General features: G+C 36.6%; 1 protein-coding gene and 1 long non-coding RNA gene across 2 annotated transcripts in view; one reads left to right on the top strand and one right to left on the bottom strand.

Moving 5' to 3' along the window:
* The first annotated feature begins 1037 nt into the window (after positions 1-1037).
* Positions 1038-39513, top strand: LOC134529653 (uncharacterized). Its single transcript, XR_010074655.1, has 3 exons — positions 1038-1096; positions 7492-7617; positions 39425-39513. It is a non-coding gene; the product is annotated as an uncharacterized LOC134529653 (long non-coding RNA).
* Positions 39514-53917: 14404 nt separating this feature from the next.
* The window catches only part of LOC134538433 (uncharacterized), a 14532-nt gene continuing 6704 nt past the window's right edge, over positions 53918-61745 (bottom strand). The window contains exons 3-4 of the mRNA XM_063379795.1: positions 58263-58361; positions 53918-54837 (exon numbers count right to left, since the gene is read on the bottom strand). Of these exons, the coding sequence (XP_063235865.1) occupies positions 54431-54837; positions 58263-58361 (506 nt within the window). The 3' untranslated portion in view covers positions 53918-54430. The remainder of the gene's footprint in view (positions 54838-58262; positions 58362-61745) is intronic.

Below are 61745 nucleotides of genomic sequence, written 5' to 3'. Positions count from 1 at the left end.
TGTAAATTTTGGGATTTCAACTTGCAACAAAGTGAATATACACTATTTCTTGGTCTATATAATAATGGTTTAGAACATTCAGGGTGCATGACATTTTGTTGGTGTTCCGGAAGTTTGGATTATGCTAACGTGTGTAATTTTTAAAGAATTTTTTTTCTTGTAATTTTTCTGCCTATTTTTATCAGTTTCTCTACAGAATATTTGTGTGTGGAATGGATTGGGTGTCTGGGGGGAGGGGGGTTGCACTGATCCACTTCCAGGAAGGTGATGCGTGCTTAGACTCCCGGTGGAGGTCACAACCTGAATTTTTCAGAAAGTGGGAAACTTGGCGGACGTTGCCATGTTCCAGTAGTTTTCGTCAGTGCACCCTCGTCTCTGCCCCCTCCTCACCGAAACTCACTACATCAAAGTTGAATTGCATCTCATCTCATCGCCCCTGTCTTCAACGACCCCACTGTGTGCGAAACATTCACTCACTCTACAGGAGCGTGAAGGTGAGCGAGGGTATAGTCATGTGCCATGTAACTGGTCTAAAAAAAAAACGTTCTCAGCTGTAACTTTTCAAAGCATGACGTTATGTTCGTTTATGAACTAAAAGTGTATCCAACACAAAAAATAAAGGTATTGGGAAGGAGGTTACATTATTATTATTATTATTATTATTATTATTATTATAGAATTCAGCCTGTGCAACGTAATAGGAGGGTACATTGTGAATAACTACAATAATAAACAAAATCATGGAAATAAATATATTTATTTAAAAATAAAAACATTTTTCTTCACTGATAGTGCTACTTAGCTACATGATAACTCTGGACAGGAAGAATTGGTGGGTTGAATGACCTCCATGATAGACTCCACTATCCTCTGCCTGCTCGAGCTGACGTCACCTGCTGACTTGCGAGACGTCTCAGCTGGGCGAGGGTCTCCGAGGGTCCTCCGGCAAGGACATGGCGTGTTGCAGTGGAGGTGCCGCTCGCCAGGACCCGGGACGCGCGCTGCGCCGTGCGCCTGGGCCCGCCCGCGGGGGAGAGGTCCTCCTCGCAGCGCGGCGACCCCGCCCACTGCAGCTACGTCTTCGCCCGCAGCCCAGGTCACTCGTCCATTCGCCCGCCACAGTTGCATTTCTTGTGTGACAAAATGCCTTCAGATTTGCATCGCTAATAACTACCACACTGATAATTCGTCGACAACAGTCGAGCCCACAACGGATATAGATCATTTCTGCAAGGGTTCGTGGCGCACTATGTTTTATTTTGGCCTGTGACTTCATCGTACCAGTGTAGCCACGTGCGTGGTGTTTACGATTGGTATTTAAATTATTTACATATTCATACGAAACGCTTGTTATTATTTTATCCCGACTTTTTCACCAAAAATCTACTGCGTGCATCCGAACTGCGCCTGTCTCTGTTTTATTTTTTTCATTATTTTTTTAATCTAGCTAATGTTTTTAGTAACCTTATTTTACAATACGGCATTCGGAAGTTTTTTAACACACTTATAGATGTACTGTCCCGAGTAGTTAAGACATGCTTATTGCAAATTATTATATTGCGAAAGTGCATCACTGTTTTGGTGACACGAAAATAAGAAAACATTAAAGTGTCATCGGTTTAACTTTACGAATATACATATTTAATTAAAAATAACAACAATAACATCGAAATCTCCTGTTTTGAAATCTAAACTATTCCAAACATAAAGCCATGAAATCTTGACCATATGCATACTATACACAGTGAAGGAAACACAGGCAGCTCCCTGGCAGCCGTGGTTGCTGGCACGTCACTGCACTCTGATGACCTCGATGCTGAACAGACGTAAGCCCCGGCTACAAGGGTAAAACTTTAAATTCTCCTGTCATTTAACTGTGGCTAGGAAGTATTCCCGCTAATATTTCAACAAGCCAGGGGTGTATTTATGTTACAGAGACGGATGCTGGATGCCTCTAAGCGCAAGGCTGTAGACTGGATCGCAGTCTACTTGTCATGCACAGAACAACTATAAGATTTGAGCGGTAACCATAGCATTATATGGCGGAGAAATGAAGTCCCTTGAGTGCTTTCAAGAAGTGACACAGGAAGTTTCATACTTTAAAATGTTTACTCTTCTAATACTACAGTTTAAAAACGAATTCTGAGAACAGAAATACGAATCTGATATCTGCGTATTCTTAAATGTATTTCGCAAGCAGATGCCAATCAGATATCTTTAGAAGTTGTTAAATAGTTTTTTTCTGATTCAGTGATTTCTTAGTCACTTTTGCATTCTTGCAAGAGATGACGTCACTTGTACTGGCGCAGGCGTAAAAACGGGAGAAGAATTTAAGAAATTTCTGTGTTTCCGCTACTTTATTGGAAACTCTACGTTGGAATTTTTTATTTTATTTGGGTGAAGTTCACGCCAAAATTGAGGTCGAGACAGAGAAACTCAACACCACAGTGACAGGAAACAGAGTAAAGGAATGTCTTGGCCTTTTTTTTTTTTTAATAAACATCTCAGCATTGGGCCAGAGTAATTTCGGGAGACCGCAGAAAACCGAAACCAGGATGGTCAGCCCATTATTGGAACCCAGATCCTCTTGAATACCAGTCCAGTTCCTTACCCCTGCTTCACCCTGCTCCATTGCTAGGAGTGTTGTAAGTTGTCCAGTAGTGTTGTAAGTTGCAAAAAAATTTTTTTGGGAACAAAGTGTTTATGTTGGTTTCAGGCTAACAGATTGCTACTCGCTATTTCCTGGTGTTAAAAGTACGAACTTCCACCATTAAATCACAAAGATCCTCACGAACAACTTGTCTAAATGCTGCTCATGTCGGTGCAGCAAAGTAAAAGTTTCCGACTGAAAATTCTATTGCACAAGTACGGAAATTCAAGAGAATAATCTAGGTGAAACGTTTCGTCGTTAATTCCTTTTTCCGCACAAAGCATACGGGAAGCCGTATAAACTCCGTGGTAAAAAAGAAAAAAAAAACGATTCGGAAGTACTTTGGCCGTTTTCCCCGATTTCGCAATTAAAACTTCGGCTTGGGGAAAACTGAAGCGAGAGTTCTGAGCGGAAGCCAAGCATGTTGGAGCATGTCTGACCAGCGCAGTTATACGATCATTGTAATCTGACGTAGAGTTGCAACTCCATTCTCGTCACTCGAGAGTATTAACTGTGATAAATTTCATCTATAAAATAATTTTTTTGATAACCTATGATTAATTAAAATATTTTTTTGTATTACCGGTACGTTTTGTTTAATGGTCATACGTAAATAATGGAATACAAGGATTAAAATGGTCTTCAAAACATTTGATAATATCTATAATAAATTCATAAGTCCAGAAGTCTCGATATTTGGCCAAAAATCCAAATTTTTTAATTGGTAATGTAGCGAAATAATTCAGTTTGAGTAAACTATGTAGCTATCAATATATTGTATTATTGTTTTATTAGTGAAGTCTAAATTTTCAAATAATTATTTAAAACCTTTTCTTTAGTCATATAAATAGGAGTAAATTAAAAAAGAAAATGTTACAAAACAACACAAATAGCCTAAGTTTAGCATAAAATAGATTCATTATTTACTCGTAAAGTATTAGTTAACAACTTCGATAAGGTATGATTTGATCAAATATTTATGTAGTATGACATATTATACGAGACTGCCGCACATGAGCAGGTTGATTATATTCTCGTAGACGGATTTTAAATAAATAATTACAAAAATGTAAAATGTAAATAAATACCAAATACAGGGATCAAACCCCATACTTAAAAGTAGAAGTGTTACATTAACACTAAAAACCTAAGACGTTCTGTGTTAGAGTAACTCAGCACAACTATTCACATCTTTAAACAACAAAAAAGAAAATTCAGCTTAAATTTACTTCTCAAAAAGGTAAGAGTACCGCTTCCAGCGAGATTTTTAATGTCCCTATTCAGATCGTAGTTTTCGTCGTCCTTTACAGGACGGTACTGACGGAAGTTTCAATGCTAAAACTTATGGCTGAACTTATTTAAAAATAAGTTAAAATCAATTAAAAATAACTTACAATTATTTTAAAAGAATTAAAACAACTTAAAACAAATTAGTCTTTTCGTTACATCTAAAATTAAGAATCAGCTCCACGGTTGTTGAAATTAGACAATGATTTAAGTATTGATTAAAACCATATAACTATAAATTCTAGAGATCATCACGAAATATTACCCTAACCTTTTGTTTATTAAGTTTAAAACTTAACTCTTGTTTAAAATTAATACCTGATCCTAAATAACGAGTTTGATGATGAGCAACTACTGAGGCGAAACTTGAATTCGATTGGAACCAGTACTGACGAGGAGAGGTATTGCCTATCTCCGACCGCGCACACTACCAACTCGTGCCTTGGGGAGGGGCATAGCCTCCCCGAGAGTGAGCCCCGACCGACCACTCTCGGCCGCTCAAAAGTCTTCCGCGCACCGCGCCCAACAGAACAATCCTGGGTTGTTGACACCAAATGTTCAAACAACTAACCAGGACAGCTGAGCAGGCTACCCCCTCCAGCCGTACGTGCGGCCACACCGCGCGGCCAGTGGCAGCGCCAGCTAGCGGCCGGACAAACAAACTACAGAAGAACGTGCAATCTGCAAGCCAGCAGGGCGACCCAATTACCTGATCACGCCACTTGCGCCGCGAGTGAACAGAGTCGTCGGCCCAGAGTCCCATCAGTAAAGTCTCCAAATTTGATTTCAAAAACCCTGGAAAATTTCGAACCGCGACAATATGAATGAGGGAAGGTTCTACCAAAAGGCATTCAACCACAAATGCAGAATGAAGAAGAGGACAAACGAAGCTACTGTGCGCCTCGTAATCCTGTCTTATCTCCTCAGATTGAGGCTGACAGAGCAAAGAGAGGAACGAAAAAAAGGGGGATTTTCCTTGTTAGTTGCCCTGCTCCCACTTTCCAGACCTTCCGCGGTTAAGTCTGTTGGAGATTTGCTTCTCCGTCAACTTGGTAAATAAGATCAGCAGTTTACTATTCATGTAAATAAATGGTACATATGTGGATACATAACTAGTGATAAGAACAAGAACCCTAATTATGAATAGAGCCTCGATTATTTTGAAGATTCACTTCACTTAACCTACCTACACATAATCAAGCATTTTTATAGTGCTAATTAGTCGATAAAAAAGTCATATCCTTGGCGGGTTACACAGATTGGGCTCTTCTCCTTGTTGATGGGTCGTCAAGGGCGTGTCAAGAGCGCTGTGGTCTAATCAGCGTAAAGCAGATGTTTGTGTGCTTTAAGTATACTTTGCTACTCAATGAATAAGCAAAATATTCATGGGTCTAATTGTGACAAAGTGACAGTATTTGGTCGGGGTCCGAGACTTAGGTCACTTGCGCGGGGCAAAAGTTTGACAAAATTTCTAAAGTGTTGTTGCTCGAATCTCCAGTAAGCTATTATATGCGAAGCAACATTTTTTAAACGTGTAACTCTTAAAGAAAAAGCTCATTAAGATCAGAAAATAATGATAGAAGTGGCTTGCAAAAATAAAATTTTAAACAATGCTGCACCAAAAACAAGTCTTCATTTGTTAGGTTTTTTGTTTTGATATTTTTTTTTGTTCAAATAAAAGAATCTTGGAAAATAAAGGTCACGACTGGCGAGTGGTTGTAATTTTCTGTTTCATTTAAATTTAGTCATTTAAGACATCGCTCCGGCCTCGCAAAGCTCTCCAGGTATAGTGTTCGAAGTAAACTTGTATGTGCAAGATGCAACTGTAATTTACCAGGGACGGATATGGGTCATGATGCAGAAAAGCTTGCTCCGGGTGAAGAATGGGCCGACAAATAATTTGTAGGCTTTAAATGAGTGTTTACATATTTAGTTAATCATTTTTTCAATGGAGATGTTTATTACCCAGTTTGTGGTGAGTTTCTGCGCGGCATGCTTGCGTAGAGACCGTGGAGGATAAGTGTCTGTGGGCGAGGGAGAGAGTGGTAGAGGGGAAGAGGAGCGGTAGACGCAAGCTCTGGCACGACAGTGTTCTCAAATACACCAAACACTAATACGCAATATCGGACAGCTCCAAGAAGTGTGTGTGAAAACCTGCCGTTGTTGTCACATCAGTCTGATGGAGGCACACGCTATGCCTATGCCTATGCCTATGCCTATATATATATATTACAAACATTATGACAACAAAAACAACTTAATTTTCTCTTATTTTTTTATTATACTTCTTTAGGCGGTTATTTAAAAATAATGAGTGTTTAATTCTAAGATGCGCGCGCAGCATGCATCAAAAACTGACAGGATGAAGAAAAGGCTACATACAAATAAAAATTACAAATATGCTTTTAAAACATTTACTTAAGTAATTGATATTGAATAATGGTCCATATAGTTGAAAAAATTTATTTATTGTCAATATTAGCGTTAGAAATTGTGTTTATAAACTTTTTCAAGTACCTATATTTTCAAGTGCACATACATAAGCGCAGTATGTTCCCGCATGGATAACGACGTCAGGTCGCTTGTAAGCTCCCTTCCGGCTGGCAGGGAGTGTCCGTGCAATGATTGGTAGTCTTCTGGTCGTTTTCAAGGGAGTGTTTGTGAGGTAATGTCCCCGTATGTATATTTAATTTGCATTATAAATTAAATTATTTAATTATTATTTCGTAAATTAATACATTAGAATAAACATTCAGCATATTTATTAGTTTTAAATATTAATTATAATACTTATATATTAACTAACTGAATTAAATAAATAATAATTATCCATGTGTTTATATTAATTATATACTGGATATTTATTTAATTTTTTTTTCATTTGATTGAATTTATTCTTTACTAACCTTATTGACCATAACACTCCAGTCATTTCAATATTTCATTTCTATCAATTACTTGATTCAAAATTAAAGTAGTTTTTTTTATCATGCCAATTAAGTATAACTTTCAACGCGCTTAAATAAGTATGCCTACACGCACCCATTTTTCTTCATCATTGTATAGTGTTATAGGGGAAATAAACCTTCAGTTCTTCAATTTTCTTTAAAAGATTTTAATCATGTTTTACATCATATAACATATTATATAATTTGACAATTTATGAAATTTATGTAACACATCTTGCCACTAGATAATTTCTAACACTATCCCCTGTGTGGTTTGTATACATAGAGCTGTCATGTATTAGTTTCTATGCTGTTTGGTCTAGTGGTAGGTTGTTCGGGGTTCGGACATCAAACCCACACAGCCGTGTGCTGCGCGTAAGTCACTGGAATTGCTGCTCAAAATTTTATCCAATTTTTAAAGTTGTTTTATTATTACCAGTATGTGAAGAAAAAAAATAGCCACCAGGAAGTTGAAACACCAGAAGAGAAGTCAAGAAAGAGAGAGAGATAAAAAAACAATCGTGCATTTACGAGGATTTTCTGCCCACGCACGATTTCCGCGTGAGAGAAGGTTTCCTAACTCCCCTCTGTGTGTCCGTTCCCCAGGGAGCTGCGGACTGCGGCTGGACGTGGACAGGTTCCGGACACGCAGCACGGACGGCTGCACGGACGAGTTCTTGCAGCTGGACGGCCGCAGGTTCTGCGGCTCGCAGCTGCGGAACCTCTCCAAGGGTGACCGCCTCCAGTCGCATCTGTTCCGCCATTCCTCCTCACTGCGTGTCCAGTTTCCAGCCAAGCTTCATTACTCATACTCTCAGAATAAAAACATACAGTCTGTCCACGAAAGGAATGTCACAGTTATACATGTTAATACTATCAACTGTAAACGTTCTAGAATGTTGGTTCAAGGTTGCCATAGAAGAGTAACCGAAGCAGTTTCAGGTACCTAAGCTTATGCGCTGGCTTGCAGCGCCACCTACGCAGAATGGCGATTCCTGAGCGTAAAACGTTTTGTGTTCTAAAATTATCTAAGATTGAATCTGTAATTTCAGTTCAAAGTGCGTTACCCATTGTAATCTCTCCGTACGAGAGTCCAAGTCCTTGACCTCGGGATTTTTTGTAATGGTCGAAACGAAAGAGCTTTTTTTTCATGTGGCCTCCACGTTCACCTGATTTAACGCCATGCTATGTTAGGTAGATTTCATAGAAATACTATCTGTTGTAGCCTTTACTATGGTGCGACTTTCGGAAAATTTTTATATAGTTTTTCGTTTCATGGTCCATTAACCCCAAGACCATCGTCAAATCAAACGTTTATGTATATATCACAATTTTGTGGAAACGATAACTGTCGCAATTTTTCATAAATCACTTCCAAAGGGATACATAAAATCTAGTAGTGGAAAATCTCAGTCAAGTTCGTTAATGGACAATATCCGACCAAAGGGGTAGAAATGGGAAAGGTTTTTGAAAAAAAAAATAATACCACAAAAATCGTTCTAACTCTCGTAATATGGAAAATATCACATTAATTTGAACGTTTTAAAACTCGTAGGAGTAATGCCAAAATCTTATGTCTGGATAAGTTTTTGATGCAACCAACCGTAACTGCAAGGTGTTGAAAAATTAGGGTAGTAAACAAAAAAAGTCATAACTCTGTTTGAAGGCACGAGTTAGAATTTGTACAAATTATTTGTTAATCTTATAATTTTTATCTAAAACATTTGTCTTGAACATTGTTTTAATAGACGAACCATTACAGCAGGGGTTTAAAAAAGGGGAGTAGAATTCAAAAAAATATATATATAACTCATTCAGAAGGTATATGCTACAATCAAATTTATTTGAATTGTTAGTAAATCTCATAATTTTTACCTAAAACATTTGTTTGGAAATTGTTTTTTATAGGGTGAAGCATTGTTGTAGGGAGTAAAAAAAAATAAAGGAATAGAATTTTTAAAAATTCGTAATTTACCTACCATGTGCAATGTGAAATCCGTTCTGTAAAACATTTAATTATTAGCTACAAATTTCTCCTAAGATAATTTTTTATACGACCAAGCATAATTTAAAGGGGTTGAAAAAAAGGGCTGGTAGACAAAAACATCATAACTCCGTAGACACAACATCGAATTCGTACAAATTGTGTATTATTGAAATTATAATTTTTATAAAACTTTTCTGTGTAACAATTTTTGATTATATGAACTATTGCTGCAAGGTGATTAAAAAATAGGGCTAGAATTTAAAAAAAAATTTTACTCCCTTTGTAAGTACATTATCAATTCCGTTCAAAATTTTTGTAAATTTTATAATTTTTACCTAAAACGTTTATCTGAAACAATTTTTGATAATACAAACCATTACTGGAAGGGGTGGAAATAACAAGGATAGAAAACCTAAGTGTAATTACTTTATATAAACACATTTACGTTTATTTATAATTATAATTTATTGTAAACCGCCTTACCTTTATCTAAAAACGTTGGGTGTAACAATTTTTGATGAAACGATTTATTACAGTAATAACAGGGTTTAAAATTTAAAAAAATATATATTTTTTAGTATTAAATTTGTCGGAATTTATTAATAACTATCTTATTTTTGCATTATAACTTTGACCAAAAAAATTATACGACTTCGTGTTAGTGCAAGAGGTGAAAATTAGTGTTTTAAGATCAAAATTAATTGCATGACTATCTTAATAGGCATATTATAAAATTCGTTAAGGCATTCAATGCTCGATGCATTAAGTTAAACAACATTCAATATATTTGCACCGCATGGAATACGAGAAAATGTTAATTCGATCTAATTTGTGTATACTGACGACATATAGGATGTTATGTCACCTACATTAAATTCTTAAAATGTTCCAGGAGTTAATAGAAGTTTCTAAAATATTTCCAAAGATATAGGTATACTAGGTACTTCTAAATCTACCTACGCCTGTAGGCTGTGCCGGAAAAAATTATTTTGGGGTGCTTTATAAAATATCGTGTCTACGTTCCGCCGCTACCTAAATAATTTGCCACTTTTGAGACACAAAATGAAGAGGCTATTTCTCTCATTACTCTGGATTTGTTAACCAAAATGTGAGAAGAATTGGACTTTAGGTTGGAAGTGTGCCGTATAACTAAAGGTGAACATATTGAACATTGGAAGAGAAAATATACAGTAATAGTTTATCTTCAATTTGATGTAAGATTTGTTGTGAATAGTGTAAATTAAACTGTTTTACTTAATATACCATTGAATTTGGGACATTCTTTTATGGAAACATGTATTTTATTTATAGTTCAGTTCCACTTCACAAACATATTTAACAGCTTACTTTATTTTCATATTATACTTTAAAATACAATTGGATATGTTACATGGGGCAATTTCTCCCGGAGCAATGTTCCTTATCACATATCCAGTTTATATCAAAGATTTTACTATACATATTTTGAAAATAAAAATAGAAATATTATGGTTATCATACTGTTTCAATTTACAAACACTTTAAAATGCTTACTTCATTTTTACTTTTTAAATATAAAATATATACCTAGGATATGTAATACAGAACAATTTATCAATGGAAAAATTTTATCAACGTTTTATAAAATTTCGAAATAAAAAAAATGGTTTAATTATACAGAGTTTCAACACAAACAAAATCGTTTAATTTCTTCATTTTAAAATTTTATTTTAAAATACATCTGAATACGCAATAAGGAACAATTATCACAGTTTAAAATGTCTGTATTATATTAAAGTGAATGTGTTTGATGCCGTGAATTTTCGTTCATGTTTCTTAAACCATCACCGGGCGTTGTCAAGCACCATTTTTGCAATTTGTTTGAGCGTTTGTAATTTGACAATGTTGAGATAAAATATACTTAAAATGTGTTAAGGTTTGCCATCCATATCCTGACAATTAATTATCTTAAATGTTCTAATTAATTTTGCCTGATACACGACGTCAAAACATTCAAGTTGTGTGACACATAAAGAAACGAAGCTTGACCATTACATTACCTATAAAAATAAAAATAGAAAACATGTTGAATAAAAAAATTGTGCCACTTTGGCAGCGAAGTTAGGGAAACAAATGCAGCGCAGGAAGTGTCGCCCAAGGTCCGAAACAATAAATCCACGGTAGAAATAATTATGGACGATTTGCCCAGCATTTGAGCCCGGTTCCATTAGAATTAGTGTTTAGTGTAGTAACGCGTTTACCATTTTTATATTTTATTTATTTATTTATTGAAATTTTTACTGACTGAAATTTTTGTGAAAAATTTCGACGTTGCAAGTTAAACCAACGCCTTACCTGACCCCAGAACCCTCGCGTGAAAGTCGATGAGCATATAACTGCATTACGGATGTCGACTTCTATCAAAAGACAAATGGAATAGACAGCTGAATTTTTCTTCCCACTGTAGGACTGTTCAAGGTGGTGCGGTGGTATCAATGTAATTTATAACGCCTGGTTATTTGTATCCAAGCTGTAAAGAAAATATTAATCAGGAAATAACTAGAACAATCTGTGTGGGTGTGTAAATTGGAGTACACAATAAATTCATTACCGAAATGAGCATGATCTGTGTCAAGACAGCTGAAACGAACTAAATATTGAAAGAGTTAGTAAGTCTTTAATCGTACCCGTGTTCATGAAGCACCCTGACTTAGGGCAGGCCTCCGAGAACAATAAAACGATCCCACCGCTTATAGGTAGTCCCACGCTGACGGGGGCTGCTAAAGTGAAAGGAAGTGGGAAGGGACGAGAAGGGTAGAAGGGAGGTCGCTCGACGGAATTAACAGAGTGCTGAGGACGAAACGTTTGTCATTAACCCAGAAAGCGAACCTGCCCTCCCTCTTCACGTTTTCACCTTGCCCCCGCTCGCAACTTGAGATGTGGCGCGGCGTGGAATTTCATTTGCAAGCGACGACGTGCTCAATTCTCCCCCCTCCGCTTAAAACTCTTAAACTTTTTCAACCCCTACGTAACCACGCGGTCCATCTGTGCCGCGCGTTCTCCTAGGGAACAGAGGAATGAAGGTTCGGTCCCACACTCCATGTTCCCCATGAATGCAACCCCTCGCCCACGTCGTGAGGGCGTGGGGGATAGTCTGTAAGGGCGAACTACATCGAGGACCTTGTGTGCCTCACGACCACTACGGTCACTGCGAAGGTCCTGTAGGAACCCTCAAAAGTATTGGCTTACGGGGCCCTGGTGAAGTCCTTGATGGCAAATGAGCTGAGCAAATCTTTGATACAGCGAAGTTGGAGGAGGAGGCAGCCCTTTCTCTTGGGGTTAAATGTAAAGAAAACCACTTCTCCGTAATGAAGAGGGATTTACAAAACTAAGGAAGACTATCCTAACAGAAAACATCAAGCTTGAAGACCTTAGGTTGCAACGCCACCAACAAGCTCAGGTGCTAAGGGATAATAACTCACACAACTTTAAACTAATCTATTAAAGGAACATCAACAATGAGAAACCGAACTGATCCAAAGATAACGATTTTTGGCTTGACAAGGCTAATGATAATTGGGTTATGGAATGTGAGAACTATGCGGGAAAGTCTAAGACTACAGCAGGCAGTGGCATGTATGAAGAGTTATGGCTTGAATATCTTAGGATTGAGTGATGTGAGTTGGAGCGAGTTTGGGGAAAATGGCCACCCATGATGGAGCTACATTTATATAATCTGGAAGACTTTAAGTAGATGGAGCGAGTTGTGAAGGTGTGGATATATTGCCAGATAAGGAGGCCAAGAGGAGCTTTATGAAGTGGTACCTAGTGTCAGAGAGGATAATTGCGGTACGTTATAGGACCAACATCATAAGCACTGATGATGATAAGGTGCTATGCACCCACTGACAAACAGGCATTTTATGTGCCTCTTAATAGTACATTCAAGAAACAGAAGAGGAAAGATATCATTAAAGTTGTAAGAGATTTGAATTTAAAGTAGGCAATGACAATAAAAGACTTGAGCATATTATGAGAAGGCATGGCTTAGGAAAACGGAATGAGACTGGACAGCGTTTTGTGGAATTTTGTGCCACCCACGATTTGGTAATTGGTGGTGCAGTGTTTATGCATTAATATTGCCATAAAGAGGCCCAGGTACCACCGGATAGTAAAATAGATATTCAATAATCATGTGGCTACTCGACGATCGTGGAGGCGATCTTTGTTTGGTGTGAAGTATAAGATACGTGCTGATATTGGTAGTGATCATCATATTGTTGTGGCTACTTTTAGAATGAAGATCCAGCCACAAAGAAGGAGTATGGAGCAGACAAGGAAGTAGTATGATGTGGGAAAGCTAAACGATAACATAAATGTGAGGGAAACCGTCAGGACAAAACTAAATCGATTTCTAGCAATTACTGAGGAGGAGGATGAAAATTTTGAGGGAAAATAGGTGAATATTAGATCTATCTTTACTGAAGAAAGTGAAAATATCTTGGGTTTCAGAATAGCAAGGAAAAAGACTGGATGACTGATCAGACATGGGAAAATATCGGAGAAAAAAACTTGAATGAAGCAATGAACACATGGAAGGCCAAATTGTAATCAGTATAAATTGTTTGAGACAAGGAATTTAAGAGGCGTGTGAAGAGGAATCAAGTTAATTATGTAGATAACTTAAGGTGACAAACAGAATTAGCAGTAAAAAAAACAATCTCAGAGAGCAATATACCATCTCCAGAGTTCCAGCAAGGAAGGAAATGCAAAGAAGCCGTCCATTTAGAAGAAAAGATTATATCCTCCTTGTTATGATGTGGTTAGTCTCCCCGAGATAATCCTGTGTTGAGAGACATAACTGTAATAATAGCGCTATTATCGCGCACCACAGTAAGCGCCGGGTGCAAGCCGCATCCCTGGGGTATAGGCGACCCGCGCGGCATGGAAGAAAAAAGTGCCGCAAAAATTTCGCGGGGCCGTTTAAATCATAGTAATGTGACTGGAACCTCCGGTCAGAGAACATTTGGGTAGCCCTTTCCATATGAATCGAGTTCTTGTCAACTACCATAACCGCCACTGGAGCCGGGTATAAAAATCCAAGTTTAAATCAAACGAACAACCAGTCCGGTTCACACGAGTGAAGACTACGCACTTCGCCGCCACCAGGAAGAAGACCAGACTGCGTCACCGTCACGCTGCCCGACTTCACCGAGCTGCCCTCGCCTGTTGAAGACTGTCGTATGTATGCCTAAGCCCGTAACAAGTCCGTAACAGAGATAGTCACCGAGCAGTACGTCACTGTGTGTGAAAATACGACTCACTTAAGTATGGTAGAGTATATAAGGGTGATAGACATTATCCCGTGTCACGACGAGCGAGTGATTGTCGCTGACGACGCTAGTAAGATGGAAGGTGATTGGGCAAAGCGAACAAGAAGCAGCTGGTGCAGCTGGAAGTGGCGTTGGTGTCGGTCTCGTGGCGACTATAGATCTCATTTAGACGCAAACCATTGCGGAGACGAAAGAGAGCACGATTACCCGACCAGTTGTGAAACTGGCAGTGCCAAATAACTAGCAGTTCCCGGCAGGTTGTACAGTCGCGTGTAGCCGAGACAACCCGAGCTGTCAGCTGCCGCCAGGGCAACCGCATGGTCAGCGCCGCCATTACAAGGAACATGACTTGTAAACAGTGACTTACAATGTTACCACTGAGCATTTTTGACCAGGCTTCAACTTTTAGCCGCGAAAGTCAGTAGTCATTTTCAGTATTATATTTTGTTATCGGCTCGTGCAATTTTACGTGAAATAAATATTTCTAGTAGAAATTAAATATATAAATGCCAGATGGCTAAATACCAATAACAGTTTATTAATAAGCGTTTCATTTCATAAAATATACAATCTGATATGAACCCGCCTTAACAATTAAACAAGGTTGTTAGCGCGTGCTGTCGCGCTCCTCGAAGGGACACTGAAGCTTTGGGCTGGTATAAAACAAATTTACTTTTAATAAGTCTGGATTTTGTTTGTATTTTTAATGTTCAAAGAGGATTGTAGTTGAAGTAATATTCATGTCATGCATTAATTAATTTTAGAAAGACTGCTATAAATGTTTGTTGTTTGTTTCTTGAAAAACTCGCTTGTAAATATAGAGTAATAATCATATTTTAGGTTTGTTGAGAGAAATCTTAAAGGCTATGGCATCAGCGTCAAGTGATATTCATTCACAGGTTGTTTAGTGGTGAATTCCAGATTTATTAAATTTAATTTGGTGTTTTACCAGTTACGCGTGTGTAACAGCCTCGCAAAACACACTCGACAGCTTTATTGTCCCTTCCAGTAGCGCATCAGCACGTGAAAACAACCTTGTTTAATTGTTAAGGTGGGTTCATATCACATTGTATATTTTATGAAATAAAATGCTTATTAATAAACGGTTCTCGGCTATAGCCACCTCACATTACACAACGAGTGCACTACACTGCTGTAATTACATTTAGCTATCTCAACAGTAGTATGTAAATGGGCATCCGAGGACTGGGTCCTGGGTGAGGTGCCGAGGTGCCGACCGCCATCTTGGATTGTGACGTCACGGCGGCCATCTTGGATGGTTGTGACCTTGACCTTTGACCTTGACCTTGACCCCGACGGCCATTTTGGATCCGCCATTTTGGATCCGCCATCTTGGATGACGTCATTGTGTTCTCGAAAATTCCGGCATTGTGTTTTCCGCCATATTGGACGATGACGTCACCGTTGCATTTTCCGTTACGGTCGCCATCTTTAACTTTTTTTTATTTATTATCCGATTTTAATGAAATTTTTTTAAAAATTATAAAAAAATTCAAATAATAAAATTTTAATAAAATACTTATAAAAAACAAACATTAACGACACGGAGTTTGGAGTCCTCGGTTCGAACCCGGTGAGGGCAAAAAAAATAAAAATGGCGACCGACCTTTCCCCCTAGGTGGGTGCTGGCAGACTGACCCCCACCACTTATGTCAAAGTATATATATCTTCACCTAGTATGACGTCATGACCGCCATCTTGAAAATCCGTAATTTTTATGTTAGAAAAATGGGAAAATTTTTTAAAAATCATTAAAAAATTCAACTAATAAAAATTTAATAAAAAATTAAAAAAAAAACTAGAAATGTTCCCCATAGTGGCTTAAATTCCCCATGGTCAAGCCGCTCTAAGCCGCATGCTGTGGGGAGCTTCGATCGCGACCTTGGCGACCATATTGGATTCTAGATCATCGCTCATTTTATTACGGTCACCAACTTTAACTTTTTTATTTATTATACGATTTTAATGTAAATATTTTTAAAAATTACAAAAAAATCAATTAATAAAATTTTAATAAAAAATTTAAAAAACTAGAAATGTTCCCCATAGTGGCTTAAATTCCCCATGGTCAAGCCGCTCTAAGCCGCATGCTGTGGGGAGCTTCGATCGCGACCTTGGCGACCATATTGGATTCTAGATCATCGCTCATTTTATTACGGTCACCAACTTTAACTTTTTTATTTATTATACGATTTTAATGTAAATATTTTTAAAAATTATAAAAAAAATCAATTAATAAAATTTTAATAAAAAATTAAAAAAAAACTAGAAATGTTCCCCATAGTGGCTTAAATTCCCCATGGTCAAGCCGCTCTAAGCCGCATGCTGTGGGGAGCTTCGATCGTGACCTTGACGGACATATTGGATTCTAGATCATCGCCCATTTTGTTACGGTCACCATCTTTAACTTATTTATTTAATATCCGATTTTAATGAAATTTCTTTTTAAAATTCATAAAAAAATTAACTTATTAGAAAACGGATTGATTAGATCGATTCCTGCCCTTGGTTCGAAACCGGTGAGGGCAAAAAGAAAAAAAAAACACCAGATCCTTCCTCCACAGAAGCTACCTACAGACTGACTTACCATCAGTAACAAGGTATATATCGTAAACAGATATGACGTCATGTCCACCATCTTGTCTTCATACGCTGGAGACCACCATCTTGTTTTCGTCTGCTATAGTGTGCAGGCGACATGTTAGAATAATTTTCTGTTCACCATACCTTTAACCTCGACTGTTGGCATTGAACATTGACCTTGACCTTGAACTTTGACCTTGACCTTGAAATTTGACTTTGTCCTTGTCGACCATCATGGTTCCGACATTTCAGTACATGCTACCAGGAGCTACCACCTGCTAGTGCTCATTGCCACCATCATGTTTTCGTCTGCTGGTGGCCACCATCTTGTGTGTACTAGTCTTACCATCATTACCATCATTACCTTCATGCTAGTTTTATTCTAACCCGCTAGTGTACGTAATCATTTATTATTATTACTGAGGTGTCCGACATCTTAACATTTGGATGTCATCTTGAAAATTCAAAATAACTAACACACAAAATAGGGTATAGTACCAGAATTCATTATATAAATTTACCATCAATAAACTGATAAATTAGGTCGACTTAGGTCCTTGGTACGATCATAGTTGATAAAAAATTAAATATAAGAACGATTTAAAATAATATTGACAGGTTCGAGAAATAAAACAACACAAGTTCTTTCACAAAATAAACTTTATTACATAACTTCTACTTTACTACAGGATCACTTGCGAAAGCCAGCAATCTTATAAACATTTAGGTCCGCATAGGCGTGAAATGACTAATTCTTAGCTCCAATCTGCTTACACTAGAAAGAGTCCAGCCAGAACCTTTACAGACATAGTCCTCCTCTTCTTGACAGAGTTTCAGGATACCATTTTTAACAGTTTGCTTCACATCGTTAGAACTGTAAATTACTGCCGCCGATGTCTTGAATGCACACTTCTTCACTTCGTCATCGAATGGATACGGCTTTCCATATATACAGTCCAACCACAAGTTATATTTTAATGGACCGTTTGTTGCTACGTCATCAGTAAGCTGATTGATTATGTTCTGTCTGATATCGTCAAGAAAATTACAAATGTCTTTCGACTCACCTAACGTATTTAGATAATAGTAGTCTTTCAATGTTCCACGAAATGCAGACTGCGCCATGTAGAACCCATTATCATTCACTTGTAATGCGCCGAACACAGTCTTATGTTTATTTTCTTGTTCATACACCATACCAATCGGTTGCTGCACATCGGTTTTCTTGCTTGTACGCTTACGAGTCTCCAATCGAAAGCGAGGAGTGGAAATTTCTACAGGTAGTTCTTCAGTAGACACACTGACTTCACCTTTACATTTTTTCACATGTCGTCGCAAACTGTCAATACGTGTAAACCAACCATGACACACATCGCAGCGAAACTTTATACGAGAAGGATTCTTTTTGCATTTACTCCGCTCATGTCGTCGTGCGTCATGAAGAAATGCGAACGACATATCACAGTAGCTGCAAGGATACCGTGGTGATGAAGACGATCCTTTCAGACCCGAACCAGATGATGTTGTTGCAGCAGTTACGCCATCTCCAGGCATACTCTTATGCACATCGATGCATCGTTGTTGTATAGAAACCTTTACTTTCTGCCGCACAGCAGGACCTCTACATGTCTTCAGGTGTCTTTTCAACTTATCTTGCCTTGCAAATTGCTTACGACATTTGTTACAGCTAAACATTTTACGATAAGGGTTCTTAGCGCATTCTCTCCTCTCGTGTCGTCGAGCATTGCTGTTGTTTGAGAAAATCTTGTCACAGTAACAGCACCGATGTTCGTTAGTCGTTCTTGAATCACCAGTCATTGAAGTTTCCATCGAGGACGAAACGAAGTTCGTAGAGTTTTCCTGTGTAGCCAGCACCACCGGCATTAAAGTCTCTCCTGCTGACGGTATCACGACTGTTGAAGTCTCCTCTTGTGATGACGTCTTCGTTGCCGACGGGATCTGCACCTTCTCCGCCATAGCTGACGTCCGGGTTCCCGTGGACGATGGTGCGTCGACCATAAAGTTCAGCGTTTTAGATGGTAAAGATGCCATCGAGTTCACAAGAACAGGTAATTACGCGTCTTATGCACCAGAAGAAAAAAACTAGGTGATCCTTACACCGTCATCGTCGCCAGTAACAAACTGAGCGACCTGCTGTCTAGGACTCGCTTATATACATGCACCGGTTTGAATAATACGCTAGTCAAATCAAGAACCAATTACTATAATACTCAAGTCAAAACAACATTTTAAAAAGCAGCACACCAAAATAAGGTAACACATTTGGAAGAAAATTCGACAAATGAAATGGACACGCAATGCACGCACTTGCAGCTTTCATCTCAAGGTATCATTTAAATTTCATTCAAGCGAAGTATCAAGCCAATGACACATCATATTTACATCCTATTGCTCATATCATCATATTTACATCCTATTGCTCATATCATCATATTTACATCCTATTGCTCATACCATCATATTTACATTCTATTGCTCATACCATCCTCAAAATTTCCCAGCATTATAAATCACATCAGTTATAGAAGGACTTATAGTTTATAACAAGCATCATATCAGTCATTGTTCTTTAACAAAATCAAATTTAAAAATTCAAAATATTCACGTTAAACAAAAAAACCAGGTACGTAAATATTTTATATACTTTATGTACACTGTAGGCGTCAAGAGCTTGAAAGTACATATGTAAGAATGGTATTTAATAAAACTCATAGTAAATTGTAAATGTATTCCCAACAATATACATCAGATCAAAAAAATTAGGTTTTATTCTATAAACCATGCATTTCTTAGTTTATGTTTCTTTGAGGACGTAAAAATTATCATCATTTGGATTGACTCTCGATGAACAATTGGTCTGTCATGCTACGGCTCCCATCTTCTGTACATATATGTTATTAATAGTCTTAAAATCTTCGCGTTCGTGTCACTATCACAGACGCAAAGTCATCATCACCGTAGTGACCAGTTATAATACCAGGAGCTGCATCAATATCACACATTTTATGATATAGTTTCCTCATTCCAGTTGTCAGAGATTTACCACAATCTATGATCTTGTGAGCTTTACAATATTCTCTATTGTTTTCTAGACATGGGTAGCTCCATTCTCATTTTCTTTAAAAGCCTATGTGTCCAGTTTTTTAATTAATCCTTCAACCCATCATCCCAAACTCAATTAAATTATTTAATTATATAGAACAAAAATCATCAAAGTTCCTTTCATTTAATCATAGGAACCACTTCATCCTTTCCACCTATAGTTTAGCTTCTTGAACCCAAAAGTCTTTCATTATATAACATGCAGTGTTCTTCAAGAGATGTGGTATGCCACCATATCTACATACAAATCCATCCTATCAATGATTTGTTTACACATAAAAAAACCTTCACGTTATTTCTACATGTTTTATTAAATTATCTCTTCGACTAAAATAATTACCGCACATAGTAAATTCTACAAAGGACTCTAAACACAAGATATTTTAACCATAAGCTGTCTGAAAACAACCATGTCTCATCTATATCACAAAGTAAACGAGGGTTAGTGGAGATAGTACATGCTACAAGTACCAGTCACCCATAGGGTAAGGATCAGGTGTTCGATACCTATCTCAGACATTGAAGCAACTCTGTATTTTTCTTACCTCACGTAGAAAAATATCTTCCTATACATACGTTTTTAAAATATTCACGTACGACTAAGCAAAAGTACCTGAATTCAAGCACATTAACCTCAAAAAAATTAAAAAAATTCTCAAGGATAGAGACAGCAGTTGTCGAATGAGACATGGAGACAGGCACCCGCAAATGAACATTGACCCCTCGCGCAGGAGTTGCAAGCTTGTTGATTGCGTCGACAGTCATATGTTTGCTCGAGTCATACACACATCACGTCGCTAGCGTTCCAACACATTACACGTAAAACTCCAGTGAAATCGTAATCCAGCATACGTAAAGTACTTGCTGGAATCAGTTTAAAAGTGCTAAACACGGATCCAGAGCAGAAAATCAGCCCTAGAATGTATAACTCGATACTATAAAAAAAATTGTAGTGTATATAACAGATTCAAACCCAATAGCATACTCCTTACTCTGAAAATTATAAGTGGCAAAATATTTTAAATCATGACCCCGGCTAGTATACATTTTTTTTTTCGTGAACCCTAAATTCATGTTAGTAATCAGTACGAATGTGTGAGTAATTCGGACGAATAATCGCTTACCAAGTATCCAGAATCTTACTGTTACAGCCCGCCAGTGCACCAGCTTACTCCGAAGTGTACGCAATTGATTAACATTATTCAATTTTTTAATATCACCTCCGTAGTGTACACCAATATATGACAGGTTACGATTTAAGACCATAGATTTCCCACAAGTATGCTATGTTTATTTCGGGGAGTAATAAATTATTATTTTAGAAATAATAAATCAAGTTCCTATCAGATTTGCTCTAATGTTACGGCATTACCTGTACCTGCACTCTACAAAAAACATCTCCCATAAAAATCTTAAGAATGCAGATGGCATAACCAGACTGAAATAATTTTAGCAAAAAGAAAAACTGTCGTCAGCATTATTGGTAAACAAAATAATACTCACAAACAAGACAAAACGGACATTACAAATCCGACCTAAATTACGTGTCACATGTAGTTAATTACATTATGATAAACGATGTAGGTTAAGAAAAATAAATAAAAAAATTCTTTAATTCAATAATTTATTTTAAATTGTACATTCATACACAATAAAATCTCACACTGTATGTATATATACCGTATACATTTTCTCAGTCCTTGCAACATTCATTTCTATTAAAATAAATTATTATATTTCGTTTTAAGAGTGACAAAATACAACTAATTAATACAGATCACGATACATCAGATCAGGAGTGTAACACCTTAGAGGACCAGAGATGATGCTAGAAACCCATCTTTACAAAATTTATAATGTTTTTTCAAGTAAAATTTTCGTGTAACCTGTACACCGCACTTCTCACACAGAAATTTTACACGGTCAAGATTTCTTCTGCAGCCATTATTTTCATGGATGCGTGCACTTCGTAGTCGTTCAAAACGTTTACCACAGTAGCGGCACTGATACAGATATTCATCGCAATTATCATCGCTTCCTCGATGTTCAACTTGCAAATGAACTTTGCTTTTACAATGCCTAATCAAATTACTTTTGTTTGTGAAATGTAAACCACATGGGTCACACGGAAATGTCACACGATAAGCGTTTCTTCTACAGACATGATTTTCATGTCTTCTTGCATGTTGACGGTATTTAAAACTTTTGTCGCAGTAACAGCACCGATGTTCGTTAGTCGTTCTTGAATCATCAGTCATTGAAGTTTCCATCGAGGACGAAACGAAGTTCGTAGAGTTTTCCTGTGTAGCCAGCACCACCGGTATTAAAGTCTCTCCTGCTGACGGTATCACGACTGTTGAAGTCTCCTCTTGTGATGACGTCGTCGTTGCCGACGGGATATGCACCTTCTCCGTCATAGCTGACGTCAGGGTTCCCGTAGTCGATGGTACAACATCCATCAAGTTCGTCGTTTTAGATGGTAAAGATGCCATCGAGTTCACAAGAACAGGTAATTACACGTCTTATACACCAGAAGAATCAAACTAGGTGATCCTTACACCGTCGTCGTCGCCAGTAACAAACTGAGCGACCTGCTGTCTAGGACTCGCTTATATACATGCACCGGTTTGAATAATACGCTAGTCGAATCAAGAACCAATTACTATAATACTCGAGTCAATACATCATCCATTGTTATTACTAAAAAAAAAATTAGAAATTTCAAGGAATAAAAGTTTAAATTATATATTGAAACAACTAATCTCTCATCCTACATACACGGTTCATTTAGACTTACTAGAAGGATTAAGAGTCTCTGAACAATGGAACTTTCAGAAACCAAACATAGTTTCAACTACTCAAATTTAAATTTTATTATGTACAGCTACACATAACCTCCAACTGACTCCAAATGTCTACAACACATTTCTAAAATAATTTATACGATACCGGGCTAGGTCCAAAGTCAATTATTTTTGTACCTCTCAGCTACAGTTCAGGAGTCCTTCAGTGTTGATATAGCTACAGTCAAGACATGTCCAGTACCATACATCTTCAAAGCCTTCAGAGTCGATCCTTGTTAAGCCTTATGACAAAAGTCTCCGAAACAAGAGTCCTACTCTATAAGTTTACTATACACTTTTATGCTTTTCATAGCACACATCGATAAATATCTTCGTAAATAACCCAAAATATTATCAGACCACTAGCATTCGATTTATGCACATACAGTAGGACACCAACATATCCATCAACACAAGTCCATTCTACATTAGGCTCCTCACTTATTTTCATCAGTCTACACTCAGCACACAAAAACTAAATGAAGTCAATTAACAACCTAGTATTTATATACATCCAGTCATTTAACAGCATACCGATGGCTAGTTAAATAAGATTGACAGTGATCATGTTAGCAAAGTTTAAATTTATATAGGACCAGGGACACATTGAACCTTCAGAACCGAGCTACACATACTCAGTGCTGGATGCAAGTTAATTATACACTCATTTACCATCACTCATATTACATCATCGTCACTCAATTTGACACTCATTTTCCGTCATCGACACTCAATTCAACACTCATTTCCCGTCATCGACACTCAATTCTACATACTCTTTCCTTCTTCAACACACATTTTCCTTCATCTACATAAAATAAAATGTAAACTTTCTAACACCCACACACACACACACACACACACACACACACACACATAGATATATATTAAAATAGTCATCCGCAACTCAATTCTTTAATGTAGAAAACACATGAACTTTATTAGGGCATGAATAACGACACATTTTAATATCAATATTTAAAATTATATTTATATCAAAAATACAAAAGTATAAAAATTCATCAGTCAATACACATTACTAACTTATTATATATACCCTGAAATTCTAAGTTCATCAAGAATAGTCCACGTTTCTTTGATAACTGATACAATTTCGTCATCTTGCAAAACAAGTAAAAGTCGCAACCTGTTCGTTAACACGTTCGGGTCTTTCCACGATATATAATAAATTTCACTTGATGCCACCACCTTCTTCGAATGTTTGCTGAACATATTCTGAAAATCGTTGTAATAATGATTATGATAATTTGTATCATCATCATCGGTGCTGTTCACATCTTTATCAAACACACTGACATCTTCATCTAGCATACCCCAGTATTTCGAATTTTTTGACATTGGAGTACCATCATTGGTATCAAGCTTACTTGCTAATTTTCCAAAAAAATATTCCAAAGTCCGTAGACGTCTACTATAAGACGACTTGTCACTTTTTCTGGAGATGTTACTTTCATTATCTTCTACCTTACTTATATCTTCAACACCAGTTAAGCTATTTCCTTCCTCAAGACCTGGAGATATTTTAACACAATCGCTTTTAAGACTAGGTAGATCAATTTCATTGTAAGACATACTGTCCCCGAGCATAGCGTCTCCATCTACGTACTTTACCTCCTGCGCGAGCTTGGCTTTACAAGTTTTATCGTGTCTTTTTAAATTATCTCTTCGTGTCAACCGTCTTCCACACTTGCCTCAAATTAGTATTTGACGGTATGGGCTTTTAACACATTCGTTCTTTTCATGTCTACGAGTATTATAGATGTTATCAAAGTATTTGCTACAGTATGTACAATGTCCTCCAGATCGAGATCGATATTTGTGTATCGTACCTTCACTAGTCTGTACGTACTTTATAATGGTTGAATAGCAACTAAAGGTATTTTTTAGGTACTTCGTATTTTCATGTATGTACATTCATCAATTATTTACGAAAAAAGATTTTTTTTTTCTCATTTTGAAGAAAAAATCATGTTCCACGTAGTTTTACTACCCACCTTCATATTTCCTCATATGTTGTGTTGTAAAATCAACCAAAGATGGTTGTAGGTTATGGAATGCTCACTCACGATCTCTTGAAAAAGGTGTACCTCCCTAGATCTCAAGAGGAAGAACATTGACCTTATTTAGCAATTAGTGAATAATATCATGGTCTAGCAAGAATCACAAGATAATCTATTCTCATATTAGCAACCATCATGTATCAGTTGTCTGTAGAAGCAGTCAATGTTTTGTGTGGGATGCAGGATGCTCCCTTACGATCACAACAGAAGGAGGGCTTCGCTAGAACTCAAGGGGAAGGGAAATCTTCGTGTGTGATAGCGTTTTTCAGTTTTTTCATGTCGTAGTAATCGTCTGATTAATGAAATTTTGTTTTTGCCTGATTTCCACCTGTTAAAATTCTTTTTTAAGTGTTGATTTGATAATATGACTTCGGAAATTTATACGAAACTCTATATAAAATTACCTGTCTTAGACACCAAGAACAATACAGTTTGTCCTTCATGTTAAGGCTTATCAGCTGTCTCAAAGCATATTATTTGTCTGAGTACGGTTATTATTTTTTTAATCCACCTGATAAAAATATTGTAAGTGGTGATTTATTGACAGAATTTCACTAATTAAATGTAACTCTGAATAGAAATGACATGACTCATTAAGTAAAAAATTCTTCATGCAGAGATAGATTTCTCACAAATAATCAGGAGCACTCGGAGAAAACCATCAGATGTCTAGCCAGAAATAATCAGAAACACTTGGAGAAAGCCATCAATATATTAACAAGAATAATCAGAAGCACTCGGAGAAAACCATAAGATGTCTAGTCAGGTATAATCAGGAGCACACGGAGAAAACCACCATATTATTGTCAAGAATAATCGGAAGCACACGGAGAAAAACACCATAATATTGACAAGAATAATTGGAAGCACACGGAGAAAACCACCACAAGTTTTCTTTGATATCATAAAATTTCAGGAAAAAATAATAATAAAAAATAAAAATAAATAAATAGAAAATTAAAAAATAAAATACAAAAAATACATAAACAGATTCTGCCAGCTTGTGAACTTCTCATTGTTGAGCAAAGATATAGTTCTAGTACAAGCCAGAATTTTATGTATTTTTTGTATTTTATTTTTTAATTTTTTATTTATTTATAGTTTTTTTATTTTTTATTATTATTTTTTCCTGAAATTTTATGATATCAAAGAAAACTTGTGGTGGTTTTCTCCGTGTGCTTCCAATTATTCTTGTCAATATTATGGTGTTTTTCTCCGTGTGCTTCCGATTATTCTTGACAATAATATGGTGGTTTTCTCCGTGTGCTCCTGATTATACCTGACTAGACATCTTATGGTTTTCTCCGAGTGCTTCTGATTATTCTTGTTAATATATTGATGGCTTTCTCCAAGTGTTTCTGATTATTTCTGGCTAGACATCTGATGGTTTTCTCCGAGTGCTCCTGATTATTTGTGAGAAATCTATCTCTGCATGAAGAATTTTTTACTTAATGAGTCATGTCATTTCTATTCAGAGTTACATTTAATTAGTGAAATTCTGTCAATAAATCACCACTTACAATATTTTTATCAGGTGGATTAAAAAAATAATAACCGTACTCAGACAAATAATATGCTTTGAGACAGCTGATAAGCCTTAACATGAAGGACAAACTGTATTGTTCTTGGTGTCTAAGACAGGTAATTTTATATAGAGTTTCGTATAAATTTCCGAAGTCATATTATCAAATCAACACTTAAAAAAGAATTTTAACAGGTGGAAATCAGGCAAAAACAAAATTTCATTAATCAGACGATTACTACGACATGAAAAAACTGAAAAACGCTATCACACACGAAGATTTCCCTTCCCCTTGAGTTCTAGCGAAGCCCTCCTTCTGTTGTGATCGTAAGGGAGCATCCTGCATCCCACACAAAACATTGACTGCTTCTACAGACAACTGATACATGATGGTTGCTAATATGAGAATAGATTATCTTGTGATTCTTGCTAGACCATGATATTATTCACTAATTGCTAAATAAGGTCAATGTTCTTCCTCTTGAGATCTAGGGAGGTACACCTTTTTCAAGAGATCGTGAGTGAGCATTCCATAACCTACAACCATCTTTGGTTGATTTTACAACATAACATATGAGGAAATATGAAGGTGGGTAGTAAAACTACGTGGAACATGATTTTTTCTTCAAAATGAGAAAAAAAAAATCTTTTTTCGTAAATAATTGATGAATGTTCATACATGAAAATACGAAGTACCTAAAAAATACCTTTAGTTGCTATTCAACCATTATGGAGTACGTACAGACTAGTGAAGGTACGATACACAAATATCGATCTCGATCTGGAGGACATTGTACATACTGTAGCAAATACTTTGATAACATCTATAATACTCGTAGACATGAAAAGAACGAATGTGTTAAAAGCCCATACCGTCAAATACTAATTTGAGGCAAGTGTGGAAGACGGTTGACACGAAGAGATAATTTAAAAAGACACGATAAAACTTGTAAAGCCAAGCTCGCGCAGGAGGTAAAGTACGTAGATGGAGACGCTATGCTCGGGGACAGTATGTCTTACAATGAAATTGATCTACCTAGTCTTAAAAGCGATTGTGTTAAAATATCTCCAGGTCTTGAGGAAGGAAATAGCTTAACTGGTGTTGAAGATATAAGTAAGGTAGAAGATAATGAAAGTAACATCTCCAGAAAAAGTGACAAGTCGTCTTATAGTAGACGTCTACGGACTTTGGAATATTTTTTTGGAAAATTAGCAAGTAAGCTTGATACCAATGATGGTACTCCAATGTCAAAAAATTCGAAATACTGGGGTATGCTAGATGAAGATGTCAGTGTGTTTGATAAAGATGTGAACAGCACCGATGATGATGATACAAATTATCATAATCATTATTACAACGATTTTCAGAATATGTTCAGCAAACATTCGAAGAAGGTGGTGGCATCAAGTGAAATTTATTATATATCGTGGAAAGACCCGAACGTGTTAACGAACAGGTTGCGACTTTTACTTGTTTTGCAAGATGACGAAATTGTATCAGTTATCAAAGAAACGTGGACTATTCTTGATGAACTTAGAATTTCAGGGTATATATAATAAGTTAGTAATGTGTATTGACTGATGAATTTTTATACTTTTGTATTTTTGATATAAATATAATTTTAAATATTGATATTAAAATGTGTCGTTATTCATGCCCTAATAAAGTTCATGTGTTTTCTACATTAAAGAATTGAGTTGCGGATGACTATTTTAATATATATCTATTTGTGTGTGTGTGTGTGTGTGTGTGTGTGGGTGTTAGAAAGTTTACATTTTATTTTATGTAGATGAAGGAAAATGTGTGTTGAAGAAGGAAAGAGTATGTAGAATTGAGTGTCGATGACGGGAAATGAGTGTTGAATTGAGTGTCGATGACGGAAAATGTGTGTCAAATTGAGTGACGATGATGTAATATGAGTGATGGTAAATGAGTGTATAATTAACTTGCATCCAGCACTGAGTATGTGTAGTTCGGTTCTGAAGGTTCAATGGGTCCCTGGTCCTATATAAATTTAAACTTTGCTAACATGATCACTGTCAATCTTATTTAACTAGCCATCGGTATGCTGTTAAATGACTGGATGTATATAAATACTAGGTTGTTAATTGACTTCATTTAGTTTTTGTGTGCTGAGTGTAGACTGATGAAAATAAGTGAGGAGCTTAATGTAGAATGGACTTGTGTTGATGGATATGTTGGTGTCCTACTGTATGTGCATAAATCGAATGCTAGTGGTCTGATAATATTTTGGGTTATTTACGAAGATATTTATCGATGTGTGCTATGAAAAGCATAAAAGTGTATAGTAAACTTATAGAGTAGGACTCTTGTTTCGGAGACATTTGTCATTAGGCTTAACAAGGATCGACTCTGAAGGCTTTGAAGATGTATGGTACTGGACATGTCTTGACTGTAGCTATATCAACACTGAAGGACTCCTGAACTGTAGATGAGAGGTACAAAAATAATTGACTTTGGACCTAGCCCGGTATCGTATAAATTATTTTAGAAATGTGTTGTAGACATTTGGAGTCAGTTGGAGGTTATGTGTAGCTGTACATAATAAAATTTAAATTTGAGTAGTTGAAACTATGTTTGGTTTCTGAAAGTTCCATTGTTCAGAGACTCTTAATTCTTCTAGTAAGTCTAAATGAACCGTGTATGTAGGATGAGAGATTAGTTGTTTCAATATATAATTTAAACTTTTATTCCTTGAAATTTCTAATTTTTTTTTTAGTAATAACAATGGATGATGTATTGACTCGAGTATTATAGTAATTGGTTCTTGATTTGACTAGCGTATTATTCAAACCGGTGCATGTATATAAGCGAGTCCTAGACAGCAGGTCGCTCAGTTTGTTACTGGCGACGACGACGGTGTAAGGATCAACTAGTTTGATTCTTCTGGTGTATAAGACGTGTAATTACCTGTTCTTGTGAACTCGATGGCATCTTTACCATCTAAAACGACGAACTTGATGGATGTTGTACCATCGACTACGGGAACCCTGACGTCAGCTATGACGGAGAAGGTGCATATCCCGTCGGCAACGACGACGTCATCACAAGAGGAGACTTCAACAGTCGTGATACCGTCAGCAGGAGAGACTTTAATGCCGGTGGTGCTGGCTACACAGGAAAACTCTACGAACTTCGTTTCGTCCTCGATGGAAACTTCAATGACTGATGATTCAAGAACGACTAACGAACATCGGTGCTGTTACTGCGACAAAAGTTTTAAATACCGTCAACATGCAAGAATACATGAAAATCATGTCTGTAGAAGAAACGCTTATCGTGTGACATTTCCGTGTGACCCATGTGGTTTACATTTCACAAACAAAAGTAATTTGATTAGGCATTGTAAAAGCAAAGTTCATTTGCAAGTTGAACATCGAGGAAGCGATGATAATTGCGATGAATATCTGTATCAGTGCCGCTACTGTGGTAAACGTTTTGAACGACTACGAAGTACACGCATCCATGAAAATAATGGCTGCAGAAGAAATCTTGACCGTGGAAAATTTCTGTGTGAGAAGTGCGGTGTACAGGTTACACGAAAATTTTACTTGAAAAAACATTATAAATTTTGTAAAGATGGGTTTCTAGCATCATCTCTGGTCCTCTAAGGTGTTACACTCCTGATCTGATGTATCGTGATCTGTATTAATTAGTTGTATTTTGTCACTCTTAAAACGAAATATAATAATTTATTTTAATAGAAATGAATGTTGCAAGGACTGAGAAAATGTATACGATATATATACATACAGTGTGAGATTTTATTGTGTATGAATGTACAATTTAAAATAAATTATTGAATTAAAGAATTTTTTTATTTATTTTTCTTAACCTACATCGTTTATCATAATGTAATTAACTACATGTGACACGTAATTTAGGTCGGATTTGTAATGTCCGTTTTGTCTTGTTTGTGAGTATTATTTTGTTTACCAATAATGCTGAAGACAGTTTTTCTTTTTGCTAAAATTATTTCAGTCTGGTTATGCCATCTGCATTCTTAAGATTTTTATGGGAGATGTTTTGGTAAAGTGCAGGTACCGGTAATGCCGTAACATTAGAGCAAATCTGATAGGAACTTGATTTATTATTTCTAAAATAATAATTTATTACTCCCCGAAATAAACATAGCATACTTGTGGGAAATCTATGGTCTTAAATCGTAACCTGTCATATATTGGTGTACACTACGGAGGTGATATTAAAAAATTGAATAATGTTAATCAATTGCGTACACTTCGGAGTAAGCTGGTGCACTGGCTGGGCTGTAACAGTAAGATTCTGGATACTTGGTAAGCGATTATTCGTCCGAATTACTCACACATTCGTACTGATTACTAACATGAATATAGGGTTCACGAAAAAAAAAAAATGTATACTAGCCGGGGTCATGATTTAAAATATTTTGCCACTTATAATTTTCAGAGTAAGGAGTATGCTATTGGGTTTGAATCTGTTATATACACTACAATTTTTTTTATAGTATCGAGTTATACATTCTAGGGCTGATTTTCTGCTCTGGATCCGTGTTTAGCACTTTTAAACTGATTCCAGCAAGTACTTTACGTATGCTGGATTACGATTTCACTGGAGTTTTACGTGTAATGTGTTGGAACGCTAGCGACGTGATGTGTGTATGACTCGAGCAAACATATGACTGTCGACGCAATCAACAAGCTTGCAACTCCTGCGCGAGGGGTCAATGTTCATTTGCGGGTGCCTGTCTCCATGTCTCATTCGACAACTGCTGTCTCTATCCTTGAGAATTTTTTTAATTTTTTTGAGGTTAACGTGCTTGAATTCAGGTACTTTTGCTTAGTCGTACGTGAATATTTTAAAAACGTATGTATAGGAAGATATTTTTCTACGTGAGGTAAGAAAAATACAGAGTTGCTTCAATGTCTGAGATAGGTATCGAACACCTGATCCTTACCCTATGGGTGACTGGTACTTGTAGCATGTACTATCTCCACTAACCCTAGTTTACTTTGTGATATAGATGATACATGGTTGTTTTCAGACAGCTTATGGTTAAAATATCTTGTGTAAAGAGTCCTTTGTAGAATTTACTATGTGCGGTAATTATTTTAGTCGAAGAGATAATTTAATAAAACATGTAGAAATAACGTGAAGGTTTTTTTATGTGTAAACAAATCATTGATAGGATGGATTTGTATGTAGATATGGTGGCATACCACATCTCTTGAAGAACACTGCATGTTATATAATGAAAGACTTTTGGGTTCAAGAAGCTAAACTATAGGTGGAAAGGATGAAGTGGTTCCTATGATTAAATGAAAGGAACTTTGATAATTTTTGTTCTATATAATTAAATAATTTAATTGAGTTTGGGATGATGGGTTGAAGGATTAATTAAAAAACTGGACACATAGGCTTTTAAAGAAAATGAGAATGGAGCTACCCATGTCTAGAAAACAATAGAGAATATTGTAAAGATCACAAGATCATAGATTGTGGTAAATCTCTGACAACTGGAATGAGGAAACTATATCATAAAATGTGTGATATTGATGCAGCTCCTGGTATTATAACTGGTCACTACGGTGATGATGACTTTGCGTCTGTGATAGTGACACGAACGCGAAGATTTTAAGACTATTAATAACATATATGTACAGAAGATGGGAGCCGTAGCATGACAGACCAATTGTTCATCGAGAGTCAATCCAAATGATGATAATTTTTACGTCCTCAAAGAAACATAAACTAAGAAATGCATGGTTTATAGAATAAAACCTAATTTTTTTGATCTGATGTATATTGTTGGGAATACATTTACAATTTACTATGAGTTTTATTAAATACCATTCTTACATATGTACTTTCAAGCTCTTGACGCCTACAGTGTACATAAAGTATATAAAATATTTACTTACCTGGTTTTTTTGTTTAACGTGAATATTTTGAATTTTTAAATTTGATTTTGTTAAAGAACAATGACTGATATGATGCTTGTTATAAACTATAAGTCCTTCTATAACTGATGTGATTTATAATGCTGGGAAATTTTGAGGATGGTATGAGCAATAGAATGTAAATATGATGGTATGAGCAATAGGATGTAAATATGATGATATGAGCAATAGGATGTAAATATGATGATATGAGCAATAGAATGTAAATATGATGTGTCATTGGCTTGATACTTCGCTTGAATGAAATTTAAATGATACCTTGAGATGAAAGCTGCAAGTGCGTGCATTGCGTGTCCATTTCATTTGTCGAATTTTCTTCCAAATGTGTTACCTTATTTTGGTGTGCTGCTTTTTAAAATGTTGTTTTGACTTGAGTATTATAGTAATTGGTTCTTGATTTGACTAGCGTATTATTCAAACCGGTGCATGTATATAAGCGAGTCCTAGACAGCAGGTCGCTCAGTTTGTTACTGGCGACGATGACGGTGTAAGGATCACCTAGTTTTTTTCTTCTGGTGCATAAGACGCGTAATTACCTGTTCTTGTGAACTCGATGGCATCTTTACCATCTAAAACGCTGAACTTTATGGTCGACGCACCATCGTCCACGGGAACCCGGACGTCAGCTATGGCGGAGAAGGTGCAGATCCCGTCGGCAACGAAGACGTCATCACAAGAGGAGACTTCAACAGTCGTGATACCGTCAGCAGGAGAGACTTTAATGCCGGTGGTGCTGGCTACACAGGAAAACTCTACGAACTTCGTTTCGTCCTCGATGGAAACTTCAATGACTGGTGATTCAAGAACGACTAACGAACATCGGTGCTGTTACTGTGACAAGATTTTCTCAAACAACAGCAATGCTCGACGACACGAGAGGAGAGAATGCGCTAAGAACCCTTATCGTAAAATGTTTAGCTGTAACAAATGTCGTAAGCAATTTGCAAGGCAAGATAAGTTGAAAAGACACCTGAAGACATGTAGAGATCCTGCTGTGCGGCAGAAAGTAAAGGTTTCTATACAACAACGATGCATCGATGTGCATAAGAGTATGCCTGGAGATGGCGTAACTGCTGCAACAACATCATCTGGTTCGGGTCTGAAAGGATCGTCTTCATCACCACGGTATCCTTGCAGCTACTGTGATATGTCGTTCGCATTTCTTCATGACGCACGACGACATGAGCGGAGTAAATGCAAAAAGAATCCTTCTCGTATAAAGTTTCGCTGCGATGTGTGTCATGGTTGGTTTACACGTATTGACAGTTTGCGACGACATGTGAAAAAATGTAAAGGTGAAGTCAGTGTGTCTACTGAAGAACTACCTGTAGAAATTTCCACTCCTCGCTTTCGATTGGAGACTCGTAAGCGTACAAGCAAGAAAACCGATGTGCAGCAACCGATTGGTATGGTGTCTGAACAAGAAAATAAACATAAGACTGTGTTCGGCGCATTACAAGTGAATGATAATGGGTTCTACATGGCGCAGTCTGCATTTCGTGGAACATTGAAAGACTACTATTATCTAAATACGTTAGGTGAGTCGAAAGACATTTGTAATTTTCTTGACGATATCAGACAGAACATAATCAATCAGCTTACTGATGACGTAGCAACAAACGGTCCATTAAAATATAACTTGTGGTTGGACTGTATATATGGAAAGCCGTATCCATTCGATGACGAAGTGAAGAAGTGTGCATTCAAGACATCGGCGGCAGTAATTTACAGTTCTAACGATGTGAAGCAAACTGTTAAGAATGGTATCCTGAAACTCTGTCAAGAAGAGGAGGACTATGTCTGTAAAGGTTCTGGCTGGACTCTTTCTAGTGTAAGCAGATTGGAGCTAAGAATTAGTCATTTCACGCCTATGCGGACCTAAATGTTTATAAGATTGCTGGCTTTCGCAAGTGATCCTGTAGTAAAGTAGAAGTTATGTAATAAAGTTTATTTTGTTAAAGAACTTGTGTTGTTTTATTTCTCGAACCTGTCAATATTATTTTAAATCGTTCTTATATTTAATTTTTTATCAACTATGATCGTACCAAGGACCTAAGTCGACCTGATTTATCAGTTTATTGATGGTAAATTTATTTAATGAATTTTGGTACTATACCCTATTTTGTGTGTTAGTTATTTTGAATTTTCAAGATGACATCCAAATGTTAAGATGTCGGACACCTCAGTAATAATAATAAATGATTACGTACACTAGCGGGTTAGAATAAAACTAGCATGAAGGTAATGATGGTAATGATGGTAAGACTAGTACACACAAGATGGTGGCCACCAGCAGACGAAAACATGATGGTGGCAATGAGCACTAGCAGGTGGTAGCTCCTGGTAGCATGTACTGAAATGTCGGAACCATGATGGTCGACAAGGACAAAGTCAAATTTCAAGGTCAAGGTCAAAGTTCAAGGTCAAGGTCAATGTTCAATGCCAACAGTCGAGGTTAAAGGTATGGTGAACAGAAAATTATTCTAACATGTCGCCTGCACACTATAGCAGACGAAAACAAGATGGTGGTCTCCAGCGTATGAAGACAAGATGGTGGACATGACGTCATATCTGTTTACGATATATACCTTGTTACTGATGGTAAGTCAGTCTGTAGGTAACTTCCGTGGAGGAAGGATCTGGTGTTTTTTTTTTCTTTTTGCCCTCACCGGTTTCGAACCAAGGGCAGGAATCGATCTAATCAATCCGTTTTCTAATAAGTTAATTTTTTTATGAATTTTAAAAAGAAATTTCATTAAAATCGGATATTAAATAAATAAGTTAAAGATGGTGACCGTAACAAAATGGGCGATGATCTAGAATCCAATATGTCCGTCAAGGTCACGATCGAAGCTCCCCACAGCATGCGGCTTAGAGCGGCTTGACCATGGGGAATTTAAGCCACTATGGGGAACATTTCTAGTTTTTTTTAATTTTTTATTAAAATTTTATTAATTGATTTTTTTTATAATTTTTAAAACTATTTACATTAAAATCGTATAATAAATAAAAAAATTAAAGTTGGTGACCGTAATAAAATGAGCGATGATTTAGAATCCAATATGGTCGCCAAGGTCGCGATCGAAGCTCCCCACAGCATGCGGCTTAGAGCGGCTTGACCATGGGGAATTTAAGCCACTATGGGGAACATTTCTAGTTTTTTAAATTTTTTATTAAAATTTTATTAATTGATTTTTTTTGTAATTTTTAAAAATATTTACATTTAAATCGTATAATAAATAAAAAAGTTAAAGTTGGTGACCGTAATAAAATGAGCGATGATCTAGAATCCAATATGGTCGCCAAGGTCGCGATCGAAGCTCCCCACAGCATGCGGCTTAGAGCGGCTTGACCATGGGGAATTTAAGCCACTATGGGGAACATTTCTAGTTTTTTTTTATTAAATTTTTATTAGTTGAATTTTTTAATGATTTTTAAAAATTTTTCCCATTTTTCTAACATAAAAATTACGGATTTTCAAGATGGCGGTCATGACGTCATACTAGGTGAAGATATATATACTTTGACATAAGTGGTGGAGGTCAGTCTGCCAGCACCCACCTAGGGGGAAGGGTCGGTCGCCATTTTTATTTTTTTTGCCCTCACCAGGTTCGAACCGAGGACTCCAAACTCCGTGTCGTTAATGTTTGTTTTTTATAAGTATTTTATTAAAATTTTATTATTTGAATTTTTTTATAATTTTTAAAAAAAAATTCATTAAAATCGGATAATAAATAAAAAAGTTAAAGATGGCGACCGTAACATAAATGCAACGGTGACGTCATCGTCCAATATGGCGGAAAACACAATGCCGGAATTTTCGAGAACACAATGACGTCATCCAACATGGCGGATCCAAAATGGCGGATCCAAAATGGCCGTCGGGGTCAAGGTCAAGGTCAAGGTCAAGGTCACAACCATCCAAGATGGCCGCCGTGACGTCACAATCCAAGATGGCGGTCGGCACCTCGGCACCTCACCCAGGACCCAGTCCTCGGATGCTCATTTACATACTACTCTCAACACAGGATTAGCATGGGGATACGAACCACACTATTACATGCCAATTTATGTTATTGATTAGAACGACTTAGCATTATTTTGCACTTGGTAATTAGTACAGCCGCAAATAACACATCGTGCCGGTTTTTCCATGCAACTAAACCATTATGAATATATTCCAACTGATTTCAGCACTCGTTATAATCATGGTACACGCTGCGAGAGCACACATATGCGAAAACAAACCAAATTATCACCCATTGTTCTTTATTATGCAAATATTTATATATATTTAAATATGATCTAAACACACTGGAGCCGTAAAAATAGTTCTTAGAATCCGTTTGGACAAACTCTAATTGTTTTAATATTCACTGACATTCAGAACCACAACAAATATCCTTCATTTCTAAGTAATGAAACAACCCTTGTTAAGAGCGATGAACGCAGTGGTCTTTCTCCGGAGAGAGAAAGAGAGCGTGAGAGTCTGCTATTGAGTTCTATATTTGCCTCCGTAGAGTATAAACCACTTCATGGCACACAACACTCCCGAAATCTGTGCTACTGACTTAAAGAAGCTTCATTTCAATATTCAATAATTCACTTAACGATAAAACTAGACACTTAAATACACGAGGAGGTTCATAATTGTAATAAACAAGACGTAGAAAACGTTCAACATTTTTCTAAGTGTCTTAATGTATACTTTATTGTTATTCTTCCTCCTAACTCTCTCCACAAAAATTTTAAAACCCTTTGCTATCGAACAATATCACTAACTACCGTTACCTCGGTTAGCTCCGTTACTTATACTCACTTCCGTTACCCTATGATGAAGTCATCGCTCAACTTACCCTATCAACTATTTAAAAAGGTACTTCGAAAATGCAGTGCTTTTCAACTCAATTCGTTTATAAGCAATATCATATGTACTGAGACATCAAGGGTGATTTTTGTAGGTTTTTAACATCCCTCATGTTCTGCAGGCGTTTCGATTGCCCACACCCCTAACGATGTATATACGTGGATTTTAGTTATTCATGACATTAAAAACAATAGCCTTTCCTTCGCTGCGGCCTCGTACGCACACGCGGAAAATCCTACACAATCCGCTGCTCTATGCATAATCGAGGGACACAAATGCTATTAACTTCCAGTTTTCTGAAGAGTTAATCTTGTCTAGTAACTAATCAACCCCTAAACACCCACAGCCTCATTATTTCTTCGTGAAGTAAAGGAGGGGGAGGAGATCGCCCGACCGCAGGTTATCCCCGCCCGCTGCTCGTAGCGCGAGCATCACTTATCTTCACTCAGCCTCGCGCGGGGATTATTGTGCGAAGAGTGGCGCTGGAAGGAGGAGGCACCCCAGAAAGCCTAATGGACTTATAATGTTGCCCCACTCAACCAACGTGCAGGCGAAGGCAGGCTGTAATCAGGCTTGGTTCGATGATCGACTTATTTCCCCCCACCCTCTACCGCCCCGCCCGCAGCTGCGCTCCCAGCCGTCGATAGTGTGTTCTTTCTTTCACCTCCTTCCGAACAAGTGGTCCCTTACAGCTTCTCATATCATAGGACATACAAATAGTGAGTGAGTGTCATTTCTCTATGTCTGACACACAATCATACACATAGTAAGGTCTGGATAATTCATTTATTTCTCCTTGGTGAGACCAGTCCTCTTAGTGGAGCTCGCAGCGGCTAGCAAAATTAAGGCACTAATAACAGTTTTGTTCTTAACTTCCTCAATAGATAGAGTTGCCTTGAATTTTAAACGCACCATCGTTTGATGCGTTTGTCATGTCTTTAATTTTCGTTTGTTTGTGCCGTATGCGTTCCTATACCATTCATCAGATTGCGATGAAGTTTTGGTTATTTGTTATGTGCATGCCCATGAAGGTTACTGAGACAGTATAACTATATTTCAATAGTTGGAGCACGAATCGTGTCAAAAAATGTGTTCATTTCATTTTATATAGCGACACTTCGTCTGTTTTTGTTGTATAAGTGCGCACGCATGACACAATTTATTTAAATATAAAAGATAGACAGAGATAGAGAGAGATATATATATATAGAGTAAGATAGAGACGGAGAGATAAGTTGAGATAGAGCGAGGTATAGAGAATGAAATGGGTTAGATAAAGAGATATACCTATAGATGTATAGAGCTATATAGAGACTTATATATAGAATATATAGAGATAGTAGGAAGTATAAATGTAGATATAGAGAGATAAATAGAGATAGAGAGATACATAGATGTATATAGATGTAGATAGAGAGATGGATAGATGATTTTTATATTTGTAACTACTTCAAACATATTACAAAACAAAACTGAATGAGGCATTGCAATGCAGGCCGAACATTAGCTAGATAATGGAATCATTTCAATATTAGTAATCTCTTATTTTTCAGCTTTTTTATATATTGCTTTATAAAGTATAAATTACATACAGACCAGGTAAATAACTATAAACTGGCAGAACAACGTCTGTCGGGATCTAAAAGTGATATAAATTAATTTTCAAATTAAGAAGACAATTACTAACTACGTCTGATTTCGAAAAAATACAAAGTATTAAATGAGTTGTACTATTATAAAGTTTTTTTTGGCACACCAATTAGTGTAGTAGATCTCCCGATATTAGCAAATGTTAATACCAACTGATGAATCCCGCGGGTCTTCTGTTTTTCCAGATTTCTGAGACACAGCAGCGCCGTGTTTACACATTTACGTTCCACTCGACTTCCGTTCCACTCACGAAATTACTCCCTCCAAACTCCGTACCTATACCGAGAGCCAAAAAACGGCTTTACTCGGTTACCGTGTAATCATGCAGAGTGGCCACCTTCTAGCTCGACGAACCAAAGCGACTCCATTACACGCATGCTTGTCCGAAACCCTTTGAAAATTTAACCATTTATAAGAATAACTGCACGAAAGAAAAACGCGTTTCTGATCTGACTGACCGTTGTAACGTGTGTAGAGCAGACGTTAGTATGTAAGCTTGTGATATATTTTCAGATTTTTTAAATTGAAAGTTTCATGAAATTTCTTTTGCAGTGACTGAGTGTTTGTTTTTGTTTTTTTCTGTTCGCAGAAATCCTCTTCAACGGGTCAGACATCACTGTTCCGTACCTGATAGAAGATGGAACCAAGACTTCCAATTGGCACTTCTCATACAAATATATAGCATGCTGACACAAAACCGCATAGATAAGTTTAATCTTCCTTAAGTAACGAAGAATTTATAGACTGTATTGTAGAAAATGATTTGTGCAACATAATGCAACATTATTTTAGTTACAATATTATTAATAATTATTGAATACAATAATATTGTGAATTGCAATGCATATTATTTAACCATACAATTTTGGCTTACTTTTAATTTCCCAATACCTACATAGTTATTGCATTAAACTTAAATCCTACTAGAAAACGTTTAAATGTTAGAAAAACTTGTATTGAGCAGGGAAAGAAACTCTTGTCTACGCGGTAGTTTTATGAAAATCAATAGTCGATTTTAAATCATAAGCACTTACGCAGTCGTCTGATGTTATGTGAATTAGTTCACCTGTATTAAGCTCAATTTATAAATTACTGTAGCTACTTATTATTATACTTTGTATTTCCTATAACATCTGAGTAATGAGTGTTTTGAGGTAAATCTATTTATGTGTTTTTTAAATAAGTATTTCAAATTATGTGATTTTCAGTTTTATACTTAATCATGTTATAATAAAATTAAATCTGATTAGCTTCTTAAGTAGTGTTTCATGCTGGTTCCTTCTCCCAGTTTCCCTCAACTGTAAGTTGTTGAGTTTATTTGTCTGTAATTTCCTCGCTGCCGTCGAGGCGTTAAGCCCAAATTTATTTAAAGATAAAGTTTAAGTTAAAAAATTATATTTTGAGCCGAGACAGTGATGATAATTGGTCCTGGTTGGTCCATATGAAGAACGGGAACTTTTACTTCCCCCCCTCTCAACAAATATGACATGAGGGTGGAATGCGGGTTGGATTTGATGTTCTCATGGCAGAGTGATTCTGAGGTGTTTCACCGTTGCCTTCTGCAGTGCGGTGGTGACGGAAACATGCGAAACCCGATCCTGAAACACGGGAAGGAAATCTTCCACAGGTGAAAATATCTCCAATTCAGCCGAGAACCGAACTAGGGCATTTAGCCAACCATTCTTAGTCAGTTTCAACCATCAAAACAAACGACCGGTGGGACATATTTTCCTACATTTATTTTTTTTCTTAATAATGATTACCATCCTGCTGGTTGAAGTTGCAAGTTAGGCTTCAGTAGAAATTTTAAATCATGTCCTATTTACATTATTCCTGGCATTTTTCGAAAGGGAAAAAAACCTTAACATTAGACTGCAGTTAGATTTACCCGCAACAGCGGGTTTTCCCCCTTGTATTTAGCGGCCGTCTGCAAGAGAAACCATTTATTTATTACCTTATTCTACCAGGCTTCTCAGGATGCATTTTTCCCCGAAAAAAAAAATTATTTGACAACTGTGCCAACATCCAAACCCAACTATTCACGAAACACAGGCGATTCTACAGTTATTTACTACACCAATTAGTCTCAAAATATTTTAGCGTAAAAATTACATGAACCTATCTGTAGTCCTTTATAAATTGTGGTTTTGCCCATGGGTAAACACAATAAAGCTGTTATCGAGATATTAGACAAAGCCGCAAACCTAAACGATTTTACTGTATATTCAGTTTTGGGGTTTGAGTTAAATTGATTTAATTATAGTTATATAAAAGGGGCTACTGGTGATAGAGTCGGAGTGTAAATGTGGATGGGGTCAATGAACGACAACCTCTGACATCACGGCAGCCATATTGAATCACCTTGACCTTTGACTCTGAACTTTACCTTCGATCCTGACCTTGAACTTTGACCTTGACCTTGAACTGTGACCTTTTTCTTGGCCTCAATCGCCATATTCAATTCCGCTATCTTGTCATCGAGCACCCCAATCCCTGAATATTGCAATTCACGTACTTTCACTATCTTGAATTCTAATAACATGACCGCCATCTTTGATCTGATGTCTCAGCCACTTGTTTATATTCTGACAACGCAGCCGCTATCTTGGTGTCGTCTGATGGAGTTTACCATCTTGGATGACGACATAACTGCCCGCTTGTTTTTTTTTCTGTTCTGCTGGAGGCCACCATCTCGTATACCGACATCTTTGATTCTTCTGTTTGTTCCTAGAGAGCACCAGCATCGCTCCACCTCTTGCACATAAGGTCAATGTTCCACTACCAGCTAATGTTGTGGTCCTTAGCAAAACAATAAATTTAAGTTTTTTACAGAATACATTTGAAGCGCAGTGATTCGAACCATGACAGCTCTGACCTCTGGATTGGAATAGGTACATATACGCCTTTAACCGCACGGCCATCGATACATACCAGACTGAAAATTAATTAAGTTGTATAAAAAACACACATATTCAGTCTTGTATTTTTTTTAATTTGAAGGAATAATAAAAAATATCACGAGTTCGAGACCAAGCCTAAATATATATATTTCATTACATGCTACTAGGAGCGCTAGTTAACACACATCACCTACGAGAGAGTGATGCCACCATCTGGTTTTCAGTAATTTATACAAGGAGTGCTAGTGTCATGTAGTACACGCAACATCGGCTAGAGTGCGTTGCCCTTCATATCAGTTTAATTTTTGCCCGCTAGAGAGCAGGAATCATTTATTACTGTGGCGTCCGCTATCTTAACATTCAGGCGCCATCTTGAAACTCCTTAATTATTAATCTATAATATCAGAAAAAATTCCAATAATCATCTAAAATATCACCTGTAAAATATGTATTGATTCGATCGATATCCGTACCTGGTTCTATCCCTGGTCGATGAACAAAGGTAATATTAGGTAAAAAATAATTATTTAATAAAATGTGTTGAAAAATCCTAAACGTAACTTAGGTTCCCAGTCTACCAGCCTCCAGTACCGATATGACCACCAACTTGAAAATTCGTATTTATTGAACTAGAATTTAGAAAAAAAAAATTAAAATTAAAATCATCAAAAAAACTTGTATTAATGTAAGAATGACTTAATATATTTCCGTCATTGGTTCAATTCTCGACCAATGATAGGAGTAACTAAAGCTTAAAATGTAAGTAAATTCTGTTTCCTATTACAATTCGTGGAGTTTATTATTCATTCTTTCTACGAAAAAGACTCTATACAAGATACCTGTCCTACGAAATAAATACGTTGTCACTGTGCCCACCATGGAAGTCTTACTTTTCGATACTTGGAATATATTCCAACCAGGTCTCGTACAAGGTTTAGATCAAGTACTGCCAAACCACGAGGCAATTCATGACTTGAGTACAGAAAAAATGTTACACAATCAGTAAAAAGGAAGCACTAACAACGAAAAATAAATACATTTAAAAAAAAGGAAGCACAATCGGAAGAACCATAAACGAAAAGGAAGCACAAATGAAGGAAATAAACATAGAAAACAAAATTGGAAGTAAAATAAAAAAGGAAGCATAACCGAGAGCACAATAAAAAAGGAAGCACAAATGGAAGCACATTAACAAAAAGAAACACAAATGGAAGCACAATAAAAAAGGAAGCACAATCAGAAGCACGATCATAAAAGAAAGCACAAATGCAAACACAATAAAAAAAAAGGAAGTACAAATGGAAGAATAATCAGCGAAAAAGAAGCACAACGGAAGCACAATCAAAGAGGAAGAAAAATGGGAGTACATTTTGACAAAGGAAGTACATTTGGAAGCACATTCACAAAAATTAAACATATTTGGAAGCACATTAAAAAAAAAGTGCCATAATCACAAGAGCTACGTCTTAGAAGCAGAAACTAAGGAATAAAACAAACTTTTTGAAAACAAAAATATAATTATTTTTTTAATTTTAAATAATTGCAGGTAAAACAAGTCATTATATGAAGCAGTTCTTTGAGTATTAATATTACTTCGTTGAGGTGCGAGTAGTTCCTTGCCCTAAGCGAAGCCATCAGTAGTCTCAGACGATCGACCAATATGTTAGGATCTTCCAATGATGTATAATCAATCTCTTCTACTGCTGCCATCTTCCTGAAATGTTTGTTATTAATATTTTTAAGATCACTTTCGTCGCAGTGATGGTCGTAATGTTTATCAGAATAATTTATTTTATCGCATTGTTTCCATTTTTTTAGTCTCAGGGCTTCATAACAGTCTTCGATATTTGCAGCTTTAGGTGCTTCATCACAGTGTTTGGTATTGTCACCAACCTCAAAGTCACTCTCTCCATCATCGTAGCAGTCGGCGTCGTCACCAGGTTTACTGTAATAATTCGTATTCGATGATGTCAAAGATTCTTCATCGTCTACAAGCTTCCTGGAGGATCTACTTAAGATGGGCTGGAATGTATTCTCAGTTTTCATGGTAATGATACTTCCATTGTCTTCAGTCTTTCTTAAATTATCAATGTACTTCGATGTAAGCTCTTCGTCATGATCAGGAGAGCTATAAACACAATTATGTTCAAGATAAGGAAAATTATTGTCGTCATGCACCACATTATTCTTAAATAATAGTAGTTATATCATTGTCCTGAATCTTGTCATTGGGCTCGACTTTACACATTATGCTGCTTATTTTTAAGCTCTCTTCACGTGAACGTTTTGCTACACCGAACACAACTTATGATTTTTGCTTAGTGGGTTTTTAACACAGTCATTCTTCTCGTGTTGTCTAGCATTCTTTCTCAGGTCAAACTCCTTGCTACAGTATCTACATAGGTGTCCTTTTGATACAGCTACAGGCAATGAACCGGGATTCATGTTAGCTTCTGGGATTAATATCAGATGCAAACTGAGATTTTTCATTATAAGCATATACTATAACAAGAATTTGAGTAATCTATAAGCGAGAGTTAATTTTCAATTTTGAAAGACTCATTTCCAAGTAGTTCAGCTTTGGAACAACAGATGTTGTCACATGTTGCGTGGAGGTAAAAATTATTTATTTTTCGTGTGGGATACAGGATGCTCACTCACGATCCAAAGAGGATGGCTTCGCTAGACATCAAGGAGAAGTAAGTTCGTCTCGCATGATAGTGATTCTCAGCCATCAAAAGTCATATTATTTGACTGAGCGATGAATATATATTATTTTAATTCCACCTGATAAAAGTATTGTTTGATATAAATTGCTTAATTTCTGTTACTAAGTCAACAATTATATTACTCAATAAGTAAAATTTTCGTCTAAATGTGCTTCTCTGTTTGATATGCATGTCCAGTGTGTGTATTGTCTGTTCATTGCATGTCCTGTGTTTGTATAGCGTGTACATTGTGTGTTCATTGTTTTTCCTGTGTGTGTATTGCGTGTTCGTTGCGTATTCAATGTGTACTTTGTGGTCACTTTGTACTGTATATCCGTTGTGTGTTGTGTGTGGTGTGTGTTCAGTGTGTACAGTGTTTCCATTGCGTTTCGTGCGTGTGTACTGTGTGTCCATTACGTGTACTGTGTGTATTGCATGCCCAGTGTGTGTGTGTACTGTGTGTTCATTGCGAGTGTACTGAGTACCATGTGTGTGTATTGCGTGTCCAGTGTTTGCATCGCATGTCCTTGGCATGTCCTGTGTGTGTCCTGTGCGTTCATTATGTGTTCGGTGTGTGTATTGTTTTATCTTTTCTTTTTGTAAAATGTGATTTATTTTTAATTTGCGTTGTCAAAACTGAAGTCTGGTCAAGATTGACCTCTTGGTTTGGAGACTCGTGTCCTATGCGCATGACATTGTACATGATCTGTTTAAAATATTCACCTAGTATCGACGTAAAATACCTCTTGGCTACTGACTGGATGTGTCTGACCACCTACTGGATGAGCCTGGCTACCAACTGGATGTGGCTGGCCTCCTACTGGACATGCGTTATTGACATTTGAATAGATGTGTCTGGCCATCGAATGGGCGTATCTTGCTATCAACTATACGTGATATCCTTTTCAACCGACTTATTTTTGTGTCTGACCAACCGTCTGATGTGCATGGTCACCAATTTGATACGAATAGCTTATATCAAGATGTGGCTGGTCGCAGACTGGATGTGTCTGGTTACTGACTGGGGGTGTCTAGGCAACAACTATATGTGTCTGATCATTGACTGGATGTACTTGGCCACCAACTGGTCGTGTTAGCATGACAACAAACTGGAAGTACATAACCATAATTTGATGTTTTAGCCTGACCACAAACTGTAAGTGCCTAACCACCAACTGAACATGTTAGCCTGACCATAAACTGAACGAGCCTAACCACCAACTGGACGTATTAGACTGACCACAAACTAATAGTGCCTAATCATCAACTGGACGTATTAGACTGACCACAAACTGATAGTGCCTAATCATCAACTGGACATGTCTGGTTAATCGACTGTAATGTATAAATGTCCTGAACTCACATGTCAAGTCATTTAAAGGACTCGCCTCACGTTCTAAGAAGACTTCAGAAATCGAGAAACGCTAGTTATTTCCTTGTTTTTTATACTTGTGGAAATTATGCAAAAACAATTGTGTACTTTATCATTTTGTTACTCGAAACTGTCATTATTTTAGTAATTTTTATTTAATCCGATTTTTCGTATTGATTAAAGATTGTACCAAGGACGGATATAAAACGAATCAATCAATATTTTAAACATGATCTTTTTGATTATATTTGTAATTTTTTCCGAATTTCTAGTTAAAAATTTATAGAATTTCAAGATGATGCCTAAATTTCAAAATGGTGGACGCCACGGAAATAAATACTACTGCGCTCTGTAGGGAAAATATTAAAATAAAATGATGACGAAAACCTTATGTCGGGTCCAATATGGCACTTACAACCAAGCGGAAACAAGATGGATGACATGACGTCCTACTGACACGTAATATCTACCTTGGCATTAGTGGTAGGAGGTCAAATTTTTGTTGGATTCCGTGGAGGAAGGATTCATTTTCATTTTTATTGTCATCACCGGTTTCGAACCGAGAATCCCTGTTGTAAGTGCGTTTTAAAAATAATATTGTATTAAAATTTTGTGCATTGATTGTTTTATGAAATTTTAATTTTTCCCGAATTTATAGATAATTAATTATAGATTTTAAAAAAGGTGGATTTCAAGATGGCTGATGTGAAGTCATCTAAAATGGCCGCTAAGGCCCTGATAATAGTTAACGAGCGGTGGACACGCCCGAACACGGCCGATTCCTCACGATTGGCAAGCCACAACTGAGTAAGCCACCAAGCCACAGGCCCATAAAATAACATTGTGTCCAATGCCTCTAGTTCCTAATACTCTAACTCCTTCGCCAGTAACGCATTTTATATACTTCTTATTCTAAATACGGCGGTGGTTTACATTATTTGTGTCGTAATCACTTAGGAGATCGTGTGGATTCGTTGAAGAAGAGTGTGGCTTCCTGTTCATGTTAAGACACGCTGGCTGCGTGACCCGTCAAAACTCTTGTACAAAGTTCCAACAGGAAGTGTCTTGCTGGTCGTTATTGGAGCTCAGAGCTTGATGACGAAGGGTTTGGAGAGGAAGTTGAAAATTTAATGAACTTTAATCACTCCCGCCAAATGGTTTACATGACTACATGGGAGCGATGAAATGTGTTTGCATTAGTACTATCAAATTTGAGCTTCGCTAATAGACAAAACGTTAATAATCCCCGTACATGCTTACTCTCATAACTATTATAAGTTCTTCTTGAGTACATTATCCATCCTTATAACATCTGTGTGCTGCACATCTTTGTACAGTATGTGTTTCTACCTGTCACTCAATGAGCATTTGTTTGACAAATTATTACCCATGCATTTCACGAAAACGTCTAACATCAAACGTCTAACAAGACAACCAATTTTATTAATTTTTTTGTATTGGATAGTAGTTTTCCATAAAAATATTTTACAGCTTTGTTTTACGAAATTGAATGTGAATAAAGGGTGTCAATCACCATTTTATTCAACGAAGTGACGTGATGTTTGTTTCACAAGGGGAAGGTATGTATCATTACAAAACAATAAACGCAAATAACTTTTAAATTGTAAGTAGTTTATTATAACGGTTAATTTTTTTCCAATTTAAATTTAAAGGTTATAGCTTAAATACTCGATTTGTATTAATAAAAAAAGCTTTTAAATATTATTTTCTTGTAATTTATCACCTACCAGTAGTTTTCAGGGTTTAGTGACATTTTGTATAAATATAGGGTGGTTCCGGGAGAGATGGACCATGTTATTTATTTAATGTATTATTCTGAATACTTGTATTAAACCACATAAATTATTAGTCCAGAAGATGCGCAGAGATGTTACCTTTGCGTTTGTGGATATAAGTACGTTGAATACGAATTCATTCTGTAATTTTACCCTTTTTATAAAAACGTTTGCGTGAGCCATCTTTCCCATAGTCATAGGGATGAGATGGTCCACTGACGTGGGATGGATGGACCAAGAGTTGTAAAATACTATTTGAAAATCATAGTTTCCTAAATAAAATATTTCGCCTTTTAACTAATATTAATTCAATAAAGCATTTACTGGGAACAGTAAAAAAGCTTCAATTTGATTTTAGAACAGTAAAAGTCGTATTGTTATTTTAGTAAACTTATTTCACTTGAAAAGTATAACGGTATTATAAAATTACAGTTAACTATCAAACCAAATATGAAACCAGTGTGTTTCCCAATGAAATATTCACTCTGCCACATGTCTTGATTTTAGGATTTTTTTTTCCACATTCTTGACACACAATTTCATATTGACTGCAGTCTTCGTGAAGCCAATAACTACATAAAAAAATACTGAAACCACTCGTCACATTATTTTGTTTCGTTATAGTTTTCTTCGCAACCAACACACTCATTTATATTTCACTCTTCTGGTGGACCATTGTCAACTTCCTGATTTAGAACTGAATAGTCGTTTTTACTTTCCAGTGAATGAAGCAGGCTTGAATTTCTTTTAGTTCGACTTCCTTTCCGCGTAGAAATATTGATGTTCCTCTTCTTTTGCAAGATGTGTTCTCCTGCGGCCATTTAGACTTTTTTCATTTCTTTCTTTCTTTTTTATTATTTAGATTGTTCTATTTCTGCTCTTTTGTTTCTGTTATTGGTATTCCTTTTGTATTCTTTTCTTCTCCTTTAGCACTGCTACGTTTTCAGTAGAGTTAAGAATTTAGGCTAAATGTGCTGGTTTACCCCTTCATCGTATTGATTTAGCTTACGTTACCAAGGGACTGGTGAAATATCACACAACACTTTAGTGCGTGTTAACAGTTTTGACAAAACTGCTTGCGGTATTTTTTCATGTGTAGAAAATTTATGTCTATTTACGTAAACTGTCTCATCATCGGAAATCTCAAGGGACGGTGAAATGATCACTGTTGATGCTCCTGGAATAGAAGTTTAAGAAGTCCCAGGAAAATGCGAGATGTTCTCTGTCAAAATTGCTGGGGAAAAAATTCGAAAAGTTCCTTGGGAATACGAAATTTTCTCTCCAGAATTTTCTGGAAGACGGGTTCTAGAATTAATGATACTTTGATCAGTTAGGCGTATGTTCAGTTTCCGGTTGGGTGCCACCTGAAGCTAGGATCTGTCCAATAGCGTTTGTAAAAAAAATCTTATTATGGGATGACATTAGGGTTGAAAGGTATTCATGTAGATTTGAATGCAGTGATGCAATTTGGAACAGATGCAGATTTGTTCCAGGCAGCACTCAGCATTTCTCCGAACTGTAGCCGTATCAGATTTCTTGAAGGATGGTTTGCCATGAAGTTGTTGCATGCCTTAAAGTAAATAGGTCTTAAGAGACATTTAAAATATCCGGTATAGTGGTTGTCAAAATAAGGGAACAGTAAAAACGGCAAATATTTCATTTTTAGTTAGATTTTACGTATTTAGGCATAATGTACTTAAATATAAAAAACTCCTGCCACATTCGACCACGAAATTAATTTTAAATTATTTATCGACTATTATTTTAATCACATTTCCCTCAAAATTTTTACTTTACACATATACAAGTATGCCATGTGCACAACTAACATATGTGGTCCATCTATCCCTAAAGGTGTCTGGCTCGTCTGTCCCAAAATTATGGGCGAGATGTAACTCTGAATAACTACCTACAGACTTCTTTGTATAACAAAGATCCACGTAAGCTACAGTATGCAGAAAGTTAAAATATACCCTTAACAATATGAATTTAACAAAATCCTGCATTACACAGTCAACACATTTTGTTATATAATGCATTAAAACGTTTTTCACCTTACTCGTTACATTATGCATGTTTTACATGTAAACTGTGTTACATAACATACCAAAAACGAAATCACGGCAGTTACGCGTCGACCACACTGGGTACTGCTGCATTATAGCGACTGGTTTATGAACTATTAACAGTGGTCCGTCTCTCCAGGTGGTCCATCTCTCCCGGAACTACCCAAAATGTATAAAAAATTGATTTTCTTAAACAACAGATTTTTATTTTTGTTAGTTTTTCTTAACTGTAATGTATGAGATGTGTGGCTAGTCAGCTGCCCTTTAATTCCCATAATAAAACCTTGGTTCGTATTACTAAACTTATTTTGTTAAATTACGTAACAGATTTATATTGTAGTATCCAGGTTCGTCAGCATCAAAAGTAAATATTTCTGGAGTTTTTCGTAGTTATTTAAGAGATGCTTGGTGTGGTTAAGTTCGTAAAATAACCACAGCCTATCTGTTGCCATAGGAGTGCCAGTTCACAGCGACACATTGCTGTCATAGTTTTCCAACCAGTAACGGTATTTTTTTACAAGAAAACTTTATACAATAGCGTGCATAATAAAAATTAGCTACTTCGATGGGTGAAAATAAAACAAATAACTCAGACAATTAAGTCTCTTTTAAACTGTAAAACGTGTAGTTAATAAAATGAAAAGGTAAATATGTAGTTGGGCGATATTTATTAAAAAAAAATTTAAATTCCGAAAATACTTTTATTCTATGCTTTTTAACTTCCTCTTTTCATAAAACCCGGCGGAGATAAGAAATTACAAATACTTTAGGAGATATCACCGTTCTTATTTTGCAATACAAGACCTGTGCAATCATTCGACCGACGAAAATTTTTTATTTTGCCGTGTGTTCGTGAATGCCTAATTAATTAAAATGGTCTATTAGGTCAGGTCAGTTACATTATAAATACTTTCAAACTAAGCGGACATTAAAAATAATATGAATTAATTTTAATGGTTGTTAATTTTAAAGTATTTATAATGTAACTGACCTGACCTAACAAACCGGGACAAAAGATGAACAGTAGGAACTCACGCAATTTTTTTTTACTTATTATTTGCTCAAAATTTTCCAAATAACGACTTAAACATTAAAATTTAAAACCCTATGTAACACGATAATGATACACGAATTCCAAGAACGACTACAACATCTAATGATCAAATGGCGGAAGTGACCGTTGTAATTACACACCGTTTTGAACAATTAATGAATAAATAATCACGTATTCGTTCATTTGAATATTGGCCTATCACGCAACTATCACGTGACAACATTCTCCAATAAAAAAAATTGATACTCGTAAAAAAGAAACAATGGTGAACGCCGCAAGAAAAAAAATTCATACTCGTAGACAAGAAATAATGTCTCAACGCCGCATGAATGCACAGGTATTGTGATGAAAATGAAAAAATTCGATATCTCCTAAAGTATTTAAAATTTCTTATCTCCGCCGGGTTTAATGAAAAGAGGAAGTTAAAGAGCACAGAATAAAAGTATTTTCGGAATTTAAATTTTTTTAACAAATATCGCCCAACTACATATTTACCAATGAAAATAAGCAATAGGTCTCTTTTTTCTTTAGGTTTTTTTTTACAAAACTGGTAAAAGTTAATTTTTGCAAATTCATGTGTAAGAGATATTTTAATAAAATCTTATATCCAAAATATATGCCCACTGAACAAGAAACAACATTTATTTCAACAGTAATACTGATTAAGTTCATAATATAATACATCATATGCAAACAAATTTTAAGTAATATACATGCGTTCTGATGATTCATTTTTAAAGAGAGACATACAATGACCAACATATTTGACATTTTGCAACTTTTAGAAGCAACACAGATGCTTAGCCAGAATTATTATGGAGTTGAAACATATTTTGTTTTATTCGAGTTCACCATCCGGTGAAGCAAAGCAATAGACATTATTAAGGGGGTCGATCTTTTTTGGATGCCTTGTTTGAAGTGAGGGTGCTAGGAAGTCAGTGTCTAGGTTAAGAGTCTGGGAAGTACTCTGTGAGACACGTCGTGGTTCTGAGGAATATTGGCGTGCAGCTCCTGTGCGCTGTGCGGACAGGCATGGCGATGTTTTCTTACAGACGGTGATTTTCCCTCGCGAAAGTTGCCGACCGGGAAGACGAGCGGAAAGGAAAAAGAGGCGCTCTAAAGCCCTCGTCCTGCGATTGGTTTGTCCCTACCCCTGTCCAAGAGGGGACACTGCTTACTGATTGGTGCTCGTGACCTTGCGACGTCATGTCTCCCCTCCATGCCAAGTTGCCTCCATGCGACCTATGGATATGCCAAGCTTCGGATTGTTCGTCGTTTACTTCATAGAGTAAGTAAAGGGAGAGGCGCCACTCCCATAGTAATGATCGTTTGCTTAAATTTGTAAACAAAACCCTTGCGATCATACCATTTCTTTGCAACTTGACAACGAAAAAATTACAGCCAGATACAACCTGAGAAAGGTTTAGCGCGTGATAGTTGGCACCTTTGTAGTCACCATATTTTATATTTTTTCGATAAAGGATACAGATATTGTGAAATTTCCTTATGTTAGTCCTTATAATGGGACGTTAAACTATTTCCGCAAAAGAAAAAAATTTCCGCAATAGAAAAAAATACCTTGGTTCAAGGTGGATTAGAACCTGCGAACACCAGGCCTGAGAATACTCGATTACTTACGCCTTTATCCGCACGACCACCATATCATTTTAGAAATTTGGTTACAAGTGTGTGATTTTATATATATATATATTTTTTTCTGCACTAGTAAAGTCCAAATTATATAATCAGATTGAAACTGATGATCGTTTAGTAATGAATTTTAATTCTGTTTATTATATTTATTTTCCACTATTATTTTTTTTTTTTAAATTTTCAAATTAAAAAACTACAGAAGTAGCTAGCAGGTAAAATGGAGAACAACAGGCCAACGTCCTCTAATTTTCGTTTTCGGCAATATGCCACGCAGCAATTTTAAAAATATAATCTGTCACTATCAAATCACATTATTACCACGATACAATACAAAGATGGCCGTAGGTAATTATAATAACTGGATATTTAATAAACTAAAGAGATCAAAATTTGTAATATTTTTTTTTCCCGATGTTGGTGAAACATGGTATGATCCAATTTTTAAGGATTCAGTTTGTCCTATCTACTTTCACCCCCCTGGTTTACTTTGTCTCATGGAAGAAGAAAAATGAACAAAAAATTTGAATGAACATACTGTACTTTCAATAGTCTAATAATAATAATCGCACAAGTAAACATTAGCTAAGAAATAAATCTTGTAAAATTTAATTTTTAGCGAAATAAAACGAACTGAAAAATTTGCATAGCTTTGATTTATTGAAATTGTTTAAAAGTAGCATGCAGTATTTTTCTGCATGCTGGCGTCATTTTTTTTTAATAACACAGGTGGAACACGTTCTGACATTTCAGATTGTGGCATGTTTACTTTTTTTTGTGGCAGGCCTGTGCTTACGTGCGTATTAGCCACAGGAGGATGAGAGACGGCAGTCTGCGAAGAAAAGAAGGTAATACCTATATAACATAAGACGAATGAAGTCACTAAAGTATTTAAAAAGCGTTTAAAAAGGAGTTTGTTATTTCACGAGTCATTTTACTCACGCACTCCCTGCAACATAAACTAAATTTAATTTTTTAATTTTGTGATTGCATTGCGTTCCCGTGAATTTTGGAGGCATTTAAAAAACACCAAAAAAAATGCTGGCCTTTAAAAAAAGTTACGGATAGAATTCTGTAAAACAAAAGATTCAGCAATGGAAGTTTACGTTCCTGAAATGTATCTGAAAGATTGTTGTGCTCCATGGGGTCACGTGACGGATGTTGAGCAAAAATTATCGCTTCTTGGTACAATTGGATTGAAAAATACTAATATTATATTATTTTATGTAACTAATGATAATTATAATAATTTATTATCAGCACCGATACCGCCACCGATACCTGATACTACAATGAACATTTATAACAACTGGCTATAATTTATAAATAAGTAGTTGAAACACAGTTTTTTTCTAATTATGTTCGAGAATGTCATCATTGTTTTTCAAAATCTAAACCGTAAGGAAGTTTATTGAAAAATGTGGATCAAATATTTATTAGGTAAACTTTAGCGATGAGAGATAAGGATAAAAAATTTAAACTTATCCAACTTAAAAATAGAAAAAAAAATTATTTTCAAATAAATTATATGCCAATCTTTGCCTGAATAATTTAACTGATGAAGAAGAGATTTCTGTAATATTTAAGTGAGGTTTTATATAATGTAGTAATTCATGTACTTGTACTTTTTCTATAAACATTAATTTTTGTCTTCGTTATATACCTTTAGTCTTTTTCTGGAACAATGTAATACTTTATTTTGTATTTGAGTGTATTGCTCGGTTTAACTTTAAACTTTATGAAAACTTACGTAAGATTTCTTAAATTATTTTTATTTATTTATCAATTTAACCGCTCGTAGATTGCACACAAGCTGGTTTTTTTTGTGAGAGCTAAATTTAACTGTTTAATTTAGTGAGTTATGATCAAAGTATAAAAAAAAAATAGGAAATGCAATTTATTATTATTATTATTATTATTATTATTATTATTATGTGTGTAGAACTGATGTGGTACGAAAATAAACGCTTATTGACGTACGTGTTGAATTAGGTGGCCGACCGAACGCATGGCGGGTAGGACGTAGAGGAGGGTGGAAGGGGGGGGGGCCTACTTCCTGCGGCGGCCCAGGAAGCGGATGTTGGTGAAGATGGCGCTGGCGGGGCGGCGGCGGTTGCAGAAGCTGACTGTGCGGCGCGTGTCTCCGGCGCGCGCCGCGTGTAGCGCCACGAGCAGCTGGAACACGTCCTCGCGGCTGGGGTTGCACATGTAGCGGTTGTCGTCCGCCGAGGCGGCGCCCCGGCCGCGCGCGTTCTGCCGCTTCCAGGGGTAGCGGCGGTAGTAGCGCGAGCGCTTCCAGGGCGCGGCACCGAGGGGGTAGTCTCCATCCCCGCCCTCCCCGGCCTCCTCGTACACCAGCGGGCCTGCCCCCTCGCCCCCCTCGCGCAGCAGCAGCCACAGGTAGGCGGCCAGCCCCTGCAGGTCTCCGTCCTTCAGCTCGAGGTCCGCCGCGGCGCCTGCAACCCGCATCACGTCTCAACCCACGCATTACACACGTACCTTTGTTATTGACTACAAACTAGTTAATAGTTTATCATTGAATTACTTTTATTGAATCTGTAGTTTATTATTGAATATTTGTCTGTCTGTTTGTTTGTTCGCGTATCGCGCCAAAACTACTGGACTGTTTCTGATGAAAGGTTTTGTGTTTAAAAGCTAATAATTAGAATTGGAAAAGCTGGTGTATATGTGTGTGTGTGTGTGTGTATATATATATATATATATATATATATATATATATATATATACTAGCTGCAGTACCCAGCATTGCCCGGGCTGAACACAGGGTGAAGGGGACCTGTTTCGAAATCAGATGTAGTTAGTAATTGTCTTCTTATTCGAATGTCAATTGGTGTGCAAAATAATTTATATCACTTTCAGATCCCGACAGACGTTGTTCCACCAGTGTATAGTTATTTACATGTATGTATCTAAAAAATTGGTGGTCTGTATGTAATATAGATTCTATAAAGCACTATAGAAAAAAGATGAAAACTAAGAGATTATTAATATTGAAAACATTCCATTATCTAGCTAATGCTTGGCATGCATTGCAATGCCTCATTCAGTTTTATTTTGTAATATGTTTGAAGTAGTTACACATATAAAAATCATCTATCCATCTCTCTAAATATATATTTATCTCTATCTACATCTATATATATCTATGTATCTCTCTATCTCTATTGATCAATGTATATCTACATATATACATATATACCTCCCACTATCTCTATCTCTTCTATATATAAATCTCTATATAGCTCTATACATCTATATATCTCTTTATCTAACCCATTTCATTCTCTATACCTCGCTCTATCTCAACTTATCTCTCCGGCTCTCTCTTTCTCACTCTATATATATACACAGATAAGTATTTATATGTCTCTCTTTTATATTTAAATCAATTGTGTCATGCGTGCGCACTTGTACAAAAAAGACGAAGTGCCGCTATATAATATGAAATAAACACATTTTTTGGCACGATTCGTGCTCCAACTATTGAAAAATAGTTATACCGTCTCAGAAACCTTCATGGACATGCGCATAACAAATCACCAAAATTTCATCGCAATCGGATGAATGGTATAGGAACGCATTCGGCACAAACAAACGAAAATTAAAAACTTGACAAACGCATCAAACGATGGGGCGTTTAAAATTCAAGGAAACTCTATCTATTGACGAAGTTAAGAACAAAACTGTTATTAGCGCCTTTATTTTGCTAGCCACTGCGAGCTCCACTAAGCGGACTGGTCTCACCAAGGAGAAAAATATTAATTTACCAGACCTTACTATGTGTATGAGAAATGACACTCACTCACTATTTGTATGTCTATGGCCTATGATTTTTTCTGTTATAAAATGAAATTATCACTTTTTCACTCCCTTAGGGATAAAATTTCATATAAATATGTGGTCTACGTGTTAATACAGATTATGAGCTCGCTGTAGGCCAAATTTCATCCATATCCGTTCAGTCGTTCTGGCGTGATTGAGTAACAAACATCCATCCATCGAAACTTTCACATTTATAATATTAGTGGGATATTAATTCGCTAAGACGACGGGAGCCGGCAATATGGGAATAAAACCATTTTTTTTTACAAACGAGTACAATTAATATAAGGTGATCTCCCATCTCTACCAACACCCACTTCTACCAATACTGCTGTGCACCACATAAATAATCTAATTTATTTATTCTATCATGAACAAAGGTAGAGATACCGAAAGAGTGATAGAGAGATCGAGATATAGAGAGATATATGGAGAGAAATAGAGTGAGATTTATAGAGGGACACATAGAGAAAGATAGTAAGATGTAGATGTTGTATATGTGTAACTATTTAAAACAAATTGCAAAATAATTGAAAGAGGCTTTAAACGCATGCCGGGCATTAGATATTTGCAAATAAAAACTTCACTTTCCTAACTAGAGATAGCATATTTAAATATTTTCTCATCCATGATCTGCCTACTTAGTATAAGAATTGTGAACGTGTTGTCCTTTGTTTAGAACCACTTCTAACGTTCCCTGAATGTTGTGCTTTCTTCCAATCAACAATTACTTCATTCTTCTTTCACACATTTCTGTACTAGACTTTAAAACCTTAATCATTTAATTTACAATTAAATGCCAATACATTTTTATGTATCGTAAACTGGTGTAATTCCTTGAACATTTTTGCTAAATTTAGTATAATTCATTGAAGAATCAGTGAAAATAACTCATAAATCAGTGAACCTAGATACTCAAATGAACTACAGAGCTTCACCGATTAATTTAGAGCGAGTTAGGCATATTTGCAATTTAATTGGTGTTTTTGAGCACTTTATTATAAAATGTGGAGAGCAGCAATAGAGATTCTCAAGTTTAGGAAATTATTAATTTTTTTTAATATATGGCATTAACATTCATGTGTATATCATATGGGCTATTACAAAGGAAGTTACGTAGTCACATTTGTAGTATTTTTAAATAATGCATATGTTTCTCCTAGTAAATCTATATTATTGTGACAGTTTTTAGATCTGATATTAATGCTGCTGTACATTGTTGAACTAATTCATTGTAATTGTATGCATAATGAATAAAAATATATCACATCTAGAGGAAACTCATATAATAAAAACTTTACCTAAATCACTCTCATTCTAATGGCCCAATACGTGAGTTATATATTTCAACCAGTCCTATAGTAGAAATATATTCCTCTTTCTCTTTATCAATTCATCCTTCTCTTTTCTCTTTAAAGCTTTAAAGGTTACACTTAATAAACTTCCATTAAAATGTAATGGGACGTTACGTGGTTAAACATATTTATCTCCTCTACACCGAGAATTTTATTACCACACATTTAAGTTTAGTTTAAACACTTTGTAAAATAACCTGCTGTCAATTTTATTTGCTTGTTGTTACTGATGTAAAGTGTAAACTTAAATTTAATTCAACCAAATGCAAATAAAATTTGATTTGCAAATTGCCTTTTAGCAAACTCAACACTGTATTCATCATAAAATGTGTAACAAAGAGAAAATACTGTTCGATTAGCACATATATTCGATCTTTTGGTTAAAATAGCTTTGATACCCGGTATTGTAGAGTCACTAATGAATTTTATTTATTTTTTATGCGCACTTTGTTGTGTAAACATTAACTTACACGCAAATTCATTAATTGTTTAAAGCTTAGAAAGTTTGTCACCGAATGGCGTTAAATATCTCAGTGAAAAATGTGCTGAGTAAATTAAGTTTGTTCATGTGGATAAACCCGTAACATGGAATATCGGTATCCAACATCCCCTTCGCCAGTAACCTTCTATAGTCGCGGCCGTTTGACATTTAGCTACCCGCGGAAATTTCGCTCGGGACCAACTTGGCAGGACCACACGCTCAGTTAGGTCAGCGCAGCCATAGCGCTTCACTTCCGCGAAGTGTTCCCTCGCCAGCGGTGGTCGCGGCATGGGGCTCGGTTCTGAAATGCACTGGCCTCCCGCTCAATACAACCCGTCTTCCGCCAGTTTCGGTATTCTCAAACCACAAAAACACGGGTAGGCGACGTCACGACTCCCGCCTACTTGCCGTAGCCTACGAGCACTGCGGACTACTAGGCTGTACCACTAGTGTTGAATGCTGGGAAATAGCGTTATTATTTCCCTATAGACCCACGAGCCGAGGCTGTCAAGATGGCGGACTCGCGTGTGGCAGCACGCACCCGCATGTTCGCGTTTCTGGACATCGGGAAACGTACCAAACTATTGGTGTATCAATTAAATATATTTTGTGAACTTTTATTAATTTAATATGAAAAATAAACACTACTTTAATAATTCGTGAATAAACTAGCTTCATTACATTTAAGAGGTAACGTCTGAAAAGTTGTAGGTTATGTGCGCCTATAGCACATCGGTAAAGTGCATAGTGCCAATGAACTAAAGATGAAGCTCAAGACATGTTTTAGACCCTGTCATTGCATTTTATGTTTTCATTTTGTATATACTTCATTATTAAATTATATATACTTTACCTTATGCAAAAATATTATTATCAATAGTATTTATTTCTCTACTTGCTCTAATACCTTTTAATATATATTTCTGCACATTTGTTCTGTTATTTGATACTGGCGGAAGGCTGGCAGTCGTGAGAAGCGCGTGCGGCGAGCGAAGCCATCATTTCACAGACGAGAGAGCCACACCCGAAGTTCTCCGAAGTTCATGCTCGCTTTTTTTTCCGTACCACAACAGTTGTGTTTATTTGGGATGTAGCTTACTCATACGTCATTCTATCATTCTATCTCTTTGTATAAACCGCTGTGGCATTAAATTTTCCGGTCGCAAATAACTTTTTAATATGTAGCTATCCAGCGCTATGAAATCGTTTACACGATTTCACAGTATCTTAAGTGTAGCTATCCTAACCAAATCAACCGTCCACAATGTTTTAAAGTATTTATAATGTAGCTTACCTAACGTAAATGACCATTAGTTATCATGAGTTGTCCAAAATAAACATTCACGGACACACGGCAAACGAATAATATGGCGGCAGAAGTATGTAAATGGGCATACTAGATCAGGGTTCAGGGTGTGGTGCAGGTGCCGGCGTCCGCCATCTTGGATTTGTGACGTCACGGCGGCAAAAATTCCTCAAAAGTCCTCAAAAATGACTCAAAATGACTCAAAATTTCCCGTTTTTAGAAAAAAATTCCCGTTTTCGAGGGAAAAATTCCCGTTTCGAGGGAAAATTTCCCGTTTTATTCCTCAAAAATCCCAGCGGCTAGAAATGTCCTGATAGAGGCTTAAGCATCCTTAACTCAAGCCTCAGTTAAGCCTCTATCAGGATGTGACCTTGACCTTTGACCTTGACCCCGACGGCCATCTTGAATCCACCATCTTGGATGACGTCATTTCGTTTTCTCGAACATTCCGGCATTGTGTTATCCGCCATTTTGAATTATGACGTCATCGTTGCAATTTACTTTACGGCCACCATCTTTAAATTTATTATCCGATTTTAATGAAAAAAAATTTTAAATTATAAATATTAAATAATAAAATTTTTAATAAAATATTTAAAAAACAAACATTTACGACACGGAGTTCGGAGTCCTCGGTTCGAACCCGGTGAGGGCAAAAAAAATAAAAATGGTGACCGATCCTTCCCCTGTGGCGGGGGGTGCTGACAGACTGACCCCCACCACTTATGTCAATGCACATATACCATCAGGTAGTATGACGTCATGTCCGCCATCTTGAAATTTGGATGCCATCTTGAAAATCTTTATTTATTATCCGATTTTAATGAAAAAAATTCCAAAATTCATCAAAAAATTAACGTATTTGAATTCTGTTTGATTATATCGATGTACGTCCTTGGTTCGATTCCCGACGAGAGTAAACAGTCGATCCTTCCTCCATGAAAGCTACCTAGACTGATCTATCACCACCAATACCAAGGTATATATCGTCAACTGGTATGACATCATGTCCGCCATCTTGTCTTCATCCACTGGAGACCACCATCTTGTTTTCGTCTGCTAGAGTGTGCCGATAACATGTAGTATAATTATCTGGTCACCACACCTTTGACCTTGACCTTGAACTTTGACCTTGACCTTGAACTTTGACCTTGACCTTGAAATTTGACCTTGACCTTGAAATTTAACCTTGACCTTGAAATTTGGCCTTGACCTTGAACTTTGACCTTAACCTTGAAATTTGACCTTGACCTTGAAATTTGACCTTGACCTTGAAATTTGACCATGACCTTGAAATTTGACCTTGACCTTGAAATTTGACCTTGACCTAGAAATTTGACCTTGACCTTGAAATTTGACTTTTACCTTGAAATTTTACTTTGTCCTTGAAATTTGACTTTGTCCTTGATGTCCATCACGGATCCGTCATTTTATGTTCAGTACATGCTACCAGGAGCGACCACCTGCTGGAGTACACCATCTTGTGCGTGTACTCGTATTACCATCATGCTAGTTTTATTCTAACATGCTACAGTGCAGTAATCATTTATTATTACTGAGGTACCCACCATCTTGAAATTTGACCGCCATCTTGAAATCATGTAATTATTTAGCTAGAAATGCGGGAAAAATTCCAATAGTCTCCGAAAAAATCATTTATTAATTTACAAATCGAATCGATGGATCCCTGTCCACGGTTCGTTTCTTGACCAGAGACAGTTGTAACTAATTATTAAATAAATGTTAGGTTCTGTTTTCCATTACCTTTCGCAGAGTTTATTAATCATTCACTCTACGAAAATCAACTCAAGTCAATATACCGGACCAACGAAAAGACAGCTCATTTGGAAGCACCGACAACGAAAAGGCAGCACATTTGGAAGCACCGACAACGAAAAGGCAGCACATTTGGAAGCACCGACAACGTAAAGGCAGCACATTTGGAAGCACCGACAACGAAAAGGCAGCACATTTGGAAGCACCGACAACGAAAAGGCAGCACATTTGGAAGCACCGACAACGAAAAGGCAGCACATTCGGAAGCACCGACAACATAAAGGCAGCACATTTGGAAGCACCGACAACGTAAAGACAGCACATTTGGAAGCACCGACAACGTAAAGGCAGCACATTTGGAAGCGCCGACAACGTAAAGGCAGCACTTTTGGAAGCACCGACAACGTAAAGGCAGCACATTTGGAAGCACCGACAACGTAAAGGCAGCACATTTGGAAGCACCGACAACGTAAAGACAGCACATTTGGAAGCACCGTCAACGAAAAGGCAGCACATTTGGAAGCACCGACAACGAAAAGGCAGCACATTTGGAAGCACCGACAACGAAAAGGCAGCACATTTGGAAGCACCGTCAACGTAAAG

The sequence above is a fragment of the Bacillus rossius genome, chromosome 1 (genome assembly GCF_032445375.1).
Source record: "Bacillus rossius redtenbacheri isolate Brsri chromosome 1, Brsri_v3, whole genome shotgun sequence".
Classification (NCBI taxonomy): domain Eukaryota; kingdom Metazoa; phylum Arthropoda; class Insecta; order Phasmatodea; family Bacillidae; genus Bacillus; species Bacillus rossius.
The sequence above is the reverse complement of the archived record's forward strand: the minus strand, read 5'-3'. Positions and strand labels throughout refer to the sequence as shown.